Here is a 55,693-nt window from a genome sequence, read left to right on the forward strand (position 1 = left end):
CACTGGCGCCTCCTCCAGCAGCACAGAGACTTAAGAGCAGCCTGGAAAACGCCAGTCTTAGGCCTCATGCACACGACCGTTTTTTTTTGCGGTCCGCAAAAACGGGTTACATGATCCGTGTCCGTTTTTTCTTCCGTGGGTCTTCCTTGATTTTTGGAGGATCCACGGACATGAAGGAAAAAGTCGTTTTGGTGGCCGCCTGGCCGTGCGGAGCCAAACGGATCCGTCCTGACTTACAATGCAGGTCAATGGGGACGGATCCGTTTGACGTTGACACAATATGGTGCAATTGCAAACGGATCCGTCCCCCATTGACCTTTAATGTAAAGTCAGGAGTCCCTATTAATATACCATCGAATCGGAGTTTTCTCCAATCCGATGGTATATTTTAACTTGAAGCGTCCCCATCACCATGGGAACGCCTCTATGTTAGAATATACCATCGGATTTGAGTTACATCGTCAAAACTCAGATCCGACAGTATATTCTAACACAGAGGCGTTCCCATAGTGATGGAGACGCTTCAAGTTAGAATATACTAAGAACTGTGTACATGACTGCCCCCTGCTGCCTGGCAGCACCCGATCTCTTACAGGGGGCTGTGATCCGCACAATTACCCCTCAGGTGCCGCACCTGAGGGGTTAATTGTGCGTATCATAGCCCCCTGTAAGAGATCAGGTCCTGCCAGGCAGCAGGGGGCAGACCCCCCTCCCTCCCCAGTTTTAAATTCATTGGTGGCCAGTGCGGCCCCCCCTCCCTCCCCAGTATTAAATTCATTGGTGGCCAGTGCGGCCTCCCCTCTCCCCCCTAATTAAAATCACTCCCCCCCCCCATCATTGGTGGCAGCGGAGAGTTCCGATCGGAGTCCCAGTTTAATCGCTGGGGCTCCGATCGGTTACCATGGAAACCAGGATGCTACTGCAGTCCTGGCTGCCATGGTTACTTAGCAATTTTAGAAGCATTATACTTACCTGCACTGTCTGTGACCGGCCGGGCGCTCCTCCTACTGGTAAGTGACAGGTCTGTGCTATAAGCAATGCGCCACACAGGCCTGTCACTTACCAGTAGGAGGAGCGCCCGGCCGGTCACAGACAGCGCAGGTAAGTTTAATGCTTCTAAAATTGCTAAGTAACCATGGCAGCCAGGACTGCAGTAGCGCCGTGGTTGCCATGGTAACCGATCTGAGGCCCAGCGATTAAACTGGGACTCCGATCGGAACTCTCCGCTGCCACCAATGATGGGGGGGGGGGGGGGGAGTGATGGGGGTTAATTGTGCGGATCACAGCCCCCTGTAAGAGATCGGGTGCTGCCATGCAGCAGGAGGCAGTTATGTCCACAGTTCTTAGTATATTCTAACTTGAAGCGTCCCCATCACCATGGGAACGCCTCTGTGTTAGAATATACTGTCACTATGTGAAAACTCAGATCTGAAAAAGCTCTATGCAGACGGATCTGCGGATCCGTCTGTGCGAAAGTAGCCTACGGACACGGATGACAATCTTGTGTGCATCCGTGTTTTTTCACGGACCCATTGACTTGAATGGGTCCACGAACCGTTGTCCGTCAAAAAAATAGGACAGGTCATATTTTTTTGACGGACAGGAAACACGGACACGGATGAACAACGGTGCAGAAATGATGCATAAAAAACATCGCTCATGTACACGGATCCATTGAAATGACTGGGTCAGGATTCAGTGCGAGTGCTATGCTTTCACATCATGCATCGCACCCGCTCGGAAAACTCGCTCGTTTGAAAGGGGCCTAATTCTTAGCTGGTGGGGGAAGACCAGCTGGAATTATGTCGGTCCATAGACTACACATGGAGACACACGGGATCCAGTTTCCTAACTGTTGCACAACATCAGATGCTGCAGCAGAAATGGAGGACAATACATAGCAGAACTGAGCAGTTTATATGTGAATCCAGCAGTGAAGTTAGACAGTAAGGCCTCTTTCACACAGACGTCCCGGATTTGCTCCGGATGCGTCGTGTGTGCACTGCGGGAAAATGCAATTACAGTCAGTTTTGACTGCGATTGCATTCCGATTTTCATTTTTTTCCGCGCGAGTGCAATGAGTTTTGCACGCGCGTGAGAAAAAACTGAATGTGGTACCCAGACCCGAACCCGGACTTTTTCACTGAAGTTCGGGTTTGGGTTAGGTGTTCTATTAATTTTATTATTTTCCCTTATAACATGGTTATAAAGGAAAATAATAGCATTCTTAATACAGAATGCATACTAAAATGTGGCTTGAGGGGTTAAAAAAAAAATGAACTCACCTTATCCAATTGATCGCGCACCTGGCATCGTCTTCTTGCTTCTTCTTTCAGGACCTGCAAAAGGAGCTTTGATGACGTAATCCTTCTATCTTCATTCAGCAGGACCTGCGCTGACATCACCGCGCTCACCATGATTACGTCATCAAAGGTCCTTTTGCAGGTCCTGAAAGAAGAAGCAAGAAGACGATGCCATCTGCGCGATCAATTGGATAAGGTGAGGGTTTTTTTCTACCCCTCAATCCACATTTTAGTAAGCATTCTGTATTAACCATGTTATAAGGGAAAATAATACAGTGAATACACTTTAATGGGGTCCGGGGTTGCTTTCATCCCTATTATCTCCTAGAAACCATGCGTGAAAATCGCACCGGATCCGCACTTGCTTGCTTGCGGATGCTGACGATTTTCATCCCCATTCATTTCTGTGGGGCCTGCGTTGCGTGAAAAACGCATTTATGAATTTGCTGCCCTCTGGTAGGACACAATGTGACATGTGACAGGTTCCCTTTAAAATAATCCAGGTAGTAACCGCTGCAGAAGCTATAATGGTGGCCAGTAGTAATAGTCACATGAAAGGGAAGGTTTACAGAGGAGGATGACAGAACTTTTTGACATTTTGGTGGTCCCCACAGGGCATAGCTCGTAGTTTCTGCACACCAATTCAAATCCTCTCAACCATCACTTGTCATTCATAGCACTGCTGTCCTCTTGTAGCAAAGGGGGCTTTAGACCCAGGTGGGGCTGGTCCACTATTTTATAAAAAGGTACTAAAGCAATAGTCGGCAGTCTTTAACATGCTGGGAGTTGTAGTTGCACAACAGCTGAAAAGCCACAAGATGTAGACCACTGTTCTAATGTAATTAGCACAAATTCTTGAAAACACTTTACTGACAGTAAACAAAATGATTGTCTTAGACACAAAATTCAGGATGTGTTCATACTCATATCATTACCCCCATCCTATATTTTGGGTCACTCATGTCATTAAATGCATTTTTCAGAACAATTGAGTTTTGTTACAAAATGACCATCACAACCAAAGTTTACCAATTGGAGACAATGAATGGGCCAATTATAGGGGCAGTGGACATTTTTGAAAATTTAGAATAAATCAAAATACAAAATAAAATTCCAAATGTATTACAGAAGAGAAATTATGTTCATCTGGCTGCAATATGCCTCCAGCTCCTGTGAGGTATAGAAGATAAATCTAATGAAACACAGATCTATGGAGATGGGGCCTGTTATTAGACAACTGATCAAACTCATTCCATGTGTTACCTGCTTAACGCTGTTAGGCTACATGCACACGACCGTATGTGTTTTGCGGTCCGCAAAAAAAAAACGGAAGACATCCGTATGCCATCCGTTCTATTTTTTTTGTCGGTTTACGGAACGGACATACTGATGTGGACAGCACACGGTGTGCTCTCTTTTTTGCGGATCCATTGAAATAATTGGTACCGAAAAAAAAAAAAGGAACGGACACAGAAGCAAACGTTTGTGTGTATGTAGCCTTAGCTATGTTTTTTTTTTTATTCTGGAGGACCCCTTTAAAAGAGGTTCTTCAGGCCATACAAAACATATTGATTGGAGTATAATTCTAAAATACCAGGAATGTGTAGCCACCTTTGTGTTAGGCCCCATTATTTGCACTTCCGCTGTTCCCTGTAAAATAATACAGGTAACAGGCAACAACAACCACAAAAAGATACTATGCTCTCTGCCGTCTTTGGAGCAGGAGGGTGTACCATAGGTAAGCTTCTCGTAGGCATGGAGCAGGAGGGTGTACCATAGGTAAGCTTCTCGTAGGCATGGAGCAGGAGGGTGTACCATAGGTAAGCTTCTCGTAGGCATGGAGCAGGAGGGTGTACCATAGGTAAGCTTCTCGTAGGCATGGAGCAGGAGGGTGTACCATAGGTAAGCTTCTCGTAGGCATGGAGCAGGAGGGTGTACCATAGGTAAGCTTCTCGTAGGCATGGAGCAGGAGGGTGTACCATAGGTAAGCTTCTCGTAGGCATGGAGCAGGAGGGTGTACCATAGGTAAGCTTCTTGTAGTCAATGCATGGTGTCTTTTTAGTCAACAGTCAATGAACCACAGAATATCTGCAAGACTTTAAGCTTAGATATCCATAAATCTAACATGTTAGTATAATCTCAAGTCAGTGAGCTTGGGCAAACAATGTTAGCCAATTGAATAATTCTAACAACCATATTGTCTTTGAAGGGTTGCATGGCAATGGACGCAAAAAGGTAACAGCACCGATGGGCAATTCTGCATTTTATAGAGGCAGCTGTCATTGAGAGGAATTGTACGAATGACAGCTGATCATTGTTACATTATATGGTAAAGAAATTCCCATAGTCACAACTATAATTACTCAAGGAACATGTAGATACCTCAAGATCCTGGCCCATTATTGTAAATCTGCATCCAGTCATGCAATGCCATGGACCGCATCTGTTTTATTGCATTTTACATTGCTTTTGGATATCAATATATAGGCTTTACCAAGAGGGAAGAAAACAATTAAAAGGTTTGTCCAGGTCTTTCGTCACCCAGGCACGCCCCCTGATATTAGCATTGGAGCATTTTATGCTTCAATTCTCTCCCTTGCCCTGTGCTGCATCGCGCAGGGCAAGGGCTGTTTTGCTTATGTTTTTACACTGCTAGGCAGAGGCTTCGGCCTAGCAGTGTTCCTGGTGATGTCACTGGCACTAATGATTGGGCTTTAATGCTGCCCCAGGCTGTTTTACGGGCTAGGGCAGCACTAACGCCCGCCCGTTAGTGTCGGTGACGTTGCCGGGCTCATTGCTAGGAGGAAGCCTCATACAGAGACCCGAAACGTCACTGGATCTGCTGAAAAAGCCCTTGCCCTGCGCGACTCAATGCAGGGCAAGGGAAAGCATTGGAGCACGAAATGCTCCGATGTTCCACTCAGAGGGGCTGCCTGGGTGAAGTAGGGGTTATGTCCTGGTTCAGCTCTGAACCTGGACAACCCCTTTAATAAAAGGCTCTTTGAACTGACATCCCGGTTTAGGATTCAGACTACCTGCATGTTGGTTTACTGAAGCTAATATGCAAGTCATCCCATTGTAACAAAAACAATATAGATTAAAAGGAAATTCCACTTGGAATGGTCATGAAGACATGCTAGAAGATGACCTTGGTGGGGTTCCTTGAGCTGAATCCAAACTAAAGAGTCACAGTACTACGTAGAGGGTCTACATGCTTGAAACCAATGGAGCTGTGTCACAAGTTGCTCATATTCTATAATGGAAAGCAAAGAAGGGGGTTGGATTCTCAAGCAATCAGTGAGGTTCCAATTAATGGACTCCCACTGAAGTCATCTTCTGACACATATATATCATATACCAAATGGAGACTTTAAGTGCAATTCCCCTTTAAAAACGTTGTTTTTCTACAACCAAGGGGAATAAAGGTTTTTCTCCTCTATCTCCAAGAAGGAAGTGCAACACATAATATCTTCCTCTAGGACCCTGTAAAATATTCCTTTGCAGATATGGGTTCCAAGAGGGGATAGGTGTTCGAAGTCATTAATACAAAGAAAAGAAAATTACACAGGCACATGATGGACAAGAGCGGTCAGATGTGTTTAAGTTAACTGTTTCAACTCCAGAGGATTTTAACTGAAATCCACATTATAAATAAATCAATAAATATCAAAATAAATAAAGCAATAGGGAACTTAAGATGCCGGTATTTTCTGCTACACGTAGAGTGCAAATGTTCATTCTCAAAAGGGAATTTTCCATGTCAACAATAAAGCCACATTGGCCCTAACATACATGAAATAAATGAAATTATTGAAGTTTGTAAAGAAAACCCGGGAAGGTCCGTCACGTTCAAGGATGGAAGTTTTACTGCACAGGAGATGAGGGTGAGATATGCAGATTGGAGAGATTAATATAATGCTTTCTGTCCTTGGTTTTCAAATTCTGACCAGGCGTCATTCAGCTCCATAAAAATCATCTTTGCATATTGCTCATAGGGCTGCCCAGTGGCCTGTGAAATAAACACAATGGCATTAAAGGGGAACTCCAGCAGACACATTAAATCATCTCCACACCACCTAACTCTGCCCATACTTATCTCTGCCTTGCTCTTTTTAGAAGACAAAACTTGAGCTTTGCTATTTTGACAGTAGAAATCACTGTCTGCATGCATCTGTGAAGTGCTATAGCGGTATAGACAATTCCAAATTGTAAGCAGGATACTGAAAGACCGAGATGCAAAGGACAGGCTGCAGGCTGTGCCCTGTGCAGCAGCATGCATGTCACAAGCAGTGAAGGAGAGATGACTGGAGAGGATCTCGTGACAACAGAAGAAGACTACAGGTTGTCACTCTACAGTGTTTCTGATTGCTGCTATGCAATGGCCCATTGCCTGATATTTTACAAGAGACAGCAGTAGCATCAGACTTTATAATTATATAAGGTTTTCCATGGAGTTTCCCTTTAATAAGATTGCAATTCCTTATAGTATAAATTTTTTACAGTGTCAAATACTATGGTAGGCTACTCTATAGAATACCTCTAAGGGAACCTGTCACTAAATATCTCTCTATAAAACCAGCTGACATGAGAAATATGCCCTTGTCAGCTAAATCGATTGGTGTTGTTCCCATTTCGTTCCGTGGCCACTTTGCGGAGAAAAAAAATAGTTTTAATAAAAATGAAAATTTGGCCCTGGGTGCAATGAGGGTGTTGCGGTTGCACCTCGTTTCACCCATAGGCTTTACTTACTCTCCAACAGGCTGCACCACAACTAGTTAGACTTACAGGGCCAGGCAGTGAAGACTTAATTACGCCTGGCCCCGAAGTCTTGTGCCTGCGCTTCAGTGGTTGGTGCAGGTGCAGTACAGTACAGAATTCATTGGCTGGGGCGCTTCTGCACCGTGCTGCTCCAAGCGAAGGAGGGAGGCTTCGGGGCCTGGTGTGATTACGTCTTTACTACCTGGCTCTGTCAGTCTAATTGGTGGGGGCACAGTCTGTTGAAGAGTAAGCAGTGCCTCCGGGTGCAACAAGGTTGTACCCAGGGACTAATTTGCATATTATTAATGGAGCGAGATGGGACCAACACCATTAGATTCAGCTGGTAAAGGGCACTGCGGCTCGGATGCGGACCAAAACAACGGCCATGTGCATGAGGCCTTATAATGATGGTATGTTTGTCAGGATTGACCATCCATCTACTGTATATGGGGGGTCATTAGACTCTCCTTTGATGACAGATGATAGGGGAAGAAGGATCAGGTACACTGTATGTCAATATGTCCGATCCTTTGTCTCCTTCTCCTCATTGAAGCATTCGGCTGACAGCATAGAGCAGATGCTGCTTTGTTACTATAGAAGCAGATTAACCATACAAATGCTATTGATGGCAGTATCCAGTTACACTCAGTCATAAAAGTGTTTGCTCAGAATCTGCCCCTTATGCCCCCTCACGCTGGCAGATGCCCTTGCTTGTGTGCCATCCCTCTTCACGTCTGCCTAGTTTAGCAGCAGCCCATCGAAAACACAGAGATACTGTAGATGACAATGTATGTAAAGGTGATAATGTTCCTGCTGCTGAATATTTCATCTGTGGAGCGGTTCTCGAAGGTGCTAAAGTTTTCATCCAAGCCTGTGACAGTCTCACATTTCTGAGAAGGGAGGGGAGGACACCGGCTGCTCACCAGGAGGGAAGGCAACTACAGGTTTTCTGTGTCATTGTATTTACTAGGTTTATAATTTGCTGTGTTGTCAGTAGAGAGAAGCATAAAGTCACAGGCAGGGAATAGACAGCATCTCTAGTGACCACTAAGGAGAGGTGACATGGATTTCTACAGCTCCCACACCTACAAAACACTATGGGGGAAATGTATCTTTATGTGGATTTTTAAAGGGTTTGTCAAGCTTATTATTATTTTTTTTTACCTGCTCCCTCTGTTCCAGCTCCCTGGCTCCCTTCACTGGTCTTCCTGTCCCCGTTTGTCAGCTGCGGCATTGATGAGAATATGTGCGATGCTGCAGCCAATGACTGGCCTCAGCATTGACGTGCCAACAGGCAGCACATTACTGCTGGGTCACATTCCACTTGGGAACACGTCACCGCTGACGCCAGTCATTGGCTACAGCAGCGCACTTCTTCTCCTCCATGCTGAAGTTGAAGACCAGTGAAGAGAGCCAGAACAGCCCTTTAAAGGGTTTTCCAGGACTTCTATAATGATGACCTCTGGATAGGTCATCAGTATCTGATCGGTGGGGTCCCTGCCAATCAGCTGTTTGAGAAGGCACCAGCACTCGTGTGAGCACTGCGGCCTTCTCCTGGCTTACCAAGCACAGCGCCGTACATTGTTTAGTGGCTGTACTTGGTATCACACTCAGACTCATTTGTGGGGATAAGCTGTGCCTAGGCCATTTGACCGATGGACATGTCGTCACTTGGCCTAGAGAAGGTCGCTACTGCGAGCGCCGCTGCCTTTTCAAACAGCTAATCGGCAGGGGTCCCAGGTGTCGGACCTCCACAGATCAGATACTAATGACCTATCCAGAGGATAGGTCATCAGTATTAAAATCTCAGAAAACCTGTTTAAGGTCAGTTTTGCTAGAGTCTGCGCTGATATAATTTGGGCCAAATTTATCAAATGTAGAATATCTAAAGCTTCTTTCTTGAGATGTTTCTCCACCCCCTTCCCCTTTCCAAGGGTAACCCTTACAGTTCTGGAATGCATTAGATAAACAGTGACATAATGCGGTCAGTGTCATCTAATACATTCCAGAACTGTAAGGGTTACATAGCATCATAAATCAATATAATGCAATGTGACCCTGGCAGTGCTAGAAGTTCAGGGCGGGTGCTGTGTTACACTCGCGCTCCGAGTCCGGAGTGTACAACTCGCTCATGTGAAAGCCGCCAAAGTGCAAAATGTCACAAACATTTAGCATAAATAAGCATGAAAAGTAGCAAAGCCCTATTTTGCTACTTTTCTGAAGCCAAAATTCTGAAGTTCAGAGCATGATAAACTCCCCTACCCCCATTCAGTTTGTATGCATTTATTTGACATACAGTATCAATAAATACTTTTTATTGATTTGTGACAAGATTCTTAGATTCTCTCCCTATCGTATGGAGTGAACTGGAACACATGCATTTATTTCATTCCCTTTTACTTTTTCTTTTTGGAATTTATTGGCTGTCCTGGTGTCTTATTCTGTTTGGTTTTATTTTTCCACTAAAGGTGTTGTCTCGTCGTTGAGATTGGTGGATATTGATAAGATAGGTCACAGATGTTCAACTGATGGGGTGTCCATCTGCTTCGACCCCTGCCAAGGGATGAAACAGGATGCAATGGTACTAGGAAAACTCTGTGCCAAAGGGAGATAATAAATTGGCATGTTGCTTTCCTTGCACCACTGTCAGGTCATTCTAGCCATCAGCGGGGTCACAACAGTCCAATCCGCACAAACAGATATTGGTGAAAAATTGCTAAGATCTGTCTGTAATGAGACAACTGCCTTAACATAATGGGAGTAGCAGCTGGTACTTACTTTGTCTGGGTGAACCACTAGCACAGCTTTCCGGTAGACTTTTTTAACTTGTTCTGGAGTGACCAGATCCGCCATGCCGACTGTTTTCCATTTGGTCTCCCCTGCCCATAGCACAGTGTGCATGGTGGAAAGCAACGCTCGGATGTTCCGCTCTTTACCTTCAATCCAGTCTAAGATCTGCAAAAGAACATGCAAAACTAAATCAACATGCACCTCATCATACTGAAAGAATAGAGTATCTCAGGTCCTCTCTGACACATTGAGCTGCAGCTAACTATTTCGGGCAGGTCAGACCCTACTTATGCAGAACCTGCCCATTGTTAACATATTCAGAAATTTGACATAGGTGCTGGAAATGTCAAGGATTAACAAACGGATAGAATTGAGAGAAGAGGAGGTGTGTACAAAACGACCCATCATGCAAGAGTCATGCAAGACTTAATAAATTTGGCGCATCTTACTCCAACATATTATGGTTTAGAGCTGGAGTATAGAAAGTACATACTTGGTAAATTCCCCCCTTTGTGATCAGTTTATTATAAAAAGCAGTAGTCCACAGCACACACATCTTTTGCCGGCCGTGCTCGCTTCTATCTGCATTCTCAGACATCTATCTCTCTGGCACCATGTTAAAGCACAGGTTTACTAATCCTATGGATGGAGTAAACGTAGGCTGTCTAGACATGCAAATCTGTGAATGTAGGTCAGGCTGGAAGAGAAATGTGGTGCATGACTGGTCCCTTTTGTCTAACTTTATACCAGCTATCTGTTGACTTAGTTTTACATGGAAATTTCAGACTTGATGTGGCAAACTGCATAAAAAAGCAGCAATTTGTGCCAATTTACTATGGGGTCTATGTGCATTCACATTAGTAAAAGTGGACCAGTGTCCTCACCTTTAGTTTCTCCGGATCCATTTCCTTTGACATTTCTTCCTTCCTCATTTCAGCGATCGTTCTTGGTCCCTTCCTCTCCTTGTGAGCATTGAATCCCTGACTAGAGAGCAAATCTTCAAAGTTGTCAGATGAAGCCTTCGGTTTCGCTTCTGAAACAAAAACAATATCCAAACCTAAAAACTGGTATATAGAGCTAAGACAATATACCAAATTAATTTAGGGTCGAATTCGGTCAAATCGACGTCAGTGTGTTCGGTGACGTCACCGGCTCTGAGAGGCGGGCTTTAGCTCTGCCCTAGCCGTTTTACTGGCTAGGGCAGAGCTAAATCCCGCCCATCAGTGCCGGTGACGTCACCGGGGTTCCTGTCAGCCCCATGGAGAGCCCCGGTACGTCACCGGAACTTCTAAAAATGCCTTTGCCCTGCACGATTTAGCGCAGGGCAAAGGAGAGCATTGGAGCATAAACTGCTCCGATGCTCATGTCAGGGGGGCTTCCGGGGTGAAAATGGAGGGATGTCCGGGTTCAGCTCTGAACCCAGACAACCCCTTTAAGTATAAGCAAGATATTGCTGCATTTGTGGGAGGGGAGGCTGATTACAAGGCTATTTATAGGCACCTGTGGGCCCAGGCTGACGCCGATTTAGCTGATTTCACCCACCCACCCCTTCTTACAGTCACTTCACATTAGGGTTGCCCCCCTTTAGGCTGCCCTACCATAGCAGTTATGGCATAACTCTACTGCTTGTTGTAGATAGGTTAGGTTCACCTTTCTGATAGCCGATCTGACCACAAATAACACATGGTGGTGTCAGATAATTTTTTTTTTATTAAAGCACACTCCAAAATGTTTCCCTTTTTGGTCATATACGAGTTCTTCTCTGCCTTATGACCTGTAAAATGCTGAGTTTTCCATTCATGGAAAATTTGAACCTTCCTTTTCTCAAATATTTCAGGAAATTTGTAATAATTTGATTTGTACAGAATCGATTCATTGATCACTACTGGTGTATTTGAAAAATTGTATTAATATTTTATTACTAAGCAACAATATATATGTAAGAACCACAGAATGTGCAGCTGGATGGAAGAAACGGCTCGGAAATACATTATGGAACATGTCATGGTAGTGAGGATGGGTCCTTTAGGCCATGAACAGGCCATTGTCCAAAAGTTCACAGGGACTGTTGAGTGGTCTGTCCGTACATAGCCATAGACCCGTGTATATTATTGGTCCAGGTTGCAAGGAGGACAGTAATGGAGTAGGGGGAAAACAGGAAACTTAAAATAACTAAATCTATGTCCCCTAAATATGATATCTCATTCTCCGAGCTGTCTGCCGTAACTCTCTCACCATGTCGGAGAATCTCATGTGGCGCAGGGCATCCCTCAGCATCAGGCAGTGAGTGGTATGTAAGTAGTGACTACTTTATTAACACTGGAGGGTCTCCAAACAGAATATGTTCTTAGAACCATGTATTAAGCTGGCAGCATTCTTAAACCCCATTCACATAGCTGTATGAGGGCTTGTTTTTCGCAGGACAATTTGTAGTTTCTATTGGCACCATTTAATATTGCAGACATTGTAGTGGGAAGCTGGAAAAATGCCAAATGGCGTGGTACTGGGAAGAAAATGCATAGTTGTATGGATTTAGTTTTTACGGCTTTCACTATGTTATCTTCTTTCTTCAAGACAGTATCATTACAGTGATACCACATTTGATTTTTGATTTGCATCACCATATTCTGACGCCCATAACTTTTTCACATTTACGTCTTTGTGTATGACTTTTTTGTAAACATTTTTGGGGGAGATGAAACAACAAAACAAAAACGAATCAACCAATTTTTTTTTCACCGTACAGAAAACATACGTTTATATTTCAATAGTTCAGGTGTTATGGGACGCAACTGTCCTCATGATTTTAATTTTTTGGTTTAATTTAATTATTGGGAAATGAATGATTTGAATGTTTATATATTTTTTTATTTAAAAAAAAACAACTATATTTTAAGTCCCCTTAGAGGACTTTAACAAGCGATTGTTAGATCGCTTGTGCCATAGACTGCAGTGAATTACCATTTTAGGGTCCATTCACACGTCCGCAAAATGGGTCCGCATCCGTTCCGCAATTTTGCAGAACAGGTGCGAACCTATTTATTTTCAACGAGGCCGGAATGTGCTGTCCGCATCCGAATTTGCGGATCCGCAACTCCGTTCCGGAAAAAAATAGAACATGTCCTATTCTTGTCCGCAATTGCGGACAAGAAAAGGCATTTTCTATGAGAGTGCCAGCGATGTGCGGTCCGCAAAATGCGGAACGCACATTGCCGGTGTCAGTGTTTTGCGGATCCGCAAAACACATACGAACGTGTGAATGGACCCTTAGTGTGTAGCAGATTCGCCGTGTTCCCACCTGCAGGCCTCCATGGGATCTACTGCTGCAGTAGCCTGGGATTCTTTAGTGAGACCGAGGGTATTACAGAGAATGAATGGCTCCCCTGAACATTTTCTAATCCATTTTAGCCACACTGCTTTATCTAGGTGCAAAAAGTATTACATTTGGTACACGCTATGCACTTAAAGGGAACCTGTCACAGAGATTTTGGGTATAGAGCTGAGGACATGGGCTGCTAGATGGCCGCTAGCACATCCGCAATACCCAGTCCCCATAGCTCTGTGTGCTTTTATTGTGTATAAAAACCGATTTGATACATATGCAAATTAACCTGAGATGAGTCAGAGCTTGAAAATATGACTCTTCTCTGGTCACACAGGTAACATATGACTCTTATGTTAATTTGCATAAAAGGTGGGAAGTACAAAAAAGCATAATACTTATTGAATTCGTCTGCAAATGAAATTAAAAGTGTCATTTATATGTTTAGGGTAACACAATGAACATTTAGAAACACTCAGTGAGGGTAGCATAGTAGAGGTGACAGGTTCAGTGATGGCCAGTTCGCATGTGTTCGCGGGCGAACAAGGCGAACTGGCCATTACTGGACAGGTTCCCTTTAAACTTTTTTTTGTCACACTTTGCTTGGTAAGTGTGTGCTGCTGTGTGAATGGCACTACTATGTGGGAACCACTGGATCCAAAATACAGCACAAAAAAAGAAGATGTTAATTTTTCCAGTTTTCTTCTCCTTCATGTCTCAATATTACAATATTTCTGAGATCTCCGCTTGATGTCAATAAAAGGAAGCCATTCTTTTTTTTTTTAACACTCAGGGGGCTAAAAAACCCACCCACTAGATAAGTACTGAAGAGTGACTTTGGCCGCAACACACGTAGTGCAACACTGCAACCTCGCAACTAGTGAAATTGAGTGTTGTGACGCACGAAGTTGAGACCCGGCAGTCACAAGAAGTCCAGCAGGTTTGGATGTCTTGAAGCTGTCAGGCTGCAGCAACATGTGGGTCGCAATGTCACCCCATTCGCGTTTATTTTGCCGCAATATATAACACAACAGCACTGCGATACTGCAGTCTTTGGCCGTGAGCCCCCGCCTAAGCATTCTATAAAACAGACTCACCAGACCCGGCTGCATTCTTCCCTCTATCATTTTGTCCACTGTTCTTTGGAGAAAAGCTGATGTTGTAGTTGGGTCTGTTTTGCGGAGACGAGTGCAAGACGTTTTGCTGCGATTTTGACTGCCAGGAATATCCAGAGTTCGGTTGCCAATTCCCTCCTCCGTGCTGTGGAGATGGCTTCTGTGGCGACCCTACAGGGGGAAATCCTCCGCTGCTACCAGTTGGGGTTGTTGGTTTACTTGCAAATGAGGAACCACCTAGATGGAAATGATGAGAATGAAAACAAGCAGTGCTATATAACTATTAGGGCTCATGCACACGACCGTTGGGCGTTTTGCAGTCTGTAAACTGCGGATCCCCAAAACACAGATAGCAACCGCGTGCATTCCGCATTTTGTGTAATGGAAGGGCCGGCCCCTAATAGAACAGTCCTATCCTTGTCTGTAAGGCGGACAATAATAGGACATGTTCTATTGTTTTGCGGACATACGGACACAGCATGCTCAGTCATTTCCGGGATTTTTTTATGCGGTGCTACTGAAGTGAATGGTTCCGCATAGGGGCCGCAAAAAAAAATTGAATGAACACAGGGGAAAAAATGTTTGTGTGCATGGGCCCCAATGTGGGTAATTTCACACCAATTAAAATGTAATTCTCCTGAACTCACAGAGCTGCCATTTTCTACAGTTTCTTTAAAATGACCTAAACATTTCATGCCACCTTTGTGCCAGAATGTATCAGACATATCAATCAGGACAGTTTACAGGGTGTGGATAATTTTCCAACAATTTTGATTTATTGCTCCAATACATCTAAAATAAAAAAAATGCTGTAACTTTGTGAATAGTCTGCACTGTTCTTGTGTATATTTCCTAAGCAGACTACAGGCTATAAACCCAGAGTTGCCAACATTCCTGAATTTTGAGGTCTCAAATAGACGTGCGAGTCACACTTAGAATTTTTTTTTTACAATTTGATAGAAAAAGGATAACTCAGATATGTGTATTTACCGGTGAGCGCTTTGCTTTTGCAGAGCTTATTTTTAAATAGATAGCATAATATTACCAGCAAGATTTGCACCCAGCGCCCCAAGGTCGGCAAATGGGTCAAGTGTCTGCGGCTTGGTCTGGTGTTGCGGTGTACTGTGCGGCGATCCAGTGGGGCTGGTAGCAGCCGATCTACTGCCAACTCCACCTGCAGAAATTAAAATGTCAATGAAAGATTACATTTGTATGGTCTAAAGCTGTGTTCACACATGACAGGTTTGTCAGTTGAGTTAGGCCCCTTTTACACGAGCGTGACGGATTAGGTCCGGATGCGTTCAGTGAAACTCGCAACATTCAGTCAGTTTTGTCTGCGATTGCGTTCAGTTTTTTCTGCACGGGTGCATTGCGTTTTGATGCATTTTTCACACATGTGATAAAAAACTGAAGGTTTACAAACAACATCTCTTATCAACCATCAGTGAAAAACACATCACATCCGGACTTGCTTCCGGATGCAATGCGTTTTTCACTGAAGCCCCCATTCACTTCTATGGGGCCAGGGCTGCGTGAAAAACGCAGAATATAGAACATGCTGCGTTTTTCACGCAACACAGAACTGATGCGTGATAAACATCGCTCATGTACACAGACCTATTGAAATGAATGGGTCAGGGTTCAGTGCGGGTGCAATGCGTTCACGTCACGCAATTACACCCGCGCGGAAAACTTGCTCGTGTGAAAGGGGCCTTACAGTTTTGACACCTTTCCTCTCAAAACCGCAACAACAAAATTTAAACTGTAGCATATTAGCGATCCATAGAAACAATAGGCCATTTGACTTAAGAGGTCCTGGAAATTCTGGTGCAGATAATCCTCCTATATTACCTTGTGCTGGAGTACCCCAATCCCACGGCGCTGATACATCAGGCTGGATGGATACAGAGGGTGGAGCTGGTGAAGAAAGTAGAAATATATAGAACAGGGTCTTCTTGGTATATACCTTGTGTACTGCAGCGTACATTCACACAGTGGGTAAGAAGGCGCAGTTTTCATGACCATTTTTTTAAGAGCCATTAAAAACGCCCCCCCCCCCCCCCCCCCCCCCCCTTTAATTGTATTCAGGCCGTCAGTCTGTGAAAATGGCCAAAAAAGGAGATCTCCTATTTTTCTGCCGGCCACTATTCAATGGCCATTAAAAAAACAGCCATATGAATAGCTCCATAGACTTCAATTGGTGACGGGCGTTACTTAAATGGTCATTTTTCACTTTCGTATGAAATGTAGACTTAGGCTCCATTCACACGTCCGTGGTGTGTTGCGGACCCGCAAATTGCGAATCCGCCACACACCCGCCCGACACCCCCATAGAAATGCCTATTCTTGTCCGCAAGTTGCGGACAAGAATAGGACATGTTCTATCTTTAGCGGAGCTGCGGACTCGAAGATCGGGGCCGCGCTCCGCAATTGCGGCTGCAGACAGCACACTGTGTGCTGTCCGCATCCATTCCGTCCCCATAGAAAATGAATGGGTCCGCACCCGTTCCGCAAAATTGCGGAACGGATGCGGACCCATTTTGCGGACGTGTGAATGGAGCCTTAAAGGGGTTCAACCCCTGTAAGTAGAGATGAACGAAGTTTTGAAAAATTTGACTCGCCGGCTTGGCGGAATTTTGACAAGAAATGCGATTTGTGACGAATTACTGTACTTTGTCACAAATCACTTTCCATTGTATGGAGTGGGCGCAGTGACGGGGAACGGCGATCGCGCCACCCCCCCTGTCATTTAACCCCTCAAATGCCGCATTCAGTGCTTATCATGGCATCTGTGACTCACATTCTGCTGCTTAGGGGTTAAAAAAAAATATTATACCCACCTCATCCACTTGATCGCAGAGAGGCCATCTGCTTCCGTCTTGACTGAAGAAAGCCTGCCAAAGGACCTGCAGCTTTTTTTCAACCAAAAAGGGAGCGGACGGCCCAAGTGGATGAGGCGAGTATCATTTTTTTAACTTTCATCCACCATTTTAGGAAAAATTGTTCAGTTACCACGAAACACAAGGAAATTTGCCATTGTGACAAATCAAATTTTTCCTGAAATTCGGATTGAAGTCCACTTTAGGTACTTCGATTTGCTCACACAATAAGTGTTCATTTTCTGCCTGCTGCAGCTCACCTGTCAGCTTTGCTGTGTAGACTTGGACTGAGTCAGCAGGGGAAGAATTTTAATGGCCTGTCTTGTACTGCTGGACACCTAAATTAGACAGGGCAGTAACGCTACAGAAACAGATACACAGATTTAATACTGTGTGCAGCTCCACTGCTGCTCCTCTGTCTCTAACAATCAGGTGTTGCCCTAAGGCCCCATTTACACAAGCGAGTTTTCCGTGCGGGTGCAATGCGTGACGTGAACGCATAGCACCCGCATTGAATCCTGACCCATTCATTTCAATGGGTCTGTGTACATAAGCGATATTTATCACGCATCAGTTTTGCGTTGCTGTTCTATATTCTGTGTTTTTCACGTAGCCCTGGCCCCAATGAAGTCAATGAGGCTTCAGTGAAATACGCATTGCATCCGGAAGCAAGTGCGTTTTTCACTGATGGTTGCTAAGAGATGTTGTTTGTAAACCTTTAGTTTATCACGCATGTGAAAAACGCATCAAAACACATTGCACCTGCACGGAAAAAACTGAACGCAATCGCAGACAAAACTGACTGAACTTGCTTGCAAAATGGTGCGAGTTTCACTGAACGCATCCTGAACGCATCCGGACCTCATTCGTCACGCTCGTGTGAAAGGGGCCTAAGGCCTAGTTCACATTTCAGTGATTTTCATCAGTAATGGTGAGCCCAAACCAGTTACCTGTCAAAAACACAGAACAGGTGCAAAATCTTTCCATTATACCATATCTCGGTGTAGGATCCACTCCTGGTTTTGGCTCACAATCACTGAAGTGTGACTAGGTTCAATAACCGACTCCCATTCATTGCAGCTGCCATAAAGCACACATTCTGCTGCACAGTCTATACAGACAGTACAGGAAGGAACTGTGCGACTCCAATATGGCCGCCATCACTGCCTTTATATACAGGTGATAAATAAATAGTTTTAGGTGATAAAAAGCTACATTTAAAAAAACAGACACTTAACAGAACTCAACAAGCCCTTATTTATCAAGAGCGGCCTGCACTGACGGAGCAGACATTTCATTTGTGACGAGGCATAAATGAAATGCCTCCTCCGACAGCCCGCGTGCCAGATGGGGATCTACTCCAGCTCATAGCTGCCGTTGAGTTCAGTCATTATGTACACCAGGTCCTGGGGTAAATGATGATGAGTGTTCCAGGGCCGATGGAACCTCCCACACCCAGCCCTCATCATACCCCTATTTCGGAAACTGGCAAAGGCAGTGTAAAAATGGCAGTTGGAACTTTTTGATTGATAAATCTCTCCCATTATGGCTCCTCTACAGACTGAAATCTAAATACTGAAATTGGAATGAAATACATGAGGCATTGGCTTTAAATAACGTATATGAATTACAAAGTGACATCTTACCCATGTTAAAGGGATCCACATGGCCTCCTGGGGTCGGAGAGGGGGAGGGACTCCTTGCGGGTTGCAGAAATGTGTCTCCAGAGGTGGCATTTGACGCACTCAGCAAGGAGCCAAGAAAGTCTTGACCTGGCTGCTTTGGGCTTGATCCAAATAGATCAAAGGTGGAAGCTGCAAATGTTAAAGATGTTTCTTGAGTTCAGTCTACAATAATTAACTACACTACACCGTCTAATAATTAACAATATGGCTGAGAAGATCTTCAGAAATGATTACTGAAATGTGTATGATGGTCAAAATATCAGCTTTGACCCATGGAAATTTAGCAATTGGATGTAAGAGACTAAGGACATACTATAAAGGGGTTTATAGGATTAGAAAAACATGGCTGCTTTTTTCCCAAAAATGTACGAACATAATATTTTTTTTTTACTATGGAAGTCAATCTAAATACAGTAAGCTCCTAAGCTCCCCCTAGTGGTGGCTGAATGTAGACAGAATTTTACTGTTTCATTATATGACTATGCATTGGGTTTGGAGCTTTGTATCAGGAAGGCCAAGGAACATAATTAGGAGGTTTGTGGCTATTTCTAAGGCCAAAAATAATGCCTGGACCTACACAAACCAAGAAAATAGCAAGTTCAATGTACCTTCCCCTACTCTCGGAGACGGTGATGGAGAGGGTGACGCTGCAGATCGCCGTGGTGTCGAGTGAGCAGATCCTATGCCTCCTGCCTGGAACATGGCATCTCCAGGTACCTGAGCTGCCCCAAAAAGGTCACTGAGAAGATCGGAGTTAGTAGGGGGTGGTTTTGGCTCAGATGGAGCTGTATTCACCCCGCTTCCATCTAAGCAGAGCAGATCCACATCTTCTGGAGGCGCTGCAGGAGCCGGAGGATCGACTTTTTTGTGTTTGGGGGTTCCATGGTGCTTTTCGCCACTGGTGTTACTGTGCTGACTGGAGAGGGACAAAAGTTCATCGTCTGATGGCTCACTCTCTTCATGGACCAGGGCTGCCCGATCATCGGAGGCTGGATGAGAGCTGGCCTTGTCTGACTTCTGGTCTAAGATATCAATGGAGAAGAGCATAGAACAACAAAAAAAATCATATCATTATATGTAACTTTCTCTAAGGTTAGGCAAGTTGCTGCATGAGATTCCGTCAGTGACGTCTTGTGGTTCAGTGCATGCAATTGTAAAGGTCTGTAATGTGAACACGCTTCCAAAATGGGGAATTACTGCAGGAGAAAATCCAGGAATACCATAAGACAGGCTCTATAGCCCCTTGCATGTGGCTTGCAAGCTGTTACTAATTGTAATTATCATTACACAATCAGGTCAAGTGATGGCTATAGAAACTTCATTTGTTTGCTCATTTCTAGGCTGTAATCATAATGGAATCTACTTAAAAAGTCACTAGAAATATTTTGAGAAAATCTCTCCTAACCACCCTCTTCCCTCATACTCTCCACTCAGCTTCATGTAAGAAATCGTGGGGCCAAATGACATCATTAGGGAATGTTCAGACCATTTTTTCCATGTGAATTTAATTTTGTATTCCGTGTGAAAAAACGCATCCATTGAATGTGAATGGGGATTCTGCAACTCCAATCGCATGCATAGGAAACTTTTTGTGTGGTTTGCCGTGAACATAGTATATACGTGTGTAGGGTGATATATCTGCCGTGTTGAACAGAGTCAAACACTTGCAGTAAAGACCCCAAAGAAAAAATGAGGGAAAACGAGCGCCAAACCCTGTGTCAAAGAACAGTTGAAAAATAAAAAATGAAATAAGAGTAGAAGGCACCAATTGCAGTGATAACTACTATGTTGCACAAAATATATCATAAAGCATTAGAGTGGAGTAAGGATGATGGGTACTCCGGATGGAAAACCTGGATATACAAGGCTAGTAGAAAAGGGACCGACTAAAACCATGTAAGCATAGTAAAAATAATAATATAGTAAAAATAATATAAATAGTATAGTAAAATTTGTGTAAACAGTGTGGAGTGCCCCTTACTACAGTTACACACAGATGAATAAATAAAACTCACTTCACTGGGGGGTAGTCATCAGGATAAGCATAATACACCTGTGACTTGAACCCCCCCGGCCAGGATCACATGTAGAATCGTAGTGATGGAAGGCAGCAAAAATCCAGTGCTTCTGATCAATCACCTTTAATATGCATATGTGGCTCGACGCGTTTCGGGGACAACAATTCCCCTTCCTCAGGAGCATTACATAACCAAATGACAATAAAGTAAAAGAATTTATACCTTGATAACCCTGAAAAGGGCGCAATTTTCAAAAGACCGGAAGTGGTATGACGCCGCTTCCGGTATTTGGAACGCATATGCGTACCATATACAAATAAAGCATCTTGAATAATAGTGGTAAAACATCAAGTAATGTAGTGTGTAATACAAAACGAGCTAGATATATCCAGAGTTGCCCTTTGTATGGAAGAACTATGTCTAGCAACTCAGATATATCGGACCGGAAAAGCCCCTGACTTCCGCTCTGTGGACCGCAAAGAGATGCGCTCCACCAGGGACCAGAGACGGGGGTCCGGTGGCAATATCTACAAATACTACAAGTTCCTCTATCTAACCGTGGGGATTACTTGCCGGAATATTCAAAAGTCCTGTGAATTGTTGCGTCGGGACAGGACGCTCCGGGCCGGAAGTGTACCTGACTTCCGCTCTGTGGAACGCACCTAATGCGCTCCAACAGAGACAGGAGCCAGGGTTTCCGTTCCGTGACATCAAGGCTCCGGCGGAACGCACAGTGCGGGTCAAAAAAGACCCATGATGTTTAGCAATTAATGCCAAAGGAGATTGCTAAACATCATGGGTCTTTTTTGACCCGCACTGTGCGTTCCGCCGGAGCCTTGATGTCACGGAACGGAAACCCTGGCTCCTGTCTCTGTTGGAGCGCATTAGGTGCGTTCCACAGAGCGGAAGTCAGGTACACTTCCGGCCCGGAGCGTCCTGTCCCGACGCAACAATTCACAGGACTTTTGAATATTCCGGCAAGTAATCCCCACGGTTAGATAGAGGAACTTGTAGTATTTGTAGATATTGCCACCGGACCCCCGTCTCTGGTCCCTGGTGGAGCGCATCTCTTTGCGGTCCACAGAGCGGAAGTCAGGGGCTTTTCCGGTCCGATATATCTGAGTTGCTAGACATAGTTCTTCCATACAAAGGGCAACTCTGGATATATCTAGCTCGTTTTGTATTACACACTACATTACTTGATGTTTTACCACTATTATTCAAGATGCTTTATTTGTATATGGTACGCATATGCGTTCCAAATACCGGAAGCGGCGTCATACCACTTCCGGTCTTTTGAAAATTGCGCCCTTTTCAGGGTTATCAAGGTATAAATTCTTTTACTTTATTGTCATTTGGTTATGTAATGCTCCTGAGGAAGGGGAATTGTTGTCCCCGAAACGCGTCGAGCCACATATGCATATTAAAGGTGATTGATCAGAAGCACTGGATTTTTGCTGCCTTCCATCACTACGATTCTACATGTGATCCTGGCCGGGGGGGTTCAAGTCACAGGTGTATTATGCTTATCCTGATGACTACCCCCCAGTGAAGTGAGTTTTATTTATTCATCTGTGTGTAACTGTAGTAAGGGGCACTCCACACTGTTTACACAAATTTTACTATACTATTTATATTATTTTTACTATATTATTATTTTTACTATGCTTACATGGTTTTAGTCGGTCCCTTTTCTACTAGCCTTGTATATCCAGGTTTTCCATCCGGAGTACCCATCATCCTTACTCCACTCTAATGCTTTATGATATATTTTGTGCAACATAGTAGTTATCACTGCAATTGGTGCCTTCTACTCTTATTTCATTTTTTATTTTTCAACTGTTCTTTGACACAGGGTTTGGCGCTCGTTTTCCCTCATTTTTTCTTTGGGGTCTTTACTGCAAGTGTTTGACTCTGTTCAACACGGCAGATATATCACCCTACACACGTATATACTATCTTGTTAAGTGTCTGTAATCACAAACACTTTCTGGAGCTGCCTTCCCCTCCCTCTCCCTCACATTCTCTTTCTCCTTTTTCCACCACCCCTGTCGGCGCCCCGATTTTTCATTCCTTTGGGATACTCCGTGATCCCTACGGGTCTGAATTAACTTCCTCTTTTTTCTCTGTTCTTTTTTGCCGTGAACATGGCAGGGAAAATCCTATATCACTTATTTCAGGTGGGAAAACAACCCAGATTACCACATTACACGACAACGGGGCTAATCCTCATTTGAATCCAGTAGTGTTGGATTTTTAGCAATTTTGGTGTCACTGCAAACGTGCAGACCGCGCTGCGACCTCATTAATTTCTATGCTAGCATTGTTACACTGTGATCCCACTGATTCTTGGGCAGAACAGGGGTCACGTGACCAAGATAGCCACGTAGCCGAACCCTATGGTTAAAGACATCCCCTATGTTAGCTTATGGGGATGAAAAGTGTCAATACCTGCGCTCTAATAGAACAGAACACAAACTTTTTGTTGCAGATTTCCAGTCTCCGTTCATTTAATTGGAGGAGATTTAATCCGCAACGAAACAGCGGCCGCAGTAACACCTGTACAAGCGTCAGACGCCTGTTCAGGCCATTTTACCCCTTGAAAAAAGTCTGACATATATCAACACGTATCAGACTTTTCCCTGCCATTCACAAGCGCAGGACAGGCTGCCGGACCATTCAGCACAACGCTCTGAAGCACCGGATTGCAATCTACATGCACACACCATGTGCACAGGGCAGCTCTACAGCATCGGGAACACCATGCACAGGAACTATAGCAGTGCCCGCCCTCCGGCCCTACTACCAGTGAACATGGCTGCTGCTGTGCCTACAGCTGAGCTCAGTCTAAGGCCTCTTGCACACGACCGTTGTTCTGGTCCGTATCCGAGCTGCAGTTTTTGCGGCTCGGGTGCGGACCCATTCACTTCAAAGGGGCCGCAAAAGATGCGGACAGCACTCCGTGTGCTGTCCGCATCCGTTGCTCCGTTCCTATTCTTGTCCGTTTTGCGGACAAGAATAGACCATTTCTACAATGGGCCGCCTGTTCCGATCCGCAAATTGCGGAAAGCACAAAATGGAACGGTCGTGTGCATGAGGCCTTAATCTGGAGTACGTCAACTTATGCTGCAGATTTTAACCACAGATTTTGGTGAAATCTACAGCGAATACCCAACAAATCTGCATGTAACACTTGAGAAATTTACTGAATATTTTGCAGAGAGTCGTAGCACACGTCCGTAAGTGTTTTGTGGATCCGCAAATTGCGGATCCACAAAACACGGACACCTCCAATGTGCGATCCACAATTTGCGGATCCGCACATCACAGACGCTATAATAGAAAATGCCTTTTCTGGTCCGCGATTGCGGACAAGAATAGGACATGTTCTATTTTTTTCAGGAACGAAATTGCGGATCCCGAAAAAAACGGATCCCGAAAATGCAGATGCGGATCCAGGAAATGTGGATTTGCATCCGTTCGAGCCCTATTGAAAGTGAATGGGTCCGCAAATTGCGGAACGAATGCGGACCCAAATTACGGACGTGTGAATTGACCCTTATGGGCTTACCTTAGCAGAAGCTTTAGGCCTCTTGTACACTAATGTGTGCGCCCCGTGGCCGTGCTGCGGCCCGCAAATTGAATTAATGAATGTTATGAGGTCAGGAGATCAGAGATAAAGCTTCACATGAGCTGTCAGCTGATGGGACTGAGAAGTGATACTCTGCAAACACACTGATTTGTAACCCCTGTACTAATAAAACGACTATACATTTTTAATAAAGACCAATCGAAAAAAATATCAGCTTGTAGTCATTCAAAGCAAACACTGCAGCCAGATGCAGAAATGTAGCCTATTCATGTCCAACCGACATAAAGGTGTGGTTCGTTACAGTGTATCAGGACGCCATGCACCAGTGTTTTCAGCCTAAGGCCTCATGCACACAACCGTATGTATTTTGCGATCCGCAAAAAACGGATCCGCAAAAAAATACGGATGACATCTGTGTGCATTTCGTATTTTGCGGAACGGAACATCTGGCCCCTAATAGAACAGTCCTATCCTTGTCCGTAATGCAGACAATAATAGGGCATGTTCTATTTTTTTTGCAGAATGGAAATACGGACATACGGAAACAGAATGCACACATAGTAACTTCAGTTTTTTTTGCGGACCCATTGAAGTGAATGCTTTCACATATAACGGACACGGAAAGAAAATATTTTTGTGTGCATGAGCCTTAGGCCTCCTGCACACGAACGTATTTTTTTGCGGTCCGCAAAAACGGGTCCCGTTTTTCCGTGACCGTTTTTTCGTCCATGGGTCTTCCTTGATTTTTGGAGGATCCACGGACATGAAAAAAAAGTCGTTTTGGTGTCCGCCTGGCCGTGCGGAGCCAAACGGATCCGTCCTGAATTACAATGCAAGTCAATGGGGACGGATCCGTTTGACGTTGACACAATATGGTGCCATTTCAAACGGATCCGTCCCTATTGACTTTCAATGTAAAGTCTGTAGTCCCTTTTATACCATCGGATCGGAGTTTTCTCCAATCCGATGGTATATTTTAACTTGAAGCGTCCCCATCACCATGGGAACGCCTCTATGTTAGAATATACTGTCGGATATGAGTTAGATCGTGAAACCTCATTTCCGACAGTATATTCTAACACAGAGGCGTTCCCATGGTGATGGGGACGCTTCTAGTTAGAATATACTACAAACTGTGTACATGACTGCCCCCTGCTGCCTAGCAGCATCCGATCTCTTACAGGGGGCCGTGATCAGCACAATTAACCCCTCAGGTGCCGCACCTGAAGGGGTTAATTGTACTATCATATCCCCCTGTAAGAGATCAGGGCTGCCAGGCAGCAGGGGGCAGACCCCCCCTCCCCAGTTTGAATATCATTGGTGGCCAGTGCGGCCCCCCCCCCCCTTCCTCCCTCTATTGTAATAATTCGTTGGTGGCACAGTGTGCGCCCCCCCCCCCCTTCCTCCCTCTATTGTAATAATTCGTTGGTGGCACAGTGTGCACCCCCCCCCCCTCCTCCCTCTATTGTAATAATTTGTTGGTGGCACAGTGTGCGCCCCCCCCCTTCCTCCCTCTATTGTAATAATTCGTTGGTGGCACAGTGTGCGCCCCCCCCTCCTCCCTCTATTGTAATAATTCGTTGGTGGCACAGTGTGCGCCCCCCCCTTCCTCCCTTTATTGTAATAATTCGTTGGTGGCACAGTGTGCGCCCCCCCCCTTCCTCCCTCTATTGTAATAAATCGTTGGTGGCACAGTGTGCGCCCCCCATCGGCCCCCCCTCCCTCTATAGCATTAACAACATTGGTGGCCAGTGTGCGGCCTCCCATCTAACCCCCCCCCGATCATTGGTGGCAGCGGGTTACTAGCAATAGTACAATAGTAAAAGATTCATACTTACCTGGGAGCTGCGATGTCTGTGTCCGGCCGGGAGCTCCTCCTACTGGTAAGTGACAGTTCATTTAGCAATGCGCCGCACAGACCTGTCACTTACTAGTAGGTGGAGCTCCCGGCCGGACACGAACATCGCAGCAGCCACCAGCAGGTAAGTATGAATCTTCTACTATTGTACTATTGCTAAGTAACCATGGCAACCAGGACTGTAGTAGCGTCCTGGTTGCCATGGTTACCGATCGGAGCCCCAGCGATTAAACTGGGACTCCGATCGGAACTCCGCTGCCACCAATGATAGGGGGGGGGGGGGGGGGGGGGGAGATGGGAGGCCGCACACTGGCCACCAATGTTGTTAATGCTATAGAGGGAGGGGGGGCCGATGGGGGGCGCACACTGTGCCACCAACGAATTATTACAATAGAGGGAGGGGGGGGGGCGCACACTGTGCCACCAACGAATTATTACAATAGAGGGAGGGGGGGCCGCACTGGCCACCAACCTATTATTACAATAGAGGGGGGGGGGGGGCCGCACTACAAACTGTGTACACTACAAACTGTGTACAAGACTGCCCCCTGCTGCCTGGCAGCCCTGATCTCTTACAGGGGGATATGATAGTACAATTAACCCCTTCAGGTGCCGCACCTGAAGGGGTTAATTGTGCTGATCACGGCCCCCTGTAAGAGATCAGGGCTGCCAGGCAGCAGGGGGCAGTCTTGTACACAGTTTGTAGTGTATTCTAACTAGAAGCGTCCCCATCACCATGGGGACGCCTCTGTGTTAGAATATACTGTCGGTTCTGAGTTTTCACGAAGTGAAAACTCAGCTATGAAAAAGCTTTTATGCAGACTGATCTTCGGATCCGTCTGTATAAAAAGTAACCTACGGCCACGGATCACGGACACGGATGCCAATCTTGTGTGCATCCGTGTTCTTTCACGGACCCATTGACTTGAATAGGTCCGTGAACCATTGGCCGTGAAAAAAATAGGACAGGTCATATTTTTTTCACGGCCAGGAAACACGGATCTCGGATGCGGCTGCAAAACGGTGCATTTTCCGTTTTTTCCACGGACCTATTGAAAGTCAATGGGTCCGTGAAAAAAACGGAAAACGGCACAACGCCAACGGGTGCACACAACGGTCGTGTGCATGAGCCCTAAGAATGTAAAGAATCTTTTGATGCAGAAGAAAATTGCCAACATGCGGCTGCTTCATTTTACAGATCATACCTTGCCAGCTCAAGGAGGAGAAGAAGGCCCCCTGTCCGGAATTCTTCATGTTGTCTTGAGGTTGCTCTACAGGAGCCTTGCCTGTTTCAAGTGGGCACAAATTATACAGAAAGTTGATTTCTACAGATGAGAACAGAAGACTCTTGGTTTGGTAAGATTAACCCCTGCTCCACTGCTTACCAGCCACAGCCAATGCGTCCTGCTGCTCCTGCTGGGATGAGAACAGGATACTAGGGTTCACATCTTTAGATATAAAATTCTCCCATGGAGGGGTGAGGTCTGTCTGTCTGTCGGTGGCTTCAATCTCAATGTCCAGGGTGACATGAAACAGCTGAGGGTATTTGTCTGGGGAGTCACAAGCATCAAGTTCTGGTCTACAAAGCAGAAAATTAGTTCACATGGTTAAAACATGATGACTGCGTTTAGCTCGTGTTCTCACTGAATTTTGATGTGTTTTTTTCCTAAAACTTCCCATAGCTTTGTGTTCCTCTGGGAACTAAACAGTTTGCACTCCATCCTGTACTGACACATTGTCATAGTTTATCAGGATCTGTGCTGCAAAGGGTGTTTAGTTCACAGAACATTGTCTAAACTGGATACGGCCTCATGCACACGACCGTTGTTTTATTCTGTGTCCGTTGTTCCGCTTTTCGTGATTTTCTGCGGACCCATTGACTTTCAATGGGTCCGTTGAAAACTCGGCTAATGCACCGTTTGCCATCCGCGTCCGTGATCCGTGTTTCCAGTCCGTCCAAAAAATATAACCCGTCCTATTTTTTTCACGGAAAACGGTTCGCGGACCCATTCAAGTCAATGGGACCGTGAAAAAACGCGGAGGCACACAAGATTGTCATCCGCGTCCGCATCCGTATTTTTCCTATCATTTGCATGGCAAACTTGACTTAGATTTTTTTTTAACTTTCCTTCATATCTGGTGATCCTCCAAAAATAAAGGAAGACACACGGAAACAAAAACGGAAACTGATCACGGAACCCCATTTTGCGGAACGGAACACAACAACGGTCGTGTGCATGAGGCCTACAACTGTTGCAAACCTTCAGCTGTGGGAAATATTATGTGAGGACAGGTTATATACCTTCTCTAATGTAAATAATTCAGATGTATAAATTTGGAATTACACATTGATGACTAAGGGTTTTTTGCCACATTTTTGATGTTTTTTGTTGTGTTTTTTTTTTTATGCCAGATCCAGATGTAAGCCGTCTCATGCACATGAACATATTTTCTTTCTTCGTCCATTCCGTTTTTTTTACGGACCGTATGCGGAACCATTCAGTCCGCAAAAACGGATCTGCAAAAAAAACGGATGACGTCTGTGTGCATTCCGTATTTTGCGCAACGGAACAGCTGGCCCCTAACATAACAGTACTATCCTTGTCCGTAATGCAGACAATAATAGGACATGTTCTATTTTTTTGGTGGAACGGAAATACGGACGTACGGAAACAAAATGCACACGGAGTAACTTCCGTGTGCGGAACCATTTATTTCAATGGGTCCGCAAAAAAAACGGAACATGAGCCCCTTACTTATTTGTATGCATTCCGTTTATCTGTTCCGCAAAAAAATAGAACATGTCCTATTATTGTCCTCATTATTGACAAGGATAAGACTGTTCTATTAGGGGCCAACTGCTCCGTTCTGCAAAATACGGAATGCACATAGAAAAATTGCCGCATGCTCTGGCTATGGCATCTTTTGCTCACTTGTGCCATAGATATCCATATTTCATAAAATGCATGTGTCAATATGTGTAGTTTTTTTTAAAGAGGATTTCATATTGGGTTTTTTATTATGTTCTACAGATGAAGTGACATCAGAAGGGCATACATGCTTTCCAGTTTAAAAACACACGGTTTGCAACAAAAAAAAAACCGTAGCAAGCGTAGCAAACACCACTTAAAAAAACCTTGCATAAATACCATAAAATGCATGTCACATAAGAAAATTCAGTGTGAAGGAAGCTTTAAACAGGCTGCTCTATATGGCTGCTGCAGGCATGTGCCCACAGGAAGTGATTCTCTGGTGTAACAACCAGGGTAGAAGGCATGTCTAATGTAATAGGCCTAGAAGATAAAAGGGACGGCCTCTGCTGTTAAAGGCATGTACACCATTAATCACATTGCATTGCATCATTTATGTCATGAAAAGTACTTACTTAATGGTTTCCATTAAAAACTTTAGTAAGCTGCCGAATGCCGTTCTGACGGCTCGTCACCATCCCCTCTGTCTCCTCTTCAGCAGCTGGAGACGAGCCGTCAGGTAACTTGGCACTGAATGGCATCCTGCATCTTGCTAGCATGAAAGCCACCGAAGCTAAATGCTACAAAATTGTTAATGGACTCAAATGGAAAATGTTTATGGGTTTATATGACTTATATGATCAATGCAATGCAATAAAAAACAAGTGATTACAACAAATACAAACCATGGTATGGGAGGGGGGAATTATTACAGGGTGATCATTCCTGCACAGGAGGAGCTTTTTTTTCTATATACAGTGCATCCAGCATGCACCAACTAGGAAGCAGACGGGGCTTCTGAACGTGCAAGAGCTCCCCCGACAGTGATATGAGGTAGGTGAGCCTAGAGAAGTACTAATGCAATGACCAGGAGACCCATGAGGAATGATGCTTTGGAGCCTCTGCATGCTATATCCATATCTGCTCTTCTGCCTAGCCACTCTGCTTCCTATACAGATTTAGACTTAAGCCTCAATCACACGTCAGTGATTTCCATCAGTGATTGCGAGCCAAAACCAGGATTGGAGCCTCCACAGACATGAGGTATAAGGGAAAGATCTGCACCTGTTCTGTGTTTAGAGGCGCACCTGGTTTTGGTTCACAATCACTGATGGAAAACACTGACGTGTGAATGAGGCATTATAGGAACTATCCAAGAAAAAACATTAAGACAAATTTGTGGAGAACCCCTTTAGATTATTCAAGGACATGATAATAACACTGTTAGGCTACTTTCACACTTGCGTTTTTCTTTTCCGGCACTGAGTTCCATCCTAGGGGCTCTATACCAGAAAAGAACTGATCAGTTTTATCCCCATGCATTCTGAATGGAGAGCAATCCGTTCAGGATGCATCAGGACGTCTTCAGTTCAGTCTTTTTGACTGATCAGGAGGCAGCATGCTCCGGTTTTATCTCCGGCCAAAAAAGCTGAACACATGCCTGAATGGCGGATCCGTCCTTCCGGTCTGCGCATTCACAGACTGAAAAAAAGGTGAATAAAATGAATGCCGGATCCGTTTTTCTGGATGACACAGGAAAGACGGATCCGGTATTGCAGTGGATTTTTCAGACTGATCAGGATCCTGATCAGTCTTACTAATGCCATCAGTTAGCATACGTTTTGCCGGGTCCGGCAGGCAGTTCCGGCGATGGAACTGCTTCCCGGATCACTCTGCCACAAGTGTGAAAGTAGCCTTATACAACTTCTTTTAGCTTCATACTCACTTTGTAAATTTTAACACTGTTGTGCCGAGTGCTATAAATCCAGTATGAAACTGTATCTGCAGAATCTGAGTATTTGTCATCTGGAATAAGAAGACACAGATAAAAAGGCCACACAGAATACATGCAGCTGACCTTTAACTACACTGTAAGCGCTGATGTTTCTTTTTTATTTTTTTTGCTCTTATCATCCATACAGACTATTTGTAAAATATTCGTAATACTTGCAGCGAATGTCCCCAGTTACCACTATGTAGTTATCAGGTTCAATATTTTGAGCTAATTCATTTCGTAAGATATCTTTATGGCAGACAGAGCTCAGTTTTTTCTGATACAGAGCTCCAAATCCCCTGTGTAGACATAAATAATACCATTCTGGCTGCCTGAAGCCACCACTAGAGGATGCTTACTGCATACTGTCTTATCACTGAGTGCAATGTAAATGCATAGAAGTTCCCTCTAATGGTGGCAACAGGTAGCAAGTATTTTATAATTTTCCACTGTCTTTGGAGGGAATTTGGAGCTTGTATTTATAAAACTGAGCTCTAATGTCTATGAAGATATATAAAAAAATGAATAAGTATAAATTTTTCAAAAGTTTGAAAAATTAAGATTGTAAAAGGTGAAGATATGGCCAATTATCAATGTGTTGGTAATATAGTAGCTACAACAACTAAACGATTTAGGCTATTTTCACACTAGCGTTTTTTGCGGATCCGTTATGGATCTGCAAAAACGCTTCCGTTACAATAATTCAACCGCCTGCATCCGTCATGAATGGATCCGGTTGTATTATGTCTTCTAGAGCCATGACGGATCCGTCTTGAACACCATTGAAAGTCAATGGGGGACGGATCCGTTTTCTATTGTGCCAGATTGTGTCAGAGAAAACGTATCCGTCCCCATTGACTTACATTGTGTGTCAGGACGGATCCGTTTGGCTCCGCTTCGTCAGGCGGACAGCAAAACGCTGCAGGCAGCCTCCAGAGCGGAATGGAGACTGAACGGAGGCAAACTCATGCATTCTGAGCGGATCCTTTTCCATTCAGAATGCATTAGGGCAAAACTGATCCGTTTTGGACCGCTTGTGAGAGCCCTGGACGGATCTAAGAAACGGAAAGCCAAAACGCGAGTGTAAACGTAGCCTTTTTCCAGGGTAAAGGACAGATTCCTTTGCCTAGATAACATAGCCCTCTTACCTTGGCTTGTAGTCTTCCTCCAATTGTTGACCTCATGTGATAAATGGAAATCACAACATCTCCATGGACGGTGACTCCCAGAGGAAACACCACTTTTCCTTCTTGGACACGATACTCTCTACAACATAAATGGGAAAACTGAACATGGCAACCCCTGTGTCCTATTATATCTTACGATTACATAGCTTAAGCTGGCCATATACATTAGATGTAGATTGGGGGCGAACCCGGCGATTTTGGCAGGACTGGACGACCACCTCATTTGTATGGTGGTCTTCTGAATCTTCATTTTAATGTGTCCGATCATTTTGTTTTTAGCGGGATAAGCCACTGCCAGGGGTGTCTAAAAGCGGCTTAGTACCTTCTCTCCATTCAGAATACATGCACACTCCTCCGAGCCCAGCATGCATGTGTATGGAGGGTTAAGAGAGACATCTATCAGTCATCTTTACAGTTTATATCCACACAATGTTGAGTAACTTCACAAATACTTTTCTTTACTTATTTTCAGTTGTATCTAATACTCCAGTTACATCAAAAGCTGCAGTAAGTCTTTTTATAATTTTTTTTATTTTTGCTGACCCATGCTGGTTCTGTAGAATCCAACAGCTCATTATGCTGGGGGAAGCTGCAGGCGGCCAGACAGATGTAATACAAGGAGGCACACCACTGCGGGAGCTGCTCTTGGACGGATTCCGAAACTTCTCAAAATTGTGTGGTCAATTAATGTCTGACAACTGGGTAAAACAGCCTCTGTATAGTAGCCTGACGTTAATAAATAATTGGTTCTAGTATGCACTGCATTTGGTGTTATAGCTAAATTTTTGTATGGTAGCCCACAGGTTTTTTTTCGCTGCAGCTCTTGGTGTGGTTGGAGCACAAGATATAATCTAACTTAGGGCTATCAATCATGATAATGCCGCGGGCTTCCTAGAACACACGATCCCTCTCTCACACGGAGCGTGATTCCCGCAAGGAACACACTAGTGTGAAAGAGACCTTAAGATACAAAGGTAAAGTTACAGGGGTTTTCCCATAATATAGTATTAAGTGTTCTAGCATATCGATTAGATGAGGTCCACGGGGCCCACTGTACCTCTGTATGTCTCCAATTTCATACTTTTCATTCTGTTAGATTTATACGAGCTGCGTTTCGTTGGATGTTGCATTATCTTAATGGATCTGAATGTCTGAAGGTTTATGATTTATGAGCAGCAGAAGCCTTTATGAAATATGAATTCATCAATATGGCTTCCCTGCTCTCACTTATTGGAAATCACTTCATGTAAACAGCATTTCACTCAGTGTTAGGGCTCATTCAGACGGCCGTATGCTTTCTGCAAAAATACTGAATGCTATCCGTTTTTTTGCGGATCCGCAAAAAAACGGATAGCATTCAGTATTTTTGCGTACCCATAGACTTCAATGGGGCCATGTCCTGATTTTCACGGACAAGTATAGGACATGTTTCATTTGTTTTGCGGAACCCGTGGAATAGAAAAGGGCCCCATAGAAGTGAATAGGTCAGCATCTAATCCGCAAAAAAACTGATCCGCATTTTTGCGGATAGCATACGGCCGTCTGAATGACCCCTTATACATAGCCCTAAACTCTATAGAGATGGTCAAAAGTGGTGCTCGGCATGCAAGTGCTCACCTCCCCACTAAGAAATACATTTATTTTAAATGATGGCCGCTAGGCCTAGTACAGAAAACCAGAGCCAGAATACATAGTCATTGCCGCCTGTCACTCACTTCATCCTCTCATAGTCCTGCATTGTGCTGAAGATCCGCGTTTCCCCAATGAGGAGCTCACAGAACGGCCGGCAGCCATTCCTCTGCTTGTTGAAGCACGGCACCGGGCTGATGGTGACATTCTTAATGACAATAGGTTTGCAGTGAGGATCCGTAGGCTTGTCGGACACCAGGTCACAGATATGTCCAATGTACCTGGACACAAATCATAAATTAACCATTTTATTGCTTTTAGGCTACATGCACATGAACGTTGTTTGTTTCCGTTCTGTTTCTTTTGCGGATAGGATGCGGACCCATTCATTTCAATGGGTCCGCAAAAAATGCAGACAGCACACCGTGTGCTGTCTGCATCAGTATGTCCGTTCCGTAGCCCCGCAAAAAAAATGTCCTATTCTTGTCCCTTTTAGCCGTCTTTCACACAACCGTTTTTTGCGTTCCGTATACGGGCCGTTTTTTGCGTTCTGTATACGGAACCATTCATTTCAATGTCTCCGCAAAAAAAACGGAATCTACTCCGTATGCATTCCGTTTTTCCGTTCCGTTGAAAGATAGAACATGTCCTATTATTTCCCGCAAATCACGTTCCGTTTCTCTATTCAAGTCAATGGGTCCGCAAGAAAAACGGAACACATACGAAAATGCCTCCGTATGTCTTCCGTATACGTTTTTGCGGGACCATCTATTGAAAATGTTATGCCCAGCCCAATTTTTTCTATGTAATTACTGTATATACCATACGGAAAAACAGAACGGAAACGGAAACACAACTGAAACAAAAAAACGGAAGAACGGATCCGTGAAAAACAGACCGCAAAATACTGAAAAAGCCATACGGTCATGTGAAAGAGGTCTCAGGCATTGTTACAATGGATCCGCAAAAAAAAACTGATGGCATACGGTCGTGTGCATGTAGCCTTACTTCGGTTTTTTTTTATTCTCGCATCCTGCAGGAATTCTCACCTCCTATGTGATGGCCACAGTCCTATTCCTGGACGTTTCACATTGAGCAGCTGGATTGCAGACACCGGATTGGTGAAAAGATGACAAAAACAGAACATGGCGCTGACTAAGACTGCAGAGGCCGCACGACCATCCTGGGGAAGGCAGACAACAAGCATACAATGAGCAAAGAACACTACTACCGGTATGTACTGTATGCTCAGAAGCATTTGTGGCAGTTTTTTTTTTTTATTTACATAAAAAGTTGAATCATTATGTACATAAATTACATTACTTATCCTGTATTATACTCCAGAGCTGCACTCACTATTCTGCTGGTGGAGTCACTGTGTACATCCATTACTTATCCTGTAGTGATCCTGAGTTACATCCTGTATTATACTTCAGAGCTGCACTCACTATTCTGCTGGTGGAGTCACTGTGTACATACATTACATTACTTATCCTGTAGTAATCCTGAGTTACATCCTGTATTATACTCCAGAGCTGCACTCACTATTCTGCTGGTGCAGTCACTGGGTACATACATTACATTACTTATCCTGTACTGATGCTGAGTTACATCCTGTATTATACTGCAGAGCTGCACTCACTATTCTGCAGGTGGAGTCACTGTGTACATACATTACTTATCCTGTACTGATCCTGAGTTACATCCTGTATTATGCTCCAGAGCTGCACTCACTATTCTGCTGGTGCAGCCACTGTGTGGAATGGAATCACTGTGGGGGGAAGGGGAGGCTACTAATGTTGTATCATGTGTTTGTAGCATAATAAATATATATATTTTTAAAAAATTTCCTTCCCTTGGTGCTGCTGTGGGCAGACTCTGAACAGTATCAGTCTTGTTCCCCCTCTCGTAGCTGTCAATAAAGTCTCTTCATATTTCATACTTCTCCTGTAGAAGAAGTCTTCTCATCTATCCTGCCATCTCTATGCAGAGACCTGGCGGTGGGTAGGGTGACTGAGCATGTCTGTTCACCAGCAATCGGCTCATTACACAGATGTGCACAGTTCTATACACTTTTAACACCAGGTGGCGCCACACTATCTCACCCAGGCATGCTCAACCTGCGGCCCTCCAGCTCTTGCAAAACTACCACTCCCATCATTCCCAGACAGCTTACAGCTATCAGCCTACAGAAGGGCATTGTGGGAGTTGTAGTATTACAGCAGCTGGAGGGCCGCAGGTTGAGCGTGCCTGATCTAACCAAATGTAATATCTCTTCACTGGATCGGTAAATAGCATGTGCACTACAACATATATGAATATGATAATTCACTGTGGGACGATCCCTTTACCGTTACATTTCATTCCTATCAGTAGTATAACATTCCGTACGGAGTCAGCACTTACCATGCAGTGGATAACGCACACATTTTTGGGGTTCTGTTGTAACCAGTTGTGCATGTTCTTGCAAACTGCAAATAAATTATGCAAACTCGGAGCTTGTCTTACAGGCCAACTGCATTCTGAGACCTGCAAGAAATAAGCGTATATCAGACCTGACCCACACTACATTGAGACAGAAAATCTCAAGTCCTTCTAAACTCCAGGCACCAATAACGTATAACCTCATGGGTGTGATAGGGCCCACTAACAGTCTCATGCAGCTCTGAGAAAATTTAGCGCATCCTACATGTAAGCCAAGGGTTCCCCTCGTCGGTGATCCCTCAGAGCAGTGTTTAGTTTCCCTGCAGTGACACCACAGGTTAAATGAAGTATTGCACAGTGCCCATTCTCATCAATTGGTTGCCTATGTAATAAACGACAGGACAGGTCCTCCAGAGTGAGAGACACTCTTTGTAACTGCTCTCCACCCTAAACAAGAGATGAGGATCCTGAAGGAAGGTCCGACCCCCTATATTAACCCAGAATTCCTTAATAGAATGTAAAAATTAGGGGGTGGGGTGAGGTGGCATTTATTAAGACCAGCGTTTTAGACACCGGTCTTAATAATCCCTATAGCTAGAGGTGGATCCGCCGAAGTTATGAAGAGGTGCCAGCCTGTACATAACTTCAGCGTATCCAGCGCCATTCTAAACGTAAGACCGCTTCCGAGCTGTCTTACATTTATATCATTTTCTTCATCATTAAAACATGCATCCCCACCCAAGCCCCCTTTTTTAAAAAAAAGCAAAAGTCGCAAATTGTGGCGCAAATAACCTTTGCACCGCAATCTGCACCAGAAATTCACCTAATAGAGGTGTATTTCTGGATAGTAAATGACCCCCAAGGTTTTCAAAACTAGACACCTAGTGCATGTTTAGTCTTGTTGCGATCTGCCCCATACTTTTCACAATTTTGTCAGTTGCTCCTTAGCAACAAAATGCTGTAAATGCACTAGTTTCTGATCTGTTGCTGTGAAGAAAGTGACAAAATATTTCATTGAATGCTACAAAATTTATTAAGAGCCTACTCCTTAAGGCGCACCTAACCTGTCAACAAACTCTGCGTTAATCTATAGTACAGTGTGTGTACATGAGGAATAACACTATTTCTGGACGTTATATCACTTGTATCTGGCACTTTTTAGCAGTTTTCCTCTGTGCTTGCTGAATAGCTGGTTTGCAATTCTCTCAGACATGGCAGGTGGAGACTAGCTGCCATCCACTGCACACAGAAAGTAGAGGAGAAGCTGCTTTCTAACTGTCTCACAGTCAGTCAGAACAAGCCCCAGGATAATGGAGGACATTGACCTGTAATTTTGTGAATGAAGCACTAGTGCTGAGCTATAACCTTCCTGTGTAGCTATGCAGTCTCTTTTTGTCTGTGCCTGTCTCCTCTGTCTCGCTCTGCTCTTGCTCACTCCTCTCCCCTTCCCTCTTCACAGATTTATATTGACATGTGTATTATGATCCTTGTGTGGAGACGGATTGAAAGCATTTTTCAAAGTGAAAAGCAATTGGCAAGGAAGGGGGGAGAGGCAAACAGCTGGTAACATGAGAACAATACATTTCTCACTGATAAAACATATTAGAAAGTTTCTTGTGGTCGGTTGTAATATAAGTACAGTGACTGAGGGAAGGAACAATTCAAGGAACACGGCTGTAAGTCCCTAGACCAGTAGCGGCTGTTTACAGTGGTTCTATAGAGGGGTTCAATGGGATACCCCATGAGTGGTGTCCGTATTTCATAATAGAGGTATCCTTCCACATGTAAATGACAATTACCCACCCGATTATGGAACTTGGCACTGCGGTAAGACCTCGGTGACAAATTGAACACTGTGTAATGGTCCAGATGTCTTGAATCCAGGAAGGAGCGGACATCCTCGATGTGGTTTCTGAATCCTAATTCCACACCTTCTGCCGGGAAGGACATGACTAGGAAAATAAGAATGTGGCACATCGCTAAATATAAGGCCAGTGCTGACATCCTTCATATATAATACTGTCTAAAGTCCTATGTCACAATTATATTGAGTCACTGTGTACATACACTATATTACTTTACATCCTGTATTATATTCCAGAGCTGAACTCACTATTCTACTGGTGGAGGTGTTGGAATCAGTTTAAGCAATTTAATGTATGTGTACAGTCGCTGCACCAGCAAAATAGTGAGTGCAGCTCTGGAGTATAATACAGGATGTGACGCATGATCAGTACAGGATAAGTAATGTAATGTATGTACACGGTAACTCCACCAGCAGAATAATGAGTGCAGCTCTGGAGTATAATACAGGATGTAACTCAGGATCAGTACAGGATAAGTAATGTAATGTATGTACACAGTGACTGCACCAGCAGAATAGTGAGTGCAGCTCTGGAGTATAATACAGGATGTAACTCAGGATCAGTACAGGATAAGTAATGTATGTACACAGTGACTGCACCAGCAGAATAGTGAGTGCAGCTCTGGGGTATAATACAGGATGTAATTCAGGATCAGTACAGGATAAGTAATGTAATGTATGTACACAGTGACTCCACCAGCAGAATAGTGAGTGCAGCTCTGCAGTATAATACAGGATGTAACTCAGGATCAGTACAGGATAAGTAATGTAATGTATGTACACAGTGACTCCACCAGCAGAATAGTGAGTGCAGCTCTGCAGTATAATACAGGATGTAACTCAGGATCAGTACAGGATAAGTAATGTAATGTATGTACACAGTGACTGCACCAGCAAAATAGTGAGTGCAGCTCTGCAGTATAATACAGGATGTAACTCAGGATCAGTACAGGATAAGTAATGTATGTACACAGTGACTGCACCAGCAGAATAGTGAGTGCAGCTCTGGAGTATAATACAGGATGTAAATGAGGATCAGTACAGGATAAGTAATGTATGTACACAGTGACTGCACCAGCAGAATAGTGAGTGCAGCTCTGGAGTATAATACAGGATGTAACTCAGGATCAGTACAGGATAAGTAATGTAATGTACACAGTGACTGCACCAGCAGAATAGTGAGTGCAGCTCTGGAGTATAATACAGGATGTAACTGAGGATCAGTACAGGACAAGTAATACATTTAGAAAGTGACTCAACATTTTATTTTGCTCTCAAGAAAGCAGTAAGCTAGTCCCTACTGTATGGATTTTTCATAATTAGAATACCCCAAACATTTCATCCTTTACATAAAAGTATAGACACCATTGAATTAGTGTACTATTCAGAACAGCAATTCCTCACCAATAATCCTTGAGGTAATATATGAGATATCAAGCTCTCCTTTTGCATAACTAGAAAAAAAAGCAAAAACATATCAAACATTGTAAATGCAACAAATTCCTTAGACAAAATATACAAAGTGGCAGCAAGTCATATCCTTATCCTTAGGCCTCTTTCACACGGGCGTTGCGGAAAAATGTGCGGGTGCATTGCGGGAACACCCGCGATTTTTCCGTGCGAGTGCAAAACATTGTAATGCGTTTTGCACTCGCGTGAGAAAAATCGCGCGTGTTTGGTACCCAAACCCGAACTTCTTCACAGAAGTTCGGGCTTGGGATCGGTGTTCTGTAAATAGTATTATTTTCCCTTATAACATGGTTATAAGGGAAAATAATAGCATTCTGAATACAGAATGCATAGTAAAACAGGGCTGGAGGGGTTAAAAAAAAATAAAAAATCATTTAACTCACCTTAATCCACTTGCTCGCGATGCCCGGCATCTCCGTCTGACTCTTTTACTGTATAGGACCTGTGGAGAGCATTAACTATAGTTTAAGGACCTGGGATGACGTCACTCTGGTCATCACATGGTACGTCACATGATCTTTTACCATGGTGAATCACCATGGTAAAAGATCATGTGACGTACCATGTGATGACCGGAGTGACGTCATCCCAGGTCCTTAAACTATAGTTAATGCTCTCCACAGGTCCTATACAGTAAAAGAGTCAGACGGAGATGCCGGGCATCTCGAGCAAGTGGATTAAGGTGAGTTAAATGATTTTTTATTTTTTTTTAACCCCTCCAGCCCTGTTTTACTTAGCATTCTGAATATATTATTTTCCCTTATAACCATGTTATAAGGGAAAATAATAAGGTTCGGGTCTCCATCCCGATCGTCTCCTAGCAACCGTGCGTGAAAATCGCACCGCATCTGCACTTGCTTGCGGATGCTTGCGATTTTCACGCAACCCCATTCATTTCTATAGGGCCTGCGTTACGTGAAAAACGCACAAAGAGGAGCATGCTGTGATTTTCACGCAACGCAAAAGTGATGCGTGAAAATCACCGCTCGTGTGCACAGCCCCATAGAAATGAATGGGTCAGTATTCAGTGCGGGTGCAATGCGTTCACCTCCCGCATCGCATCCGCGCGGAATACTCGCTCGTGTGAAAGGGGCCTTAGGATTCTGCACATTGAACATGCAACATGATTTATACAGTAAGGCCCCTTTCACACGAGCAAGTTTTCCGCGCGGGTGCAATGCGTGACGTGAACGCATAGCACCCGCACTGAATCCTGACCCATTCATTTCAATGGGGCTGTGTACATGAGCGTTGTTTTTCACGCATCAGTTCTGCGTTGCGTGAAAATCCCAGCATGTTCTATATTCTGCGTTTTTCACGCAGCCCTGGCTCCATAGAAGAGAATGGGGCTGCGTGAAAAACGCATTGCATCCGCAAGCAAGTGCGGGTGCGATGCGTTTTTCACTGATGGTTGCTAAGAGATGTTGTTTGTAAACCTTCAGTTTTTTATCACGCGCGTGAAAAACGCATCAAAACGCATTGCACCCGCGCGGAAAAAACTGAACGCAATCGCAGACAAAACTGACTGAGCTTGCTTGCAAAATAGTGCGAGTTTCACTGAACGCACCCTGAACGCATCCGGATCTAATCCGTCACGCTCATCCGTCATGTGAAAGGGGCCTAACTTATACCAACTGAACATTATATGTACAGGAGATGGCCAGGTTACACCATATATATTTGTGTAGATAGCACTGTGTACTGTAGGGGTTACCTGGCGACTGACTGCATTACTTTAGTCGATGTGTCCTTCAATGTATCCTTTAAATTGTCCTTCAAGTTGCTGAACAGACGTCCTGCTCCCCCTTTGACCATGTCCAATAGGCCACCTCCATAATTGGACTCCAAGTCTGGTGACGAGGCACCTGAAAGAACAGAAGGATTTATAAGGAACTATTAAAAAGAAGCAATAATTGCTCTGTATATGTAAGGGGAAATGTCTTCAGGCTATGGATTTTAATATTAAGGTGGCTCTTTAAATATATTTTCATTAAGTCACCACAATCCCATTATCATGCAAATGGAAATGACAAGCATTGCTAAAAGATTTGCTGAGCACATTCAGAATAGATGCAGGTTTTCCTTCACATAATCAGATGTACTGAACACATAAACAGCTTTCCTACTGAAGAACAAAGCTGGTGCAAAACCGTATCCCCTGTTCCATATGTCCTGACTGACCAGCCAATCACTTTTCTATATGTACCTTAATCACTTACTATTAAATCAGCAACATTACCCTAAATATGCTAAAGTGCAATGGTAAAGAGCCTTATGACGGGAAGGATTCAGGTGTTGCAAAGTAGCAAAAAAAAAATCAAAAATCATATGATCACTATGTCATGCAAATGGTAAACTTATAAACCTTTTACTGAAGTTACGCTCACTGTTATTTTGTAACAATCACTAGGTACAGAGCTCTGGTTTTGACACATAAAGCTCCAAAATCCCTTCAATTTCTTTAAATCAGGGATGCTCAACCTGCGGCCCTCCAGCTGTTGTAAAACTAAAACTCCCACCATGTCCTGGTGTAGGCTGTTCAGGCATGCTGGGAGTTGTAGTTTTGCAACAGCTGGAGGGCCAGAGGTTGAGCATGCCTGCCTTAAATGAATAAAACTCTGACTACCTGTAGCTGCCACTAGGGGGAGCTTATTCATGTAAAGTTTATACAGTTACTATTTAACCTAGTAGGAGCTGTAAAAATCTTTAGCCTGTGATTCCCCTTAGGGTCTGTTCACATTTGTGTTGCAGTTTTTACAAGCCTACAATGCAGATGACTAAGCAACAAGTCAAAGCATCTTATGCAGATGTGAACAACACCTAAGCGAAAGCAGCAGGTAAAAAAAACTCTCACTACAGGCCCCATTGCTTGGTGTGCCCTTTCTTCTGAGTCTTCGGAAGCTACAAGGCTAGCGCCAAACAGCAATTTCTGACATACAAGCCCCAGCCCAAGGTGATGCTGCAATCCAGAATTATTCAGTGTTGTCCCTGGTATGTCACATGAACAGCCACAATGCAACATTTTAAATTGAGCCCTTAAGGCTGGGTTCAGACCTGAGCGTCTTTGATATGCGCGTTTAACGCGCGTTTTTGACGCGCGTTTTTTATGCGCGTTTTTTGCAATAGTAAACGCGCGTTTGACGCGCGTTTGACGCGCGTTTGTGTGATTGACTGCAATGTCCTATGGCCACAAACGCGCTGTAAAACGCCCCAAAGAAGCTCAGCGCTGTAAAACGCTCAAGTGAGAACCAGGGCCATAGGGAAGCATTGGTTTTCATGTGTTGAGCGTTTTACAGCGCGTTTGAACGCGCTGTAAAACGCTCAAGTGTGAACCCAGCCTAAGGCTCAGTTCACACCTGAGCGTTCTGAAAGGAGCGCTCTGTATGCGCGATTGTACGGGCGTTTACAAGCGCGCATACAGAGACAAGTGTGCACACAGTGTCGCGCGTTCCCGAAAGTCTATGTACGGGAACGCGCGACAAGCGCCCAAAAAAACGCTCCTGTACTTGTGTGAGCGTCGGGCGTTTTACAGTGCGATCGTACGCGCTGTAAAACGCCCAGGTGAGAACCATTCCCATAGGGAAGCATTGGTTTCTCCTTGTTGAGCGTTTTACAGCGCGTAGGAACGCGCTGTAAAACGCTCAGGTGTGAACTGAGCCTAAAGGGGTTGTCCGGCCTAGAAGCCAAGAACCTCAGTGGTCAGCAAGTGTGCTACACTGGGGAAAAAAAACAAAAACACCTGTTTGTAGTCCCTGCTGGTCGCTTGTGGTCCCATGGAAGAGTATTTGTCCCATGTCTGCTGCAGCCAATCACTGGCCTCAACGTCACTAGCATGCCATTCAAGAACATGTGACCTCTGCGGCCAATCACTGCAAGCCACTAGCTAGAAAATGAAGCAGGGCCAGCAAACTGGCAGTGTAACGGTGGAGAGGTGAATGTTTTTTTTTTATTGAGGCACACCTTCCGACCACTGTGGTTGTCAGCTCCCAGGCTGGACAAACCCTTTATTCTTGGACAAACCCTAGTATTCTTTAAAGGGATTTCCATTTTATGTCAATAAAGCTTAATAATTTTACTGTAAAAGTTCTGTAACTTCACAATATACTTTGAGTTTCAATTCCTCACTATTTTTAAGATCTCTGCTTGCTGTTGGTGAATGCAAAGGTGGCTACTTTCACACCAGCGTTTTAGTTTTCCGGTATTAAGATCCGTCATAGGGGCTCAATACGGAAAAAAAAATGCTTCAGTTATGTCCCCATTCACTGTCAATGGGGACAAAACTGAACTGAACTGAGAGCACCAGAATGCATTCTGTTCCGTTTAGTTGCGTTCCCAGACCAGAGAGCAAACCGCAACATGTTGTATTTTGCTTTCCGTCCTTGGATGTGGAGCAAGACGGATCCGGCATGACCCCCAATGCAAGTCAATAAGGGACAGATCCGTTTTCTCTGCCACAATCTGACACAATAGAAAACGGATCCGTCCCCCTTTGACTTTCAATGGAGTTCATGACGGATCCGTCTTGGCTATGTTAAAGACAATACAACCGGATCCATTCATAATGGATGCAGATGGTTGTATTATCAGTAACGGAAGCGTTTTTGCTGAACCCTGCCGGATCCAGCAAAAAGCTTTGGATATGTACGATACAGACTTTCGGTGTCTTCATTTTAACAGGAATAGGCTACTTTCACACTAGCGTTTTTACTGGATGGTGAAGAATTGAAATAGAAATTATATTATAAAGTTAGATAATATTACACTAATAGCTGTAGGCTATCCATGCATGCTGGGAATTGTAGTTTTGCAACAGCTGGAGGGCCGCAGGTTGGGCATCCCTGCACTATACCGTTTCATGTTTGCATAAAACCTGTAGTATCACCAAAGTATTAGATACAATTGATGCCTGTATCCTCCCCCACATACGGGTTCTCCGGGAGACCTGCAGTGCATCCAAATCTGAGCAAAGAAATCAACTATTTGACGATTTATTTAATGAATGTCCTCCATTTGACGACTAAGGCTGGGTTCACACGGGCGTTGCGGGAAAATGTGCGGGTGTGTTGCGGGAACACCCGCGATTTTTCCGCGCGAGTGCAAAACATTGTAATGCGTTTTGCACTCGCGTGAGAAAAATCGCGCATGTTTGGTACCCAAACCCGAACTTCTTCACAGAAGTTCAGGCTTGGGATCGGTGTTCTGTAGATTGTATTATTTCCCTTATAACATAGTTATAAGGGAAAATAATAGCATTCTGAAAACAGACTGCATAGTAAACTAGCGCTGGAGGGGTTAAAAAAATAATAATAATAATTTAACTCACCTTAGTCCACTTGATCACGTAGCCCGGCATCTCCTTCTGTCTCCTTTGCTGAACAGGACCTGTGGTGAGCATTAATTACAGGTAAAGGACCTTTGGTGATGTCACTCCGGTCATCACATGATCCATCACCATGGTAAAAGATCATGTGATGGATCATGTGATGACCGGAGTGACGTCACCAAAGGTCCTTTACCTGTAATTAATGCTCACCACAGGTCCTGTTCAGCAAAGGAGACAGAAGGAGATGCCAGGCTACGCGATCAAGTGGACTAAGGGCTCTTTCACACTTGCGTTGTCCGGATCCGGCGTGTACTCCATTTGCCGGAATTACACGCCGGATCCAGAAAAACGCAAGTGAACTGAAAGCATTTGAAGACGGATCCGTCTTCAAAATGCGTTCAGTGTTACTATGGCAGCCAGGACGCTATTAAAGTCCTGGTTGCCATAGTAGTAGTGGGGAGCGGGGGAGCAGTATACTTACCGTCCGTGCGGCTCCCGGGGCGCTCCAGACTGACGTCAGAGCGCCCCATGCGCATGGATGACGTGTCCATGCGATCACGACATCCATGAGCGTGGGGCGCCCTGACGTCACTCTGGAGCGCCCGGGGAGCCAGACGGTAAGTATACTGCTCCCCCGCTCCCCACTACACTTTACCATGGCTGCCAGGACTTTAGCGTCCCGGCAGCCATGGTAACCATTCAGAAAAAGCTAAACGTCGGATCTGGCAACGTTTAGCTTAAGGCCGGATCCAGATTAATGCCTTTCAATGGGCATTAATTCCGGATCCGGCCTTGCGGCAAGTGTTCCGGATTTTTGGCCGGAGCAAAAAGCGCAGCATAGTGCGGTATTGTCTCCGGCCAAAAAACGTTCCGGTCCGGAACTGAAGACATCCTGATGCATCCTGAACGGATTTCTCTCCATTCAGAATGCATTAGGATAAAACTGATCAGGATTCTTCCGGCATAGAGCCCCGACGACGGAACTCTATGCCTGGAAGAAAAGAACGCAAGTGTGAAAGAGCCCTTAGGTGGGTTAAAAATTATTATTATTTTTTTTAACCCCTCCAGTTTTACTATGCATTCTGTATTCAGAATGCTATTATTTTCCCTTATAACCATGTTATAAGGGAAAATAATAATGATCGGGTCTCCATCCCGATCGTCTCCTAGCAACCGTGCGTGAAAATTGCACCGCATCCGCACTTGCTTGCGGATGCTTGCGATTTTCACGCAGCCCCATTCACTTCTATGGGGCCTGCGTTGCGTGAAAAAACGCAGAATATAGAGCATGCTGCGATTTTCACGCAACGCACAAGTGATGCGTGAATATCACCGCTCATGTGAACAGCCCCATAGAAATAAATGGGTCAGTATTCAGTGCGGGTGCAATGTGTTCAACTCACGCATCGCATCCGCGCGGAATACTCGCCCGTGTGAAAGGGGCCTAAGTCTGCTTTCACACTGGCGTTTTGGCTTTCCGTTTGTGAGATCCGTTCAGGGCTCTCACAAACGGTCCAAAACGGATCAGTTTGCATTCTAATGCATTCTGAATGGAAAAGGATCCGCTCAGAATGCATCAGTTTGCCTCCGATGAAACTGAGCCAAACGGATCCGTTCTAGCACACAATGTAAGTCAACGGGGACGGATCCGTTTTCACTGACACAATCTGGCACAATAGAAAACGGATCCGTCCTCCATTGACTTTCAGTGGTGTTCAAGACGGATCCGTCTTGTCTATGTTAAAGATATTACAAACTGATCAGTTCTGAACGGATCTGTCCATGACGGAGCCACACAAAACGCGAGTGTGAATGTAAGCTAAAAAAGCTGTTTAAGAATATGTCCGTTCACTGGAGCCCATGTTGCCAGCAGATGCATATTTCATGGGTGGGCACTGAGAGAACAGCAGGGGCTGTGTACAGTGAAACCTAAATATAGAGCAAACTATAGCGACATTCAACTTGCAGCAAACGTCCGCCTACACTGCACCGTAGCAGTGGGCATAGCACTTACATTCCTTTAGCCTAACCCACTGAGGAAGTGGGCTCTTGGCATGTTCTTTATAATGCAGTCTTCAAGTCCATAGCAAAATGTGACATAAGCAATAAGCATGCCATCATTCAGAAACAGATAGCCTACCCCAATCCATGGCAGTTTAATCCCCACGGAGTATGCTACCCCTAGCTGACCTATAGTGTCAGCCACAAAAGCCACTCTCAGTTCCAGCGTCATATGCCTCATAACAACCTACCCCCACATTCCCTTATAACTGCCCCCACATTCCCCTATAATTGCTCCACCTATCCCTTATAACTGCCCCTACATTCCCTCATAACTGCCACACATTCCCCTATAATTGCTCCACCCGGCCCTTATAACTGCCCCCACATTCCCCTATAACTGCTCCCATATTTCCCTATAACAAACCCCTACATTCCCTTATAACTGCCCCCACATTCCCCTATAACTGCCCCCACATTCCCCTATAATTGCTCCACCCGGCCCTTATAACTGCCCCCACATTCCCCTATAACTGCTCCCATATTTCCCTATAACAAACCCCTACATTCCCTTATAACTGCCCCCACATTCCCCTATAACTGCCCCCACATTCCCCTATAATTGCTCCACCCGGCCCTTATAACTGCCCCCACATTCCCCTATAACTGCTCCCATATTTCCCTATAACAAACCCCTACATTCCCTTATAACTTCCCCCTATAACTACTCCTATATTCTCCTATAACTGCTCCCATATTCCCCTATAACAACCCCTACATTCTCCTGTAACTGCCCCCACATTCCCCTATAACTGCCCCCACATTCCCCTATAACTGCTCCCATATTTCCCTATAACAACCCCTACATTCCCTTATAACTTCCCCCTATAACTACTCCTATATTCTCCTATAACTGCTCCCATATTCCCCTATAACAACCCCTACATTCTCCTGTAACTGCCCCTACATTCCCCTATTACTGCCCCCTATAACTACCCCTATATTCTCCTATAATTGCCCAAAAACCTGCTGGCAAGTGTAGTGAACCCTCAGCTGTAAGTACTGTTAGCGCTGTACTGGTTTTCAGCCTCTAGAGATACACAATAATTTTTCTATTCAATGACCGTAAGCAGAGATCTTCAAAATGGTGAGGAACCAAGCAAATATATAAAAAATATATAAAAAAGAAACAGAACTTTTCAGTATACAGTGACATGACAAAAAGCATGAGAAGGGACATGTGTACCATAGTGGCAGCTCATGCTGCTCTTATGTGGCCCCTGGAGAGTGGGGGCCAGCCTACACAGATGCACTAAAAAAAGAAAACTGTGCTGGAGTCACCAGGACCTGGTTACCAGTGTGCTAATGTCAAGCAGCAGCAGAAAGCAGCCTCATTTTTGTCTTTGGGACCAATGTCTGGCGTCTGCACAAATGAGAAAATAATGTCAGTTTTGTCTTTTTTCTGCAATCCACCAGAAATTACCTGTAATGACGATTAAGTCATTACTTCCTAATGATGGCGCTGATCATTAACCTGACATCAGCAGCATCGCCAACCGAACCACAAACAGGATCCTGATCTCGCCGTGAACCGCTCTTTATTGGGTTATAGAGACATGTAAAGGAGACGTCTCCAGAGCCAACGGAGAATTACGGAAACCTTTTTCCATCCCACATCAATTCTAAGCAGTTTGAACACTTTCCTGTAGGTTTTGTGGACGTTCTGATGAGCCATGCAAACTAGTACAATCCAAGAAAATTTCCATAAACCCGAGCTGCACGACGGTAGCGCCTGCCAAGCTTCCCGACGCCGCCGTGAGGTATCGGTCAGCATTCAGGAGAAGCACAACTGGCCCTCTTGTATGAAAATGCAAACACACAGCAACACAAAGACATCCTTATGTGAAGGTCGGAGGGCAGACAGAATTGTCTCACTGATGAATAGGGAGAAAGCACGCCGTGCGCCGCCGCAGTGATGCACACCAGCAAACACTATAGCGCCGAACAAAAGGATAGTTCAGGGAAAAAGTTTCATTTCATGAACATTTCATAGGATACAAAAACTTCCTGACCTAGATCACCAGAGATCCGCAATATTAGGTAGCTCCACTTTTTACATGAATTCTATGGGGACATGGTCTCCTATATTGGTGTATCATACAGATGACCTAATAATGTGTCTATGAACAGCTTACATTTTGTACCTGCCTGTTCTTCCAGTAACAACTCCAAAAATGTCTGGTATGACTGCAACTAAGCGCAATATTATAACCAATGGGCTTTCGGGTGTACAAGCCCTTCCTCATAGCCCTATGAGGAAGAAGGGCTTGTACGCCCGAAACGCATAAGCACAGTGGTTTTAATATTTTTCTACTGTGTTCTGAGTCAATAAAGAAATTTGTTTTTAATTGAGTGCCAGATCTACCCACAATCTTTGAGGGATGCGCCTCATCATAAATTATCTCTAAACGGGCCCTGGTGGAGACCCTCGGGATATATTATGAAAAGAACTGTGCCGGTCAAAGGCCGGAAAATCCCTGTCGGGGTCCTACCTATCTCTTTTAAAACATATACTTTATTGATATCATTAAAACCCAAACCTATACTAACGCAAATTATACGGGAAATAGGGCGATGCACTATTGTGGATTACGGAGCCTTATCATGAATTGCTCCTATGGTATTTCCTGCATGAGTGGGCAATGGGTAATAGCACTTTGTTTATGGTGACGGTGTTTTAGTACCATGGGGCTGATAGTCCCTGACTGAGTACTATGAAGTGGAGCTGCTACTCCTGTCACCTCATAGTACTCATAGTACTCAGTCAGGGACTATCAGCCATAGGAGAAATTCATGATAAGGCTCCGTAATCCACAATAGTGCATCGCCCTATTTCCCGTATAAGGCCTGATAGTTTTCATTTGCGTTAGTATAGGTTTGGGTTTTAATGATATCAATAAAGTATAAGTTTTAAAAGAGATAGGTAGGACCCCTACAGGGATTTTCCGGCCTTTGACCGGCACAGTTCTTTTCATCATAAATTAGGCGCATCCTCCAGCAGTTCGTGCGCCTATACTGAAATCTATGCCGGTCCCTGACTGGAGTAGATTTCAGTCGTCACTTGGGCCTGGAAACAGGAGTAAGCATTAGTGAATTTGCCTGGGACTGATGGCCTGGCCCTCCACTCCCCAGTGGCGAGGACGGCGTAAAAATGCCCGTGCAACTAAATTTGGTTGCACTGGCATGATAAAAGTCACTGGTCTTGCGATTTTTGTATGCCAAAAACTAGCATGAAATTCTTAGGATACAGCATACAGGATACAGCTTTTTGCTGGGTCCTCACACTGTTATCTCAAGATTTAAAGGGGTTGTTCAAGGATAGGAGATAAGTTTCTGATCGGTGGGCGTCTGACCACTGAGACTCCCACCCAGGGGCGTAGCTAAAGGCTCATGGGCCCTGGTGCAAGATTTCAGCTTGGGCCCCCCCTTTTCTCACTGCTTTGTGGCCAGGGAGGCAAAAATTGAAACGGCACCCCCCAACTCCCCCACCCCCCCCCCCCCCCCCCCCCCCATGCCAAATTCTTGACCTAACCCCTTCCCTCTAGCCAGGGGTGTAACTTGACCAGCATGCACTTTCCATAATACCGGTGTCTTCTTATGTGGCACAAGGGTCTTTGGGCACCCTCAGGCTCCTGGGCCCGGTAGCGTCTGCTACCTCTGCACCCTCTATAGCAGGCATCCTCAAACTGCGGCCCTCCAGCTGTTGTAAAACTACAACTCCCACAATGCCCTGCTGTAGGCTGATACCTGTAGGCTGTTCGGGCATGCTGGGAGTTGTAGTTTAGCAACAGCTGGAGGGCCGCAGTTTGAGGATGCCTGCTCTATAGCTACGCCCCTGCTCCCACCAATCACTAGAACGGCGTGCTGTGTCCTCCTGTGTGAATGGAACGATGATCGAGCATGCATGCTGCGGAACCATTCGTTCTTTTTGGGACTGGTGGAGATTGTCAGCATTCAACACCATCTGGCAATCCCATAGGGAATGGATGGAGCAGCAGTGTGCATGCTGAACTGTCGCTCCATCCATAGGGGGAGGACACAGGACTCCGTACTAGTGATCGATGGGAGTCCCACAGCTTCTCATCTCTTTATATCCCTGCTTCCTGATTCCCTGGGGGGAAATTGGGGTTTCTAGGCACTTTTGACCAATATTTCCCCCTCCCCGTGGACAGATGTAAGAGGGCTCCACAGTAAACATTAAGCAGTACTACCATCTGGTGCCAATTAACACTACCATACCCCAAATGAACTGGTACAGGTGGGATTGCAGGTAAATTGCACCACTGTTTACTAATGTTAAAGGATGCAGGGGGGGACCTTGCACAGATCAACACCCATCAAATTGAGGGATCCAGTCAAGCTGTTCTGGGCCCCTCTCTCCAGTGGCCCTATAGCAGGTGCTTCTATGGTGTGGCTTTTGCAGACAACTGCTGCCATACATAAGAAACATATAGACGGAATCTGCCAGGAACTATATCCAGTGTAGCTGTAGGCTCAGTGCAGTCACCTGGTACTCAGACCCCGGCGGGAATGTAGGGCAGCAACACCTGGCGGCCTCATGGGTAGTCTGACCCTAATACCTGCCTGTAAATTAATGTCAACCCACATACAGATTCTCCACAATGGCTAGAAATAACGATCTGTACACACATGAATAACCCACAGCCACATGCTTTCTATGGGGGCACATGAGTCTGGCAATGCAATCCCAAATCCATCTGTTTCCGAACAGCATGGATCATATAGAGATGTAGCAGAGGCAAATTTGTAGTGTAATGCCTTGTGGGCAGCATTGACAGCGCATCTTAATATTGCAGTAAGATTACCTGCAGTCCTATGTAAAACAACAGTCAGTAGTGACAAATTCAGCTCTGCTACAACTTTTTTAACAACAGTTTATAAAAGCTGTGGAATGAGCAGAATATTAATGAAGTTTTGGCTCACACAATTAATGCACAGTGAAAGTATGTATAAAGCTCAAGAGTGAACTTAATAATGGGGTGCAGTATCTTGACATGCATCCAGCAGGTACAGAAAGCACCTCTGTACTATGATGGCATGACTATACTGGGTTTTCTGTATGATTATGATACTAGGATATAGTGTATAAGGTGACATACAGCATAGTTACAACACAAACATGCATTGATGGGGCCATTTAGTATGTATTGGGGTGCATACAGCATGTACAGTCAGCATTGTGATAATAGAAGGGCCATGTATCGGGGTGCATACAGCATGTACAGTCAGCATTATGATAATAGAAGGGCCATGTATTGGGGTGCATACAGCATGTACAGTCAGCATTATGATAATAGAAGGGCCATGTATTGGGGTGCATACAGCATGTGCAGTCAGCATTGTGATAATAGAAGGGCCATGTATTGGGGTGCATACAGCATGTGCAGTCAGCATTATGATAATAGAAGGGCCATGTATTGGGGTGCATACAGCATGTACAGTCAGCATTATGATAAGAGAAGGGCCATGTATTGGGGTGCATACAGCATGTGCAGTCAGCATTATGATAATAGAAGGGCCATGTATTGGGGTGCATACAGCATGTACAGTCAGCATTATGATAAGAGAAGGGCCATGTATTGGGATGCATACAGCATGTGCAGTCAGCATTATGATAAGAGAAGGGCCATGTATTGGGATGCATACAGCATGTGCAGTCAGCATTGTGATAATAGAAGGGCCATGTATCGGGGTGCATACAGCATGTACAGTCAGCATTGTGATAATAGAAGGGCCATGTATTGAGGTGCATACAGCATGTACAGTCAGCATTATGATAAGAGAAGGGCCATGTATTGGGGTGCATACAGCATGTACAGTCAGCATTATGATAATAGAAGGGCCATGTATTGGGGTGCATACAGCATGTACAGTCAGCATTGTGATAATAGAAGGGCCATGTATTGGGGTGCATACAGCATGTGCAGTCAGCATTATGATAATAGAAGGGCCATGTATTGAGGTGCATACAGCATGTGCAGTCAGCAGGGCCATGTATACAGGAGGAGGCCCCCACATGCAGTATATACAGGAGGAGGCCCCCACATGCAGTATATACAGAAGGAGGCCCCCCCACATGCAGTATATACCGGGGAGGCCCCCACAAGCAGTATATACAGGGGGAGGCCCCCACATGCAGTATATACCGGGGGAGGCCCCCACATGCAGTATATACAGGGGGAGGCCCCCCACATGCAGTATATACAGGGGGAGGCCCCCCACATGCAGTATATACAGAAGGAGGCCCCCCACATGCAGTATATACAGAAGGAGGCCCCCCACATGCAGTATATACAGGAGGAGGCCCCGCACATGCAGTATATACAGGAGGAGGCCCCCCACATGCAGTATATACAGCAGGAGGCCCCCCACATGCAGTATATACAGGAGGAGGCCCCGCACATGCAGTATATACAGGAGGAGGCCCCCCACATGCAGTATATACAGGAGGAGGCCCCCCACATGCAGTATATACAGGAGGAGGCCCCGCACATGCAGTATATACAGGAGGAGGCCCCCCACATGCAGTATATACAGAAGGAGGCCCCCCCCACATGCAGTATATAGCGGGGAAGCCCCCACAAGCAGTATATACAGGGGGAGGCCCCCACATGCAGTATATAGCGGGGAAGCCCCCACATGCAGTATATACCGGGGGAGGCCCCCACATGCAGTATATACAGGGGGAGGCCCCCCACATGCAGTATATACAGGGGGAGGCCCCCCACATGCAGTATATACAGGGGGAGGCCCCCCACATGCAGTATATACAGAAGGAGGCCCCCCACATGCAGTATATACAGCAGGAGGCCCCCCACATGCAGTATATACAGGAGGAGGCCCCGCACATGCAGTATATACAGGAGGAGGCCCCCCACATGCAGTATATACAGGAGGAGGCCCGAGGCCCCCCACATGCAGTATATACAGGAGGAGGCCCCCCACATGCAGTATATACAGCAGGAGGCCCCCCACATGCAGTATATACAGGAGGAGGCCCCGCACATGCAGTATATACAGGAGGAGGCCCCCCACATGCAGTATATACAGCAGGAGGCCCCCCACATGCAGTATATACAGGAGGAGGCCCCCCACATGCAGTATATACAGCAGGAGGCCCCCCACATGCAGTATATACAGGAGGAGGCCCCCACATGCAGTATATACAGGAGGAGGCCCCACATGCAGTATATACAGGAGGCCCCACATGCAGTATATACCGGGGGAGGCCCCCACATGCAGTATATACAGGAGGAGGCCCCCCACATGCAGTATGTACCCTGCCCTGCACACGTCCATGCTCTGTACCTGAGCTGTCCATGGTGCTGCAGTCAGGCTGCTGCCGGCCCGGGCTCCTGGATGCTGGGGGAGAAGATGCCGCCGCCGCCGCCGCCCCGCTCACTCCTTGCCTGCTCCCCGGCCGCTCCCTGCTGCTGCTGCCGCCGCTTCCTCCGTTAGCGTCCCCGGCGCTGCTCTCCACCAGCTGTAAAGACTCGTAGCCGTCATTGTTGGTCTTTTTCCGGTAAGCACCGAGCAGGCTCATGGGTGACCTTCCTCCCTCCCTCTCCCCGGAGCTGAGGGGATTACACTGGGAAGGCACTGGCCGGGATGGTGCCTCCCCCTGGTAGCACTGGCACATCTAGGTGTCTATTGTCCTGGCAGAGCCCTCCCCCTCCCCCTCCCCTCCCATACACCGAATATCAGACTCTGGCCGGGGATTAGCAGGGGCCACATGCTGCAGAGCAGGGACAGGAGGCTCCAAATAATGTATAAAACTATATCTACTCTATACATACAACATATGCTATATATGAGTATCACCCATACTGTAGATAGATACATATAACATACTATACATATATCATATCTAACATATCATACATATAATATACATAGTCCATATATACGCTTTAATATTCATATAACACATTTTACTATACATATAACATGTACTATATATGTAATACTGTATATACACACACACATACATATCTATATCATATACGGCATGGACAAGTTATTCCAGGCAGTGATTTGGCGCAGGAGACCCTGCGGCCATCTATTTTAGGTTCAGATCCCCACTGGATATGTTGGCTGCTTCTTTCTCCCCTCCTTCACCCATAAAAGTAATACTTCAGTTGAAAACCCATTTGCACCCAAAACTTCTTACTGCTGAGGGTCTGTTACGATTTACCAGTGTAATCTGCCCTGATCTAAGCACCAGAGCAGTGTAAATCTCTGTCCCGTCCTGATAGCTGTTACCATCACAGGTATATTGTAAAACACTGCAGCGGAATATACACCCAGAGAGAGATGTCGGATGCTGCAAAACTCCTCCTGCAATTATGTCTCCGGCAGATAAGGAAATGGTTACCGGTCTCTACATAACTTCGGCGGATCTACCGCAACACCTCTAAATCTGTGCCAGCTCCCTTGCTGGCGTACATTTAGACCATTTTCTACACCTAAAACAGGTTTCACCAACCTACGAGTGTGCAGGATCTACAGGCCCCACTGCAGCTGTGGGCAAATGTGCCCAACCGTATCTCATCTTGTATCCAGGCTAGAGACTGTATCTCATCTTGTATCCAGGCTAGAGGCCGTATCTCATCTTGTATCCAGGCTAGAGACCGTATCTCATCTTGTATCCA

The 55,693-nt window shown here is 45.1% G+C and overlaps 1 protein-coding gene across 2 annotated transcripts; it reads right to left on the minus strand.

Moving 5' to 3' along the window:
- Nucleotides 1-3,790: 3,790 nt before the first annotated feature.
- Nucleotides 3,791-54,591, minus strand: DNAJC6 (DnaJ heat shock protein family (Hsp40) member C6). 2 transcript variants are annotated; one of them, XM_040408211.1, is made up of 19 exons: nucleotides 54,351-54,591; nucleotides 41,352-41,502; nucleotides 39,572-39,621; nucleotides 38,107-38,255; nucleotides 36,286-36,408; nucleotides 34,929-35,062; nucleotides 33,966-34,160; nucleotides 32,212-32,329; nucleotides 31,016-31,095; nucleotides 27,706-27,899; nucleotides 27,526-27,606; nucleotides 19,461-19,874; nucleotides 18,814-18,981; nucleotides 16,140-16,205; nucleotides 15,334-15,462; nucleotides 14,271-14,525; nucleotides 10,736-10,884; nucleotides 9,840-10,016; nucleotides 3,791-6,312 (listed from the first exon to the last, which is right to left on the minus strand). In XM_040408211.1, the coding sequence occupies exons 1-19, from the start codon at nucleotides 54,583-54,585 to the stop codon at nucleotides 6,211-6,213; spliced, it is 2,970 nt and encodes a 989-aa protein (XP_040264145.1). In that variant the 5' UTR covers nucleotides 54,586-54,591; the 3' UTR covers nucleotides 3,791-6,210. The 2 variants fall into 2 exon arrangements, with proteins under 2 accessions (XP_040264145.1, XP_040264146.1); XM_040408212.1 differs by lacking the exon at nucleotides 16,140-16,205 and having other exon boundaries at nucleotides 6,178-6,312.
- Between the last annotated feature and the right edge of the window lie 1,102 nt (nucleotides 54,592-55,693).

The sequence above is a fragment of the Bufo bufo genome, chromosome 9, assembly GCF_905171765.1.
Source record: "Bufo bufo chromosome 9, aBufBuf1.1, whole genome shotgun sequence".
Lineage (NCBI taxonomy): Eukaryota > Metazoa > Chordata > Amphibia > Anura > Bufonidae > Bufo > Bufo bufo.

What these genes read in the sequence shown, in the direction of transcription:
- DNAJC6 (XM_040408211.1), bottom strand. Translation starts at nt 54,585, where the DNA reads ATGAGCCTGCTCGGTGCTTACCGGAAAAAGACCAACAATGACGGCTAC. An exon ending in CTGTGGCCATCACATAGGAG is followed by an intron (nt 34,161 to 34,928) that starts GTGAGAATTCCT and finishes ATTTGTGTCCAG; the next exon opens with GTACATTGGACATATCTGTG. An exon ending in GAAGAATGCAGCCGGGTCTG is followed by an intron (nt 10,885 to 14,270) that starts GTGAGTCTGTTT and finishes TTTTTGTTTCAG; the next exon opens with AAGCGAAACCGAAGGCTTCA.